Source organism: Amphibalanus amphitrite, unplaced genomic scaffold, assembly GCF_019059575.1.
Source record: "Amphibalanus amphitrite isolate SeventyFive unplaced genomic scaffold, NRLGWU_Aamphi_draft 000017F_arrow, whole genome shotgun sequence".
Classification (NCBI taxonomy): Eukaryota; Metazoa; Arthropoda; class Thecostraca; order Balanomorpha; family Balanidae; genus Amphibalanus; species Amphibalanus amphitrite.
Window position 1 is genome coordinate 1286443 of NW_024881513.1, and position 60948 is coordinate 1347390.

Sequence of the window (60948 nt, forward strand, 5' to 3'; positions counted from 1 at the left end):
CAGTGCGCTACACGTATTGTGGTATTCAGCTTCCATGGAAACATCAACTAATTTGGACGCTCAAACATGGGAGTCAACAACCATAAAACCTTGGCCAGCAGATGTAAACGTGCTTTTTGTATAAGTGGCTTAACCCGCGACCGCCTGGGGGGGGGGGTCGGATCCGACCCCCCTCCGTTTTTCTTGAATAACTCATGAACCACTTTCGCTATCTACTTGAAACTTGGCATACCTTCTCCCCCATCAATTTGACGTCTCCTGTGCAATTTTTAAGAAAAAATTTCCAAAATTTCTTGAGATATATCGATTTTAGTGATGCTACTACATGACGTTTTTAGTCAAAAAGTGGTAAATGTTTAAAAAATCGCCAAAAATCAGGGTTTAAAGCAAATTGCTAATTAAGGACATGAAAAGACGCAGCTCAACGAGTTCTTTAAAATGGCTATCTCGGATTTTCCATAAAATGCGTTTTTCACCCCTAAAAATTCAAAAAACTATATTTTTTGGAAAACAGCTAATAAAATCCAAAATTTTGGAAATTTCCAAAAAACCGGAATATATGTTGTAGAGCTCTATTAGAACATTAGATGCCCCAAATTTCAGCTTTCTATCTTGATTTTTGACCCCCAAATTGTAAAAAATAGCTACAACATGCATAGGGCATGGTGACGTCATAAGCATTTTCGTGAATTAGAGGCACTTCTGAACATCGCATGTGAAAACAAATGGCACCACTAGATTCCTGGGACAAAGCTCGTCTAGAAAAGTGCATTTTTATGTCAAAAATAAAAAGTTGAAAAATTGACCTTTTTTCTCAGCCCTCGTTTAGTTATGTGTGGTATAAACGATTTTTTATGCTTTCAATGCACACTTATCATCAGCACAGTGACTTGGGGTCACATATAACCATTACCATCGGATTCGGCGTGAAAAATAAGCCATAAAACATGTGTCGCACGACTATGTAGCAGAAAGTGAAAACCGTGACCTTTCGTGACCTGACCTGACCTTGACCCGTACTTAGTATGACCCCTATACGCACATGGTACCTTCACTAGGCCTTTGAGGTCATTTTTGGTGAGTTTCGAGCAGCAGCTATCGATTCTGCTGTCCGTAAGCCTAATCATGCAAAACCCCTGAATTTGACCTTTGACCTGACCTTGACCCGAAAGTTGACCTCAATCTTAAAATCTTAAGAGTGCTTTGGGAAGGTCTCGTAGAGACCTTTCGAACGCCGCCTCGCGGGGCTCGATACGACCATTGGTTCTCGAGATAACAGGGGGGGGGGTCGGATCCGACCCCCCCCCCCCCCCCCCAGGCTGTCGTGGGTACGGAAATAGCCCAGGCGGTGCCGGGTTAATTTTGACGCAAAAGGGCACTAGCCTTCGGCGCAAATAATGCAGACATTTCAGCGCAAATTGCAAAATAGCTTGCGCCGAACTTCGGCGCATGACGGCTTCACGGGCGTCCGGCGTACCATATGGATGTTTTCCAGTTTGGGCTGCAGGTTTTAGCTCTAGGTTTTAGACTGTAGGTTTTGGGTTGGGTTGGGCTGGGCTGGGCTGGGCTGGGCTGGGCTGGGCTGGGCTGGGTTGGGCTGGGCTGGGCTGGTTGGGGTGGTTGGGTTGGGTTGGATTAGGTTAGGTAAGTTTAGGTTAGTTTAGTTTAGGATAGATATGAATACATATTTTTTGTAAGTTGAATTACTTTTTTCATTTTGTAGCATCATATGCCTTCCATCTTTGAACTGCCATATTCAAGCACCAGAATAAGTATGGACTTGAACCTTTTCCAGTCTGGATGCCTGTATGGAAGTTGTGCAAAATCATGCAGTTGAAGGTATTGTAACCACAAATAAGAGCTCATGACTCAAGTCTCAACTTGTCCATAATTGGTTATCTTGATGTATACTTGTAGACCCTTCCTCTTACTTGGCACACAGGCATGGTGTCACAGTGTTCTAAAATTGGATTTCAATTGGGTGTCCCAATAAAAAAAAAATCTGAAGACAAAATGAGATAGATTTAGTCTTTCCGCAAAACTGCATAATGCCATTTTTTACCTCAGATTTTGTCAGAACCTTCACAGGATCTGAAATGAAATGATGTAGAGTAGATGCATCAACTGTCAAGTCATGCGTAACCTGGCAGCTGGCTGTTGAATCAAACTTTTGACATATTTTTTAGCAAAGATGAAATAAAGCCACTTGTCATATTTTTAGGATGAAAATATTTTCCCCATCATGTGTGGTTATTCACCTAAAATTCTGAAACATGGAACACTGTCATACCAGCATTCCATCATGTCAACCAGCATTCCGCAGCATGTTAGCAGAAGCAGCAGCATGTTATAAGTATATGAAAGATCCAAATAGGTTGTAGGTTGGTAGGTATTGGTACTAAGTTTAACTTAATAGGTTAGTAGGCAAGGTTAGGATTAATTTTAGTTGAGCATCAAGATAACCATTACGAACAAGTAACAAAATCCTTACCTACCCTTGAAAGCATTGCTTCAATCACATCATCACGAAGAACCAGACAAAAATTTTGCACATTCTTACACTATTTGACATCCTGAATCCAGATATGATGCTTTCATGTGGCGCAAATACAAGAAAAACGAATAATCAAACCCGTGCGTATTCGTATCAACGGCGCCACAATTGTAGATCAGACCTTTTCTGAACAAATGCCACCACAATTTTAATTGATAAGGGATTAAAATGGCATGAGCATCAACATCTTGATTTTTTCTAAAAGATAGCGATAACTGATAACTAATAACTTACCATTCATTTTGAAATCACGGCGGTAGGTACACCAACACATGGCACTGAAAACAGCAAAAGACGGAATGGCGGAATGTCGTATGGAGCCCTAAAACGCAGCTCGAATTGAGCCCGAAAAGGAAGACGAACTGATGCCGCTTTCGGGGCTAATGTACTTTGAGCCCGAAAAGGGCGCCTAACTGATCCCGATTTTAAAATCATACAGATTTGAGCCCTGTTTTGGCACTCATATGAGCCCTTATTCAAAAATGTTCTCAAAGTGTTTTCTGAGTGTATCACGCCAAAACCTCAACGGATCACACACCCGCCTGTGAGAGCACCACGCCGACGCCTCTGAGAACCTCAAAGGGCTTGACCAGTGCATCTCTGAGGGCGTAACACTGGCATTTTAAGGCACCACGCTGGTCTTTGGGTGTCCAACGCACAGGCCTTCTGAAAGCAGTAGGTACGCAACTTTTAAGCAGCCACGCTTAACTCTCAGAGCCCCACACCGGCCTCTGATGGCCCCTAAGCTTTCGAGCCTGCCTAAAGAGGACCCATTCCAGGCGTGAGCCTGCAGGACGGGATCCAGCCAAAGACCTCACCCACTCAAGGGCCCCACAGTAGACCGAGGACTCTTTCAAGTGCTCAGCTTTACTCTTGAGTCAATTGCTTCGCGCTCAGGGCACTACTCGTTGGCTCGGAATGTTTACATCAAGCAATCACACAGGGCCATTTCGCGACTTCGATGGTTGTTTGCGATCGGAGCGTCTCACCTGACGCTCTCGTGAGCTGAATTCGCATGTATGCGAATCCCTTAGACTTATCGAGCCCAAAATGTAACACTTTGTGTTGGGTAGCATACAGAGCCCGCCAAAACGTGCGCACGTCCTTCATTTGCGCACGTTAAGAGTAGCAACCAAACTGTGATACCTAGCCATGGAATTATGAATCCCCCGGTTCGCACGATGTTCACATATCAGAGACGTTTCAGCACAATTCGCCAAGTCAATGCGTATGTTATTATATGTAAACAGCAGCAATTTAAGCACCCCTGGCTGAGCTATTGCAAATATTCGCCAGGGTTAGGGGCGAAAAACGCCCCCCCCGGGCCAGCGAGGGCTAGCATTCCAGGGAGAGGTGGCACAGCGCCTGACGAGAGCAGCACAGACGTCGATGGAGCGTTATAGGGAGGGGCGAATCATTAAACGTTTTGACTCATTCTGGGAAGGGGAGGCGCGTAAGGGCAGAAAGGCGTCTGGGGAGGGGCGGCACGTAGCGGCGGCAAGGTGCCTTGGGAGGGTGGCGCCGACTGCGATAGAGCATTGTGGGGAGTGGCGGCTTGTTGAGGGCGGCGGGGTGTTGTGGCGAGGGGCGGCACATAGTGGGCGCCAAGATACTCTGGGGAGGGCGGCAAGGCGTTTATGGAGGGCGGCCCAGACGGTGGTAAAGCGTTGTGGGGAGGGGCGGCACATTGGGGGCGGCGGGGTTTGTGGTGAGGGGCGGCACATAGAGGGCGCCAAGGCACTTCGGGGGGTGGGGGCACATATGGCGATAGAGCATTGGGGGGGGGGGGCGGCTTATTGAGGGCGGCGGGAAGTTGTGGCGAGGGCAGCACATAGAGAGCGCCGAGGTACTCTGCAGGGAGGGCGGCACAGACGGCGATGAGCTATATGCGGAGGGGCGGCACATTGAGTGCGGCGGGGTTCTGTGAGGGGCGGCACATAGAGAGCTCCGAGGAACTTGAGGGGAAGTCGGTGCGGAGGGGCGGAAGGACATCTGGGAGGGGCGGCATGTAGAGGGCACCTAGTTATTTTAGTGAGGAGCGGAACGTTGAGGTCAGGTGTATAGTGGACAGAGCAGTGCCGTTTTTTTTTTTCTTGGTTTTGAAGTCCGCGAGTCCCGCAATTGCAGACTTCCTCTACCGGGGGCGGCATTTCAGCATCCCAAAAATGGGCTGGAATTTCCAGCGTTCCAGCGCGGTGGTTACGCCCATGCCCCCCCCCCCCCTTAATTGAAGGTGTTCCGCCGCTACTGGCGACGACAGCATTGCTTCGTTTCAGGTCGCTGACGTGACGTAACAGTTGTAACAAGAAGAGACGCGTGTTAAAAGTCTCGGAGCGCTAATGCCCCAATTTGCAGCGGCTGAGCGGTGAGGCTGCAGTGTCGGGCGGAACTGCGGCAATGGAAACTCGCCAGTCACCGCTGCGGCAGTAACGGATACGGCTCTCCTGTCTGGAATTATGCAGCCCCTTCCCGTCGTTATTCAAAAGGCTGTCCGTGACACCTCAGCTTACGTACCCACTCAGTCTAATGATCTCTGAGTTTTGTCGGGCCAAACAATAAAATGGAAATCCTAGAGTGATTTTTTTATTCGTGTTTTAGGTGAAATGATTTTAACCGGTCACCCATTAGACCAATCATTAGAGACTATTGACGTTACAAGGACTAAGAAGTGTAGTTTCTTGCCCATCCACCGGACTCAGTCTATGAAGTGCAAGCGTACAGGTCTCGCGGGTTTCAGCGGTAGGTTTTGTCCCTATGAAATTTAGCAAATGTTCTGCTCTATCTTCTTTCTCTTAAGCTTGCTTGGGTTGAAGATGTGATCAATGTATTAGAACAGATGCCTGCCATGATCCTCTAAAATGGCTTCATTGTACATCGATCAGTTTCTGAGATATAACCGGAAATGTAAAAAGGCTAAACGGCTACCGCTTAAACCCGCGAGAGCCGTACCTACCTACCCACCTTCTCAGCGCTATAGGACGACACCACCCACTTCGGCCACCTCTCGTCGTTAAAACCCCCTTCCCGGCTTATACCCACCTTTCCCACTGGCGGATCGAGAAAGACGGTCTTGTGGGGGCCCGCATACCCCTATAAAAGTCTCCAAAATCCAAAAACTCGTAGGATTTCGATTCCCTGCGCACTGCTATGCAGCTTAAAACAAGCTGTTTCTGATAAAAGCAGTTTAGTTTTCGTTTGTTGTCGAAAAACCGCAATTTTTGTCGATTTCGGGTGCTGCGGGGGCATTTCAAGCCAGCCCCAGATACCCCCTCCGGCCTCCACTCCTTGGATCCGCCAGTGACCTTCCCGGCGTTTACCTGCACCTTGGCGGCGCTGTGCGCCCCTCTCGGTCACGGTGCGTCGCTGCGCTGCCCGCCAGAGGCCGAGCCGGACCGCGTTACGTGCCGCTGATAACCAGCTCCTGATATGAAAAGAAGACAGTAAATGCCCGGGCAAGACAACACATAATGGGAGATATCCGACAATTACTGGGTCCCATTAGACGTGCGGCGCCACGCTGACAGACAAATTAGCCGCACTTGTTCCATCGCGCGCCGTATTATGTGCGCGGCTCGCCTCGCCGGCTGTCCCTCGGCCGGCGAATGAAAAGTGCACCATTTGTTGGTCGCTAATTGCTGTTGCGCCCGATGGCGTCGGCCATTTTACACCAGCAGCACTGAGAGTGGCCGTTTATCTGCGCGGTCGCGCCCGGCGGCCCGGCCGACGGCGGCGGAGCGGGTAGAGCGGCAGAAATAACGGCATGTGGCCCTGATGTGGCCCGCGCCGGCAGCCGGGCGGCTAGCGATCCTGCGATACCGCAATTTATGGAGATACAAATTAAAGCAGTATTTTACACGGCCCTCTGAGATTTATGCGCTGGTCTGCTCTGGAAGAGGCCATTTTGTTTTTGTGCGCGCGGAAGAGGGATGGAGAGGCTGTTTAGACCGGCAAAGAAAACAGGGTGTCAGAGTGACTGAATTAGATGGTGCCTGGCGTTACCGACAGAGCTGTTTGAAGGAGCAGATAATTGATCGCCGGGATCTGGTATCACTCAGGGCCGGGGCGCACATACGGCGGTCGGCTCAGACAGTTCGACACTCGGCCTCGGGTCGCCAGCGCCCAGCCAGATGAGCTGACGAGGTGGTGGGTCACTGAGCCAGCCGGTGGGCCAGTGAGACGGTGGGCCGGTGGGCCGATGGGACAGGGCCACCGGAGCTCGGGTTGTGGCACCAGCGGCCTCACTGCGTCAGTGCCGATGCAGTCCTGCGCCCAGCGTCAACAGGACCACGAGACACAACCACAGCGTGTTTGTCGCTGTCGCTATCGCTGCGTGGCTGAAGCCTCTCACCTGCAATAGAACCTGAAATACTGGGCACTACTTAATGCTAGTTTCCGTCTTTGGGAGACAGGGCGTTAACTGTTTGTTTGTTTGTTTTTTACGCCTCAACCTTTGCTTGCTTTGAATCGTCAGCTAGGCATAATTCGACACTTTTCTTTTCATCAGAAGGTTGGACGATCTTATTTTAGAGAAAATTTATTTTATTCAAATTTATTTTACTCATTTATAAGGATTGGTTCAGTCTTCAAAATATTTTAAGCCACGGCACAAATAATTGAGATGCAGGAGCCTCCACAAGTGTTTTGATTTGCGTGACTGTTATTTTAAGAAGTAGATAGGGCAAACCCTTACCTATGTATATGCCTAGTATCTAAAAATCCTTTCCACTATACTTGTCCCGAAAAAAAATGAGAAAAAAGACAAAAAACGGAGTCTGGAAACGCCGAGATGTCAGACAGCCTAACAGCTTCCTGTCTGCCGGTCTGGCTCTGACCCCCCCCCCCCCCCCCCGCCTCCCCCCGTCCGTCCGTCCGCCACTTGGGCTCTGGTTGAGTATAGAGACACATCCTGACCTAAAGTACAGGGCCGGCGCCGGACGGAAACCAAAGGCGGACGTCTGCGGCCAGTTTTTTCATCCCCCCCCCCTTCAAGTCGCCTGTGATGTGGCGGGTCTGCCCTCCCTCCCCCCTCCCCCTGTAATCGACACCATCGAGCGGTGGGCTGCGCGGGCAGGTGTGGTGCGGTGTGGTGTGGTGCGGAGGGCTCCTCCGTTCAGCCGACGCTCACGAACCGGCTGCATCGATCGGCGACAGCTCAGGGGTGACGGCCGACGGGGTATATCACTGACCAGGCCGGCCGACCCCGCCGACTCCAGACTGCCTGCCCCAGCTGACTGTATCCTGTTTCTCGCGCAATGAGATGGTGCATAAAAATGCACCTTCTCTGAGAGCGAAATAGCTGAGAAGTATAGATGGGAATGTATTTTGTGAATGCCCATATGGAAAGTCTCATGTATTGAACCAAGGGCTCCGCCACGGTTTTGGGATTGGGGGGGGTCCGACCCAAAACACAAAACCTCACTGGCGGATCCAGGGTGGCATTCAGGGGGATCCCCCCCCCCACACCGCAGCGGCCGAAATCGCGATGAAAAATTGCCGTTTTTCTAGATTACAAAGAAACTTAACAATTTTATTGGAAGAAGTTTGTTTTGAACTGCAAGACCAAGGTTAAGATTGTATAAGGAAACGAAAACCGAGGAGCAGAGCTATATTGACACCGACATGGCGGCCTCTCAAATCGACGTTCTTGAGGAATGGAGGCCAGTGTTGCGCGCTCCAAAGGCGGTATTGGCCATCAGAGAACGCATTGGGCTCTCAGTGACTGGCATGGGCTTGGGAATTCAGGGACCTACATAGGCCCTCAGGTATCTACGTAGGCTCTAAAGCCAGTGTAGAGTCCTCCTAGGCCGTACTTAAAGGAAAGCTCAGTGCTTTATCAGTTATTGTAGGGATTTGAAAGCCCTGCCCTCATATAGCAGCATGGGGTCCTTAGAGTCTGACAATTGACATTCAGTCTCTGTGATGAGTGTGACCTATCCTGGCCTGAAAATGGATATCAAAATGCTCCACTTCAATCAATAGTCAGACAATGGGGATCTTGTTCAGGGATTGTGACTTGTGAATGTCCCACCTCTACGAACCTGCATTCAGAGCCCTGTGCAGATTGTTTCAGATTACCTCAGAACGGTGTGAGGATGCTTAGACTAGTATGGTGCTCTGAAAGAGCGACGTGGACCCCCCTCCCCCTGACACTATAGGATGACCTCACATTGAAAGAGCGATTCTCAGATCGATTCATTTGAAGCTCTCTTAGGGCAGGTGTTGTGTCTAGAATGTGTCCTACAAGCTGGACTCCCCTCGCAAAATTGAAAATTATAGCCAAATTCTAGCATACCTAGCTAATCCTAGCCATCTGAAACGCATTCATAGTAATAGCAAAAATGGTGGAATGAAGACCTCCCATGTAGACCGGCGAGTGTCAATGTCGAGTACTTCGTCTGCTGCGAGATTATACGAGTACACTGAAAAAAATAATGACACCTAAAAGGGGTGTTTTTTGAAGCGTACCAAAAACGCGCAGTTTTCTGGAGTCCGATTACACCCGGAATCAGACACTTTCTAGAGTATTATGACACTGGTTGAGGGTGTATTTTTATACCGTATGGCGTCAAATGATTCCCGGAATCGTACGCCTTATAAGATAAAAATACACCCCAAACCAGTGTCATAATACTCTAGAAAGTGTCTGATTCCGGGTGTAATCGGACTCCAGAAAACTGCGCGTTTTTGGTACGCTTCAAAAAACACCCCTTTTAGGTGTCACTTCAGGGAGTAATCGGATTTCGGCGGTGTATTTTGATCCCAAACGGTGTATGATTCCGGGAATCATTTGACGACATGTGGTATAAAATACACTCCCCACCAGAGTCAGAATACCTCGGGGGGTGTCTGATTCCCGGTGTAATCGGACTCCTGGAAACTGCGCGTTTTTGGCGCTTCAAAAAATACCCCTCGTAGGTGTCATCTCAACGGTGTTAAATGACCCTTGGGATGGTTTTTCTACACCGGTTGAGGATGTTTCATGTTATAACATGAAACATTGATCTATAGCCGATGTAGGACGCTATAGCGTCATACATCGGCTTAATCAATAATATCGGTATACCAGAAGGCACAAACCACTGGGTACCTCCCAAACTGGTCATCCACGACACAATCACGTAAAATTAAAAGACGTCAGTGACCAGTGTCAACGACTGCGCAATATATTTTGTTCACAACTGCATGCAACTTGCATGTATACGAGAAAAGCTGAGATTACAATTGCAGTTGCGAGCAATCTACATAGCGCAGTCGTTCACTAACGTATTTAATTTTTCATGATGGTGCCGTGGATGACCAGTTTATGTTATATGTGTGACGTTAACAGCAACAGGTTCTCAACCGGTGTACAAAAACCATCTCAAGGGTCATTTAGCACCGGTGGGGCGACACCTACGAGGGGTGTTTTTTGAAGCGTACCAAAAACGCGCAGTTTCCAGGAATCCGATTACTCCCGGAATCAGATACCCGCCGTGGTATTTTGACTCTGGTGGGAAGTGCATTTTATACCAGATGTTGTCAAATGATTCCCGGAATCATACACCTTATGAGATTAAAATACACTATCCACCAGTCATAGGTTGCAGTTGTAACCACGTGACGCAGATATTATAGCATAGGTACATGCATGACATTCGTAATTTTGTATGTAACAATAAAGTACAAAAATATGCTTATATATATGGCGAAATCTAATGGAAGCTTACCGTAAAACACATGGGTTCATTAACCGTGAGGAATTGCACTGTTCCATCGAGCGGCGATTATCGGTATACTCAGACTTGCCTGCATGGTTCTGCATGGTTCAAACTTGCCTCCGTTTCCATAGTGCGTTGCAATCTTACCGTCCTCACTTCATAATTTCACCGAGTGCAGGGCGCCTCCTTATTTGAATACGTACCGAGCAAGCTACAAATAAAAACTGAACTTTATCGTTGATGCACTATCACTTGAAACAAAACTACACTTCAAACAACGTTTGGCGACATTACAAGCACGTAAACTCAAATAATTCCTGCCCTCGCTCACACCGCCCACACCACGTGGCACACCGCGCGCGCAACTGAAGTCCAACGGCTTTCTAACGGTTTTCCTCAAGGTCGCACTATTTCGTCTTCGTGGTGGACCGACTAGCACAAATGACGTCACAAGACAATGCAGCCTGCTGATTGGCCTATTTCATCTTCGTGGCGGACCAGCTATATGGCTAGTACACACATGACGTCACTCGGGGCATTGACTCAAATCACTGAACCTACACCAGGGTTACGGAGTCAGAGTCGGAGTCCGTTGGAGTCGACAGTTCTGGCCGTAGTCGGAGTCGGTTGGAAACGACAGTTCTGGCCCTAGTCGGAGTCGGAGTCGATATTGGAAGCCGGAGCTGGATTCGGAGTCTGATTCACCGAAAATCTCTTGACTCTGCAGTGTTGGTTCCTACCACCAGTGACGTCAAAACAATATCTGTAATAATTTAGTGTCTTTTGATACTATTGTGGAGTTTTTGAGCCCTATGGGTGTCATTTCACTCAGTTGAGCGTTTTCGTAATCCGTGACTCGCTTATTAGGTGTAATTTGACCCTCAGTGGTGCCATAATATTCCGGTGTCATTTGAACACAATGGGGCTCAAATGACACTGGAATATTATGACACTACCGAGGGTCAAATTACACTCAATAAGTCATTTGAACGGAATATTATGACACCACTGAGGATCTAATTACACCTAATAAGGGTGTCACGGATTGTGAAAACGCTCAACTGTGTGAAATGACACCTATAGGATATAAAAACTCCTCATGATAGCGTCAAAAACGCTACGATGTGTCATTTTACACTGACACCGTGCAGGATCTTTTGACACGACACCTAAAATGGGAGTCAAAATTTTGGGAGTCAAATGACCCTTGGGTATGTGATTCTGACCAAGATCAATTTACACTAAAAAACGGTGTATGGACACTGTTTTTCAGAATCGGATTACACCATGGGTGTCAGTTGATTCCCAAATAGGGGATCGTGATTCCCGGGGGGAGTAATTATTTTTCTCCGTGTATACCCTACATTTCTAGATCTTCAGTTCCTTAGCTACACGACTGTCAACACATTCATGACGCATACTGTGAATGATTTAGTCATTTCTACGCGAAAACAAACTTATAGGTATCTGGAATATTGGGGGGTACTGTACCCCCCAGGTAAATTATTGAGGGGGTCCGGACCCCCGCGACCCCCCCTGTGGCGGAGCCCCTGTATTGAACTGATTTCCTAAGCATGATGATAAAAGCCGATTACATGTAACAATTAAAGGAAGACTGCCACCTTCAAAAAGTTTTCTCAGATCGGCCTATGATTTATTCCCTGGTCAAAACAAAATTTTAGAATTCACATGACAAAGTATCATCACGTGAATCGCGAAAAAAAATGTCGATTATCATACAATTATCAATCGGTTAATGTCTAGCGACAATGTTTACACATCACTAGACTTCAAGGTCATAAGATTATTACATTTTATTTGAAAAAGTAAGGTATTTTATGATTTACTTATATATGATTTCATAAGAAATTGGCCATGTTTAATTTATTTTGCATTTAAGTTCGTAAAACATTTTTAAAAATCATGGCTCATTTGAAATGGGTCTGGCCCATGTTAAACCCCATTTCCCACACTTTTTTGGAAAAAATGAACTACTGAATATATAAGTTTAACTTTTATTTTGACACTTCAAAATTCTTCTCTGATCCCGAAACAATCAAAGTTTTGACATATATTTACCAAAAGATAAGAAAATTCGTGTTTCAAAGTTATCGATAAACAGTAGAGATGTCGGTTTTCTTGGACTAAAAAAATGGCATCAAACTGAACTTTGGTCTCCGATTTCTCGCAAACGGGTTCGAATTTCGGAAAACCGACTTCAGTCTGGGACATAGGTGGCTCAGCTCTAGTGAAAACCGTTTTGTGGAAAAAAGGTGGCAGTCTACCTTTAACGATACTCGTATGCTGTCCGAACGACATCATGCAACTGAAGCATACTTACCATGAACTGCGGGTCGGGTGTGATGCGCACATCAGACTTCCATCAGACTGCTGGCCTGGGGGTCGGACTGCGGGTCTGGCGGTCAGACTGCTGGTCTGGTGGTCGGACTGCTGGTCTGGTGGTCGGACTGCGGGTCTGGTGGTCAGACTGCGGGTCTGGCGGTCAGACTGCGGGTCGCGGCCGGACTGCAGGCCTGGGGGCACTGCGGGTCTGGTGGTCAGACTGCAGGTCTGGTGGTCAGACTGCGGGTCTGGTGGTCAGACTGCGGGTCTGGCGGTCAGACTGCGGGTCTGGCGGTCAGACTGCGGGTCTGGGGGTCTGGCTTTGGTGACGAGCGGGCTCTGTGTCGCTGCTCCACCGCACACTGTCTACCGTATACCCTATACCGCCTACAATGAGCGCAAAAACCACGGTGGGTCGATTCTCATTGGCGCCGGCGTCATTCCGTGTTATTGTAGCGAGAGGCGGACATATCAGTGCGTCCAGTGACGAGGACTGCTAGCTGCCGCGTCCTTTTTGCGCCGGACAGCGGTGTGTGGCAGCACCTGTCAATACAGGATCCCGGACAGCAGTGTGTGGCAGCACCTGTCAATACAGGGCCGGACAGCGGTGTGTGGCAGCACCTGTCAATACAGGACCGCCGGTCAGCGGTGTGCGGCAGCACCTGTCAATACAGGACCGCCGGACAGCGGTGTGCGGCAGCACCTGTCAATACAGGGCCGGACAGCGGTGTGTGGCAGCACCTGTCAATACAGGACCGCCGGTCAGCGGTGTGTGGCAGCACCTGTCAATACAGGGCCGGACAGCGGTGTGTGGCAGCACCTGTCAATACAGGACCGCCGGTCAGCGGTGTGCGGCAGCACCTGTCAATACAGGACCGCCGGACAGCGGTGTGTGACAGCACCTGTCAATACAGGACCGCCGGACAGCGGTGTGCGGCAGCACCTGTCAATACAGGGCCGGACAGCGGTGTGTGGCAGCACCTGTCAATACAGGACCGCCGGTCAGCGGTGTGTGGCAGCACCTGTCAATACATGGCCGGACAGCGGTGTGTGGCAGCACCTGTCAATACAGGACCGCCGGACAGCGGTGTGTGGCAGCACCTGTCAATACAGGACCGCCGGACAGCGGTGTGTGGCAGCACCTGTCAATACAGGACCGGACAGCGGTGTGTGGCAGCACCCGTCAACACAGGACCGCCGCCGCTGACGGCTCCCTGTCACAGCCACTACATGATTATCCTCTTAGCGTAATTAAATAGGGCCGCCGTACTGCGGGCGCCACTGGCCGGCGAATTAGTCTCTGTCTGTCTGTGTCTGTCCTATCGTGTCATCAGCCGCCACCCGGCACGGCCCGGCCACATTGCTCACATGTTGTCCGAGGCCAGTGAATTAGTTCCGCTGCCGGTCGGGGGCGGGTAGTGCTCTGGTAATCTAGGAAAGTCACTGCCAAAAATACAGCTGGGATGTGACTCAGTAAATGATGAGGAGATTATCCGTTCTGGATAAATAGGAAGTTAGATTACCAGCTGCTTTTCATTGATACGTATCGACGCCGGATAGGTATTTAAATAATAGTCTTATGTGTAATAATGCCTGTTATTCTCAAGACACAAAGGGAAAAGGGAAACCCTTGATATGAAAAAGAAGGCATAGATGAGATAGCAATCCAACCACCGTCATAGTTTGGTCAAGCAATAGCCCGGTCATATCCAACAAAACAGGGCCAGGGCCCAGGGTTGTCTCGAGGGATGTCTTAGACAGGGCCGTTAGATGTGCCCAATGTGCCGGACAGAGTCGTGAGACAATGTCCGGACAGAGTCGTGAGACAATGTCCGGAGAGTCGCAAGAAGATGTCCCAGACAGGGCCATAGGATGTCCCGTACAGAGCCGTGGGATGTCCCGGACAGGGCCGTGGGATGTCCCGGACAGGCTGCCTGATGTCCCGGACAGGAGTGACAGGGATGTCCCGGGCAGGGCCGTGGGATGTCCCGGACAGGAGTGACAGAGATGTCCCGGACGGTAGACAGGGATGTCCCAGACAGGGCCGTGGGATGTCCCGGTCAGAGCCATGGGATGTCCCAGACAGGGCCGTGGGATGTCCCGGACAGATCCGTGGGATGTCCCGGACAGACCCGTGGGATGTCCCGGACAGGCTGCCTGATGTCCCGGACGGTAGACAGGGATGTCCCGGTCAGAGCCGTGGGATGTCTCGCACAGACTGCCTGATGTCCCGGACGGTAGACAGGTATGTCCCGGACAGGGGTGACAGGCCCCACATTCCGTTCGGCGCCTTCAGTGTCGGTGCGCGTGCCGGAGCCGGTGCTGCCTAATTTGACAGCACCCTCCTCTCTCCGACACGAGTGCGGGGCCGCTTCCCGTCTCGGCTGTTCCGCGGCGCGCGCTATTTAGTAGTTATGACAGCCGAGCGGTCTCGGCGCCGACTGGCGGCCCTAATTGGTCCGGGGGTCCGCCGGGAGCCGGCCGGGGTGGTCCGCGGAGGGCCGCAGGACCGACAGCTGGCCGCCGACTCCCCCCCCCGCCCTGCCCCTCCGCCCCCGCGGCACCCCTCGTAGCTGCCTGTGACCAACGAGAATAACACGGAATGACGAGGCAAGGAGAAGCAGATAATAGCCATTGATCGTATCCCTTCTGCCGTATCCGAGAGCAGCTCATTGTGCGCCGCATGATACAGAGCCACCAATCGTATTGTTAGCTTATTAAGTGCACGGCAAGGGCTGCAATTATTCTGGCAAGCGTGAAACTCTGTATATCATTCATTCGTGATTTATTTCGGCATGCAGGATGAGCCGCCGGCTGTGAATAATTTCGTCTTCATTGCATGTTCTCGAGCTCTATAGGAGCCGGCCGTCTATTGGCCAGGAATGTCCATGGCGGCCGGCCGGCTCAGCGGACGTTCATTAACGTCTCAAGGGCGCGGCTAATGTCTTCTTTGCAGCCGGGCCGCCGCACCGGCCTCAGACAGCACGGCCGAAAGCGCCACGGACAGACACGGAAAGGCCAGGGCGGTCCGTGGACAAAAATGGCTTAACTGAGGACATATTGACCAAGTGCGGTTTTTTATATCTTCTTCAGGGCGGCGGAACGGAGAGGGCACCGGGGTTCGTGCCCCGCTTTGATTTTGGCATTTTAACCCTCGCCGGACCTATTGGTTTTCTACATGCGCGCCGGCCGAGGGGGGGCGGGTACGACCCCCCCCCCCTCGCCGTTTCGCCCCTGGTGGAGCTAGCGCGTCGCGGAAAAAACAAGCGTGTGCGCCGTTACGAGACGCAGAGATTGGTACACGATTTTAAGGTCCTAGGTCAACCGGTGACCTCTGAGGTCAGGTCAAGTGCCCCAAGGTACGGTTCAGTTTTTGGTGAATAACTTCGCAAAAAACGGCCGCAGAGCCGCGATTTTGGCAGCATCGTGTTTGCCTAGCTCAGGCGCGTCGAATGATATACTTTTTGTTCGGGTCAGGTCAACTTAGGGTGTTGACCTCAGGTCAAGGTCAGGTCAGCACCCCCAGGTCACGAAGTTGGTCGAAAGAGGTCATGTCGCATATCATTCGATTCGGCAGGTCTTCCTGAGTCCATTGGTGGCTTTCTCGACTCGCTAGCTCAATTTGATCGGGAGTTATTGACGAACAACTAATATGACCTTGATGACGTCATAAATGACGTCACGCAAGGTTAACATTGCAAAAGTGACGCATCTCACCTTGCAAGAAGTGCATCAAATCACGATTCTGTGTGCTTGAGATAGTTGGAGATCGTTCCCGGCGCCAGAATAGCAGTTTTCATTTTTCCCCATTGACTTATAATGGTGAGGTCACGAAAATGACCTGACCTCATATGACCTTTAGGAAAAATCCGAGATATACAAGTTGTGAGACTCATAATGGATACTAGATCCTGCAAGTTTCATTTCCCTGTGACATCTCCTCTGGCAGTGAGGGCGTTGCGAAGTTGCGACATCTGAAGACCGTGCAGAGGTTCACTTATGACGTCATAGGTCAGTGACCTGACCTGACCCCAAAATGCGGTTGGTGTCAAAAGATGCGGCTTGGATCAAAGGTCAGCTATGCCAAGTTTCAGCTCTCTATCGCCAGCGTGTTCGGAGCTATCGCGAAAAAAAACCCCTATGGGGGGCGGCACCCGCCTCCCCCCCCCCTCGGCCGGCGAGGGTTAACATTAGCCCTATGGGCGTTGCATGGAAAGAATGGGACCAAAAGTCGGCAGTGCCCTCCCCCCCCTTAATTGAAGGTGTTCCGCCGCTACTGTAAATGACTATGTTTCATTTGTAGTTTCGGGCTACACTGAGTTGAAAAATTATCAGAAACTATTATTCAGGCTTTATTGAGTTGCCTTTGTTTTGTTCACTGGTTTTCAACAAGGCAAATACTCAATAAGGGGATAACCTATCTGATATTGATCTGAAAACAGTCTTAAACTGTAACATGAGCAAAGAATTGAAAATGCTATACAATAGTTCTGTCACATTTTAAAACATTCCGTTACTCATTCCGGAATATAGGTAAGACAATAATTACATGAGATAATGCAATAATCAAGGTCATCCCAGACAGTGACCTTGACCTTGAGTTTGACACCAATCTGAACATGACCAGTGAACAGGGTAACTCAATAAAACCGAAGTATTTTGTTTTTAATAATTGTTCACCTCAGCGCAGCGCGACACTAAAAACGAAACATAGGAACATATTATCTAGCATTGGAGAATCGTCGCGTGTCCAGTGTTCCTGGTTTATGTAGAGAAGAGCATGAATCAAAGGTAACTTCATTGGTATATTCAGATTGTGTCTTTCAAGCAATAGGCATTGTAAGCAATTAACCTAATTGACTGACTCAAACTACTAACGTGCTGCACACAATAGACACGGCTTTACTTGTTGACGTTTTTTTTAAGAAACTGTTTGTCTAAGGGAAGTTTTATATAATATTGTTATCACTGTCAGGAATATACCGTGCCGTCTGTCTCTGTTCTGTAGCGATATGTGCCGACTGCCCCGCTCCGCTATCGAGTGGGCGGTGCCGCGGGCCGGTCGGGGAGAGTGGCTCGTCGCTCCGCCGCCTTCCACCGCTCCCCTGGCGCTCCCCGGGCGCTCCCCGGCGGCCCGGTGTCGGGGCGGCGCCGCCGCTGACGGACTGTGACGGACTGTCATAGCTGTGACAGGTTCCACCCCCCCCCCCTCCCCCATCGGTGGCCGACACTGCAGAGCGGCCGCTCCCCCCGCCGGCGGCGGAAGGGGGTCCGCGTGGGGTCGGGACCACCCGCGTCGGCCGTCCCCGGCTCGTTAGTGACACGCACACAGACAGACAGAGCGGCAGAGCGGCAGAGCGGCGGGCGCAGGTCGTAATTAGACACCGCGGCCGGCTAATGCGCGGCGATGGTCGGCCGATGAAGATGTCTCCGCGCCGAGACCACCCAGGAGCTCCTGACTAGGCTGCCGATTCCTGCGACAAGGGTCCAAAAACAGCCCGCCAAGAGATCGCCGAGATTCGAGCCGCGCCGAAAACACACACACAAGCTCCGGAGGACACTCAGCTATAATCTTGGTAACATGTGTACACAAATTGAGAGCGTTTATATTACAATTCACACCAATGTCAGGAGCGGTCGGCTTCAGAGAGCGGCGGCACTGCAGGCTCCAGCCGGCTCCGCTCCGCTGCAGTCGATGTATACGGTACACTCGCACCCGGTCAGCTCTCATAGGATCGCAGCCTGCGCTATACGTCAGTCCGCAGCCCGCTCGACGCGAAATAATATGGTGACGTCGCACATAGCGCGCGCCTTTTCTGTCCTAATAGGTTCTACGGCCGCGTTTACATAGTTGCCGGCCGGCGGCACACACATGTCCAGACCAGTCCCTCTCAGCGCGGACCGCGGCCGGCCGGCGGTACAGCCAGACCACTCCCACTGAGGGCAGACTGCGCACCGAACCAGTCCCACCTCAGCAGTCAATAAATAATTAAAACAATACCGCAATAACAATCAAAATGCACAGACTAGTGTGATGCTCCGGCGACTACGCCTCTGCTACTGATCTAGCCCACCCTACTGCGAGGCCCGCGGAGGCCCCACGTCGCCGTCTGCGCCGCCGAGCCGGAGCTCTGACGGGCTGACTCTCCCATCCCTGTGGCGTCGGCGGCGACTGAGCCACCCGCCGCGCCACCGAGGGCACCCCCGACTGCGCCGACCTCCAGTCACACTGCTTTGGCAAGAGCTGCAGGTGGCGGCAGCGGCCACCCGACTGTTCGATGGAGTCGAGTGTCGGTCGGCCGCCGCGCCGCAGCAGCGGTGGTGGACTCCTAGACGCCTCCCAGCCAACTGGCTGCAGCACGCCCTCTCCTATAATTGAGCTCATCCTATCAGAATGCACGCGCACGTCCGAACTTTCGCGAGCAACTCTGACTGAGCACTAACTGTAGCGGCGTCTAGTCCGACCGATGCTGAGCCTGACAATTACTGAGCCAGAACATTGCGTATCTAGTGAGAGTCGCTGCTTACATGAATCAGACCAGCTAAACCGTACGACTGAATTCACATCCTAATGCCTTTCAGCCAGATACAGACTCGCACAGCGGGGGCGAACTCTATGAGAGTGAGACCACAGCCGCGCCTACGTACGGCTTCCTCCCGAAGGCTGGCGCGGGGTCCGGCCGGCGCCTCAGTCCTCGTCGTCAACGGGAACAGTGGCGTGGTTGTAGAGCCCCTCCGACATCAGCGAGAGCGCCAGCGGGTTCCGCAGGCCCATCGACTTCTTGATCTTGGCGCGCTTGTTCTGGAACCAGATCTTGATCTGGGACTCGTTGAGGCCGAGCTCGTTGGCCAGGTCCTGGCGGCGCTTCTCGGTGAGGTAGCGGTTCTCCTGGAACTCCACCTTGAGTCGCGCCAGCTGCTCGGACGTGAAGGCCGTGCGCGGTCGCTTCTCCTCGGGCGGCTTCCGCTTCTTGACCTTCCGCACCCGGGGACCTGCCGGCGCAGCACGCTGAGGTCAGGGCGGCGCACAGTGGACGCGGGCGGGGGTCGGACGTCAGGGCGGCGCAGAGTGGACGCGGGCGGGGGTCACTGTACTTAAATCGGCTACTGGACAAGGATCTCCATAACTTGGCCTTTGATAGGAGCACGAACAGGGGCATAGCTACAACAGTGTGACACATTGTTGCGTTCCATTTAATGCTGGATGTCGAAGGAAAGTAGCTTCTTCACACTGTGAACATAAGTACAAAAAAAACGAGAGGAGCTCGTGTTCCATTATGCTCTCGAATACGTGATACACTTGACATTTGCGACGGCAGCCTGATTGCCGACATGCGATGTTCGGCTGGCGTGTGGCGTAGTGCTGGTGCCGTACACCCGCTCATTAGCGCTGGAAAGGTCGACTCGTCTGGAGTAAATCATCAGCCGTGACGGACGGCCTGTGTCACGGCTGGCGCGTGCTCGTTTGGGAGACACCGACATGAAATGTCATCGACGGCCCGGGCCCGGGCTGAATCGGCTCACCAAGCACACAGACTGCATAGCATTGTACCTAATGTATGAATGTGTATGCTGTGCAGTGTACAGTGTTTTGTGTGCTCTCGTGGTAAGGAAAGTGAAACGGGCTTCCAGCATACCGCGACAGAGCCGAAGAAGCAGCATTCGTGGGTGCTGCAATCAGCGCACTACATCCGAGCTACAGTCACCATCCGTCTCATCCCGCGGCTAATGAGCAACTGGACAGCTAATGGATTGTGGGCTAATTTATTTCTTAATGCATCACTAGAATCGCTGATAATGAACGCCTGTACATGCAATTTGCCACTTAATTATGGGCGCCATGGAGGATTGGATAACTACCGATGAATTAAAAAAGGCAGAGCTGCAGCACTGCAACCGCTCCACTGTCCCAGAATAAGATGTTGGACGTTAAGCCGAAGACCAGAATCAGATGTTGGACGTGAAATCAAAGACGAGAATAAGATGTTAGACGTGAAGCCAAAGAGGGCAGTTTTGTTCAGCTGCTGCGTATGGTTCGCCATTATCCTACCTTCACCCGTTGGTCACTGATTCCAGCTGCAAGTCATTTGTTTGGAATCACGCACGGCCCCCGTGATTGCGGTGTTCGTTTCGATTGGAAATCGAGTTCCCTCCGGTTTGTCCCTCCGATTCAGGTCAGCTAAGTGCCCTCAGCGAGTCTCTTCTCCTGTCCTGTCCATTTCTTCCTCTCCTCTTATCTCACCTCCTCCCAGCCACACCCCTAGCCTTCCCCAGCCTCCCCTAGCCTCCCCTAGCCTCCTCTTAGCCTCCCCCAGCCTCCTCTTAGCCTCCCTCTCCCTCCCTCGGTCTCCTCCCAGCCTCCCAGCCTCCCCGCCCTCCCTCGGCCTCGCCGCGCTCGGCCGGCCGATCTCATTAGGCGATAGGTGCCGGCTCGCCGGTCGGCCGGCGGCGGCGCCCGAGGCGCCCCACCTGGAGCCGAGCCCGGCGCTGCAAATTACGCCGAGCGACCACCGGCCAATCAGTGCGGCCGCCGAGAGCGCGCGCAAATGGCCGGCCGGCCGCGCGACCCCGCCGGGGGCACAGCCCGGCCGGCCGCCGCCGCCGCGGACAGCGGTGCTGGGGAACGGAGCGCCATACCCGCCTAGTGGTGCAGTGTGCCCAGGCCCTGTTCAGGCCTTTCTTAGTCGTATCTTTCACTTTCAGGATAGACACAGCCTGCCAAAGTTTGCAGGCACTGATTCAATCGGGAGAAAACCCTGCTGCAAATTAATCGGTTCAGCTGTAATAGCTTCCTCTGGCGGAGTCGCTGCCTTCCCAAGCTCACGCCATTCCGCGCCGCCACGCTCGAGCAGCGCCTCTTTCTTCGTCAACACACCGGCGGAAATTGGCTCTGTCTACGGCGCCGCGACGGCGGAAGTGGCGTGAACGATTCGTCGGCACGGCGCGCCGCCGACGCCTCGGCCGCGCCGCGTCTGTCGCCGTGACGCTCTCTAATCAGCACCTATAAAGAATTGAGGAGGCGCGGTGGGAGTGAGCCCGGCCGGGCCGGCCACCGACCGCCGACAATGCACCGGCTGCACAGCCATTACGGCAGACAGCGGGCCGGGCCCGAATCAATTACAGACGGCGACGTAACCGGCGCGGCTAATCTGCGGCAAAGTGGCGCCGCAGTACATCGGTCAGCGGCCGCCGACGGCCGTGGGACGCGCTGCAGCCGATAGACACATGTGCTATTGTACGAGCACATACAACTGGGCGGCACACCGGCCGCCGGCGCTCGGCAGAGGACTAAGATAATGTATGTATACGGCGATTTACCCGCTGGCAGCGCAGGTTCCGAGGCCGCCTCCACTCCCCGTCTGGCCGAGCACCTATGAACCGAGCCATGCGCCTGGCGCGACATCCTGCTACACTGGACTTTTGCAGGTAATCGAGCCGGATTACAGGCCACTCGACACAACAAACACGCGTCTCTACAAGGCTCACTTGGAGACTCGTGCTGGAGTGCCTGCTAAGCTCTCAGGGCTCCGGTCATTTGTTCCAGGTGTTCCCACGGAACTAGCATAGCTTGCGGGCTTCAAATCCGGAATCCCTACTCCTTGTATTGGGGAAGAAGGCATGATATAGGCTGTTGTAGTGTGAGCATTGAGTGTGGGAGGCTGTCGCCTCAGCGCCGCGGGGCAGGGCCGGCCGGCCGCAGCCCGCCCTGTCCTCTCCGGTGTGGACGGAGGCGTACATCTGGCGCACAGGAGTGTCCCCGGCGGCCGTTTGCTCCAGTTTCGGGGCCATGCCGGCGCGTCGGACGGCACGGAGGGGCAGTCGGGTCGTAGACATGTGACAGCACGCCGGTGCGTAAGGGCGACCGACGAATACAAGGCAAATTGGAGAAGACGGCCTTTTACAAGCTATTTCGGCAGCATGCCTGAAGAGAGCGATGGTGCAGTGACGCGGCAGTGATCGTCACCGCTTGCAACGACTTGCAACGGAGCTGTCGAGGCAGTGAGAAGCAGGGCTCGCCCAGGAGCCGTGGCGTCTGCCGTGGACCCCGCCCGTCACCTCGTCCGTCCCGGTGGCTGCTGCTGGACTGGCCCGTTGGAGGATACAGCCGGCCGGGAGGATCGGCAGATACGGCGAGGTGGACTGCGACCGGCAGAAGAACCTAGTGCCGCTGGACTAACCGGACACTGAGCGGCTGGACCGCTCTGTGCAATGCTCTGGCGAGTGATGCTCGCAGTGAGTGCTCTGGCGAGTGATGCTCGCAGTGAGAGTGATCAGATGGCGAGTGGTGCTCGCAGTGAACGTGTTGGCGAGTGATGCTCGCAGTTAGTGCGCTGGCGAGTGATGCTCGCAGTGAGTGCGCTGGCGAGTGGTGCTCGCAGCGGTGAAGGTGACAGCCGGTGGGGCTGTGGAGGAGCGGCAGCCGGTGGGGCTGTGGGAGTAACAGCCGATGGGGCTGTGGAGGTGGTGGCATTCGGTGGGGCTGTGGGAGTGGTGGCAGCCGGTGGGGCTGTGGAGGTGGTGGCAGCCGGTGGGGCTGTGGGATTGACAGCCGGTGGGGCTGTGGAGGTGGTGGCATTCGGTGGGGCTGTGGGAGTGGTGGCAGCCGGTGGGGCTGTGTGGTGTGGTGGCAGTCGCCGGGACTTTGTATAGGATGAGTGTTCGATTGTTTATGAACTGGTGTGTTTTGTGTGTGTTTGGCGTGAGGTGACCACGTGATTTTCTGCTTGCATTTATATGAACAGGAAATAAGGCACGTGGTTGAATGCGAGACAAGCTGTAGTTCCTGGATGTCATGTAGCAGGGTGTGCACTGTGCGTGCTTGTTTTACGTGGTTGGTCGTAGTTCATCGCACCCCTGCCAAGCGGGAGCGAGTGGTGCACGCCGTGCGACGTTTCTGATAATTTGGTGGCATCTGTGGCCTGTGACAAATTTGGTGAGCCTGGCCAAGCGCATTTCCATGTCAGGCGCGGCAGGTAAAATAGATTCTTGAATGATTGGGGAAGGCATATGGACTTAATGCTTGCTGACTGTTCGATTAATTCGATTCGATTAGGCTGTCTGATTAATGTCCTCGGATTACCTGGGTGGATATGTGTGTATGTTCTGCAAGGCTGTCTGGATGTGTGGTGTATGTTGTGCTAAAGTTTTTAGTAGTTGATTCTTGAGAATCAGGGGAAGGTGTAGTGTGAGCATTGAGTGTGGGAGGCTGTCGCCTCAGCGCCGCGGGGCAGGGCCGGCCGGCCGCAGCCCGCCCTGTCCTCTCCGGTGTGGACGGAGGCGTACATCTGGCGCACAGTGTCCCCGGCGGCCGTTTGCTCCAGTTTCGGGGCCATGCCGGCGCGTCGGACGGCACGGAGGGGCAGTCGGGTCGTAGACATGTGACAGCACGCCGGTGCGTAAGGGCGACCGACGAATACAAGGCAAATTGGAGAAGACGGCCTTTTACAGCTGTATGCAACGCCGGTAGAATACTATACGTAGAAATATTTATTATTTGCTATTAATGCACATGAAGGTCTTATTGGTATTCCTCACTGGTAAGATAACGAGCAAGGTTTTACATGGTTTTCCCATGCAAACACCCAAAGCAAATGGTAATAATGATCGTTCAATTCCAGTCTAGCGGGCACGGACCGTGAAACATAGCCTTAAAGTGATAACGGATCGAGTCAACATATGTGCACCCATGCGTCACAACTCGTTTCCAGCCTGTTGGTGCCGCGCGGGCGCTGGTGTCGTGCCTGCGCCTGTACGAGTAGTCGGCATCCCGCTACACTGTACACCCAGACCACTCCAAACGCACCGAGAGCACAGCCATCACCGCAGCAATGCCGATCAATAGCCCATTCACCCGATTCAGACAATCAATAGCTCCGTGTATGGATCTGGACGCACCTAAACACATAGGCGGCGGAACGATTTGAGACAAGGGGGGGCACCAGCTCAAGGAGCCAAACCTAGGGTACCCCCAAATCCTGTTTTCTCATCGGATTTAGGCCACTTATTTTTCGTCACAGCCCGGACACGATGATTTTTCTTTTTTTTTCTTTTTTTTTTACTAAACGAAAATGGCAGAACACCCCCGTATGTGTGGTTAACTTTAAGCTGATCCTCAAGTACCTATGTGTTTGTCTCTTTCTTATTCTCGTTTGATAAATTCCATTAACCCTCGCCCGACGAGGGGGGGTTGATGCAACCCCCCCAAAGTTTTTCGCAAATAACGTAAAAACGGCGGCGCGTAGCGCCGCCAAATTTGGCATACCCTCTGGGGCAACATTTTCGCACCTTTCCTGAAAATTTGAAGTCCCAGTTTTTTCAGGTCAGGTCACCAGGTCACAAAAACCGGTACAAGGTCAGGGGAAAATTGGACTAGCTTAGCGGCAACTGAATTCCAAAGTTCACTAAAATTGGTAACAAAGTATACCATTCGATGCGCACTGACGTCCTGAGTTCACTGGTGCTTTTATTTTTGCTCTATCTTTGCTTGGTAAAAAGTTATAAGCGAAAATGTTTAACATGTTTAAGCAAAATTTTTGCATTCATACCCCCAAAACCCCCTAAATATTGACTTAGAGTCACCAAACTTTCCTAGGGGCGAGATCTCCCATGGACCCACCTACCCTGTAAGTTTGTCGTTTCTAAGTGCCATAGGAGCCAATCGCGAGGGGGGTCGTACCAACCCTCCCCCCTCGCCGTCCGTGTTATGGAAAAGGCCCTCGCCTGGCGAGGGTTAATCCTACATGTATCAAATTACCAAGAAGCCATTGCAGTACTAATCAGTGGCGAATCCCAGGGGGAGGTCACATGGGTCATGACTTTGGGCCTGGGGTCACCACATGCCTGCCAGGAGCACCACAGGCCTGACAGCCGACAGGGGCACCACAGGCCCGCCAGGGGTACCACAGGCCTAGCAGGGGCACCACGGGCCTGTCAGTGGCACCACAGGCCTGTCAGGAGCACCATCGGCCTAGCAAAAGCACTACAGGTCTTCCAGGGGCACCACAGACCTGCCAGGGGCACCAGAGGCCTGCCAGGGGTACTATCGGCTTCGCAGGGGAACCACCAGCCTCGCAAGGGCACCATGGGCCTGTCAAGGGCACCACAAGCCTGTCGTTGGCACTTTAGGATTGTCAGGGGCACCACAAACCTGTCAAGGGCACCTGCGTTCTAACAGGGGCACCACAGGCTCGCCAGGGGCACCACAGACCTGCCAAGGCCCAGGGACACCACAGGCCTAGCAAGGACACCACAGGCCTGTCAGGGGCACCACGGGCCTGTCAGGACCCATGGCACCTAAGTCATGTGCAGGGCCCACCGTGGGCTTGTCAGGGGGCAGGGTAGGTAGGTACCACAATCTTTCCAGGTGCACCAGCGGCCTAGCAGAGGCACCAGTCATCACACGACTAACCAAAAATAAAGAAAATAGAAAACTGAAAATAGGACACCACCAAAAGTGGCCGAAATCCGTTGAGGTTTTCATTTTGGGTATAGGTAGGGGCACCACTTCGATTCATGACCCTTCCCTTGGAGTTTTCCCGAATCCGCTCCTGGTACTAATGCATCAAATTTAAGGGGGGGCACCTTGCTATTGGTGCCCCCCTTGCAGAATTCAAGGGGGGGCACGGTGCCCCGGTGCCCCCCCGTTCCGCCGCCTATGCCTAAACATTAGTTTTAGTCACAAGCCGATCATGTGTGCAAAATTCCGCACACAGACATAACAACTTCAAATGGCTGTATAAGAAATGCACCATATCCCGAGCTCCGTATTATCGCCATTTTCGAATTACATGCGGCGGTCGCTCGGTGCGAGCAATGGCCGCCACGCAGCGCCGTGGGCGGCTGGCTGTTTTTACCCGGGGCGCAGAACACAACAGGCCAGGGCACGACTTGTAATCAACACGTCTGGCGCGCCACTCGGACCGTGGCGTGTTTGTTTTTGTGAAACATGCCGGGCACCGCGCCCAGAGGCCAGGTTCGCTCTCCGCGCCGCTGACCCAGCAGTGAGGTCTGGTCCCAGGGCCGCTGGCAGCAGTGGGGTCTGGTCGTGTGGCCGCTGACAGCGGTGGGGCCTGGTCCAGGGGCCGCTGGCAGCAGTGGGGCCTGGTCCTGTGGCCGCTGACCCAGCAGTGGGGTCTGGTCCCGGAGCCGCTGACAGTACCTAGTGGGGCCGGTCCCAGGGGCCGCTGACAGCAGTGGGGCCTGGTCCCGGGGCCGCTGACAGCGGTGGGGTTAGGTCGCGGGGCCGCTGGCAGCAGTGGGGCCTGGTCCAGGGGCCGCTGGCAGCAGTGGGGTCTGGTCCCGGGGCCGCTGACCCAGCAGTGGGGCCTGATCCCGGGGCCGCTGACAGCGGTGGGCCGTGGGGTCTGACCCAGCAGTGGAGTCTGGTCCCGGGGCCGCTGGCAGCAGTGGGGCCTGGTCGTGTGGCCGCTGACAGCAGTGGGGTCTGGTCCAGGGGCCGCTGACAGCGGTGGGCCGTGGGGTCTGACCCAGCAGTGGGGCCTGGTCCCTAGGCTCTTACAGCAGTGGGGCCTGGTCCCTGGCTCTGACAGCTCAGTGGGGTCTACATAGTGCCACTTTGCCAGTGGCGTCGAGGGCTACACGAGCCGGGACCTGTTCTGTTCAGCCCCGCCGTTTGATTAGAACGTGAAAAATGAAACTGGAATGACTAGACTGATCTAATTTCAATAAAATCATCTGTCAAAGTACCAAATAGCTGCAGACAGCAGACTGGTGACTGTAGCGCGCTGGATTAGCTGGTTCCTACTTTCTACACTTCCTATATCCTCAGCTGGACTCGTTGGAGCGCTGCGAAGCGTCGGAGCGCCCCCCCCCCCCCAACCTGAGCCGCTGCGGGCCAGCGCTGTCCCGTGGTCAGCCCATTAACCAGCCTGCCGTTCATACGGCTATTTTCCTAACGTCGCGTGTTGGTCCGGCCTGGTGAAAAATTGTTTCTCATTCATACTATGTCATGCTGCATATATCAGGCCGGAGCCCGCAATTGAGCGCCTCGGAGAACATTAAGACAGCGTCCCGACGCCCCCAGTCGCGCGACCCTGATGGGGATATCATGCACTGGCACTTAATCTCTCTTGGAACGTGCAAATTCCACGCGAATTACAGGTATTCAGCTGCCCTGGGCGGAAAGCACCGACATTAATTTTCGACGGGCCCAGAGGGGCAGCTTCAATTGAGTAAACTCCGTTCAGTCCCGTCAGCCGTATATGTATAAGTTGAGGTCAGGGAGCAGCCGTGTGCCTGCTGAAATGCTGATCTACCCTAAATATCTTGCCTGTGGCTTTTGGTGGAAAAATGTTGCATGCTGTTGTTAGAAGGAGATAGTATGCTTTGCGTACATACTTGTTAGTGTCACATCACGCATCAGAAAAAGGCTTTTAGTAAGATGGCCAACCGTATGCTGGCTCGGACAGAATCTCAGCTATTGTTTGTGATTCAGATAAGTAGGTATCCACTCTCAGCTTGTAACTACAATGCACAAGCACATGCAAAGTCCCAACCTTTATCCAGCATTTGCATAAGCTCGCATTTAAAAACACTCGCCTTTTCCAGGCATATTTAACATGCAAATGCTTTCAGCTGCCCATACAAAGTTTGTTGATTTAAAACAAAAATGCATATTCCCAGTGTCAGTGCAATGAAAGAATGTAGGCTGTAACTACGTGCTAATGGCATATGAGCCCGGTGAATGCCAAGAACAGCCGGTGGGCTGAGCGGGACCGGGGCTGGTCCATACAGCCGAATGAATTCTTATGGGGAAGTGGCAATAAGTAAAAATCCCTCCTGGGCCACTGTAGCCCTCAGGTCTGGACCTCAGCAGCCCTGGGCTACGCTGCGGCCTTCACCCCCGGGATGCAGTGGAGCCACAGCGAGCAATAGGTAATTAATTTTCACTATTGCCCGCCACCCCATACGGTATTCATATACTAAAAGGACTACACGTACCGCGGTGAAGAAAGACATTCTATGCCAAAACATATCAAACTCATAGCAAATCCCAGCTGATTTAATAAGCGGCAGGTATATACGACTGAACTTTGCTCTCGATAAGGTAATCTGTATAATAAACAGTGTGCTACCACTGTACCAGCACATGATTTACTGTGGATAAGTTAATCTGTATACTCGTAATAAACGGTGTGCTACCACTATACCAGCACATGACCGTAGTTTCCCTATTTCATTCCCATCTCGCTTGGAAGTTTGAGCACCCGTCCCCTCTCTCGTTTTGTTTCATTCCGTTTCAGAACACAGCAAAAATGTTACCCGGGAGCGGAGCCGCTCCCCTCCCAAGCACCAAATTAAATTCCGCGAGCGGCGTAATCTCTCCGCCTGTCCCCCGGCGCTAATGTTATGTAATGACTCGGCAAACGGCCGGCCGACGGCTGTAAATGTTATCGCCCAGCCACCAGCAGCCGCTCAATGAAACGCCAACGCCCCACGGAAAACTTATAAATCGCCGGCCAAATTGAAAAGCAGGGCGAGTCAGTCGGGACGGCCGCACAGAGATTCGTTCCCGTCATTCGACCCTCTTCCGAACTGAGACTCATTTTATAACAGATGGAGTATCATTGTAAATGACTGAGTTGCACATAGTATTTGAAATGCAGCTACAAATGCTAATTTTCAAGCTGTGTTTTGCAGCTGTATGTATAACTGCACATCTTTGAATTCATACCTTTAGCTGGCATTTTGACGCTTCTGAGTAAAATGGGCTATTCTGAGATCAGAGGTTAAGAAGTGATAGCTTACGCCTCCATCAACGTTTGATATGTCCACGGCAAAGCAGGGCGTTCTCGATAATTTGCTTGATGTTACAGACTCAATTCCCTCGCTGTGTGAAATTCCGCTTTGCTGGGCTCAGTGTGACTGTTTGGTGATAAGAGAATCGCGGAGCCCAGGCCCTTCGACAGTGGTGATTTATGACACTTTTTACAGACTCTAGGAGCTAATGAGATTTATTGGGCATATATCTCCTAAGTTAGACATTTGTTGCACACATACGCCATCGCTAAGCCTTTGTGTTTGTTCTGGCCGTCCCCCGACAGATATATGTTTATTTTACTAATTGCTAGGAAAACCCGAGATAAGGCAACAAAACGGCGTCCTGTCAACACAAGAGTTACAATAATCAAAGTCCAGACAGCGACACTGTTCCCAGTGCTGTGTAGCGTGGTTGTCCGATTCCTAAACAAAAATGCATCATTACCGAAGTGTTGTAAATCACAGGGCAGTGGTCTCGGGGGTCCGCGTCGGCCGGCGGCCTGTCGCGTGGTTGGCGGACCAGGCTGGCGGAGCGACTGAGGGTCACCAGCCGATCTGATCGCTTCTAATGATGTTTGATTTCCGCACAGGATCATGAATACAGATGACGCGAGTTATTACTTGGCGTTAATGAGCTGTCTTTAGTTCGCTAAGCACATCGACAAATCAACAGAGGGACGGCTTAAGGCGCTGGGATGACATAGCTGTGCTATTAGTACGCTAATGAGTTAATGTACTACAGTGAATGGCTGACAAGGAAAGCAGGAACAGCGCTCAGGCTGTGCACCACCAACAGCGCAATGTGTGTGCCTAATTTTCTGGTTGAAGCTCTACATATACCGCAATGTTTGGCATGGGTCATTGCATGCAAAGGTGGCAGTGTCCTGGGACGATGTGTTCGTATTCCGTGACGATATGATATGAAGAACTTAACGCGGCATCTAGCTGTCGATTAGGTAACAGGTGAGTTTGTTGGTAAATTCAAATGCCAACTGCATTACCTACATACTGTTGAACGTTCTATAATACAGTACCCTTTATATTTAAAAAAGTTTCACTTATTTAGACCTACATAACTATCTACCTATGACTGAGCGTAGCCTAAGCACTGAGTTTCCGGAAGAGACTGCATGAATTTTTTCGAATATGAACCGCTTCATGAACGACAAAGCTTCTAAGCTGAACGAACGTGCCGTAATTAGGAAACACTTCGCTATCAAATGGTTGTGACCACAATCTACGAGTCTACGACCTACTGAACCTGCGCGGTTCAGATTTTGAGCGGAGGACCCAGCCTGGGATCGCTCTACCCCACATTAGAGTCCTGGTGACCCGCAGCTCGTTGTGTTCCCTGATCGTCTCTCTGCGAAATTGTCCCGCGCGGGCCGCCGGCGCCGCCCGTCTGCGGCACCGCGGCGACATTTGCGGCGGGGAACGGCGCACCGACACCGGCGGCGCCCGGTACTGACGGCTGGCCCGGGGCAGAGTGGACACCTCCTCCCCCGCCGCTCAGAACTCGGCACTGTTCATCGGCGGTGTGGCCGTGCTCGGCGGTCGGGCTGGGAGTGGGACGCGACAGAGCCCGCCCGCCGCGCCGCGCCTTGCACCCGGAGGACCGGGCGGACGGCGGCCGCAGATCGCGTCATTAGGCGAGTACCGCGGTCCGCTACTGCAGCCGCCCTGTCACCGGGCCGGGGCGGTGGGTGCCGGTCTCAGTGCCGGGACACTGGTGTAAATCAGCGCCAGCCACCGGTCCTGCCGAGAGACCCGGGCCGGGCCGGGACGCGTGACACTGCGCGGCAGGGAATGGGGTGCCTATTGGTTATGCCTGGGTGGACGCGAGTCCATGGCATCACATTGAGGAAAATTTCATGATGCAATAAAACATTCAATTGTCGTTTTTGGGAAAGATGTTTTTGTTGAATGAAATGTATTTTATCGATCGGTCTCAATATAGATCCGGTTGTTTTGATATCAGAATCACGTCGACGCGACCTCCTGTGTGACAGCCGTGGGTAATGATGCCGATCCGGCAGCCAGCCACCTCCAGCAGCCCTTAGCTACCCTCAGCTGCCCCAACTTCACTCAGCAGCTCCCAGTCGTCCTCAGCATCCGTCAGCCGTCCTCAGCTGGCCTCAGCTTCCCCAGACTATCCACACAGCTGCCCTCAGCAGCTCCTAGCCGCCCTAGGCAGCCCTCAGCGGCCCTCGGTTGCCCTCAGCCGCCCCCAGCTGCCCTCAGCTACCCTCAGCTTCTGTCAGCTGCTGCCAGTACCCCGTCCATCCCGGCAGCGCCCGCCCCGTCCACCCGCCGTCACCAAGTCAGCTGTCGTCACCGGTCACCCAGTGTCAGCTGTGGTCACCGGTCACCCAGTCAGCTTTGGTCACCGGTCACCCAGTGTCAGCTGTGGTCACCGGTCACCCAGTCAGCTTTGGTCACCGGTCACCCAGTCAGCTGTCGTCACTGGTCACCCAGTCAGCTGTCGTCACTGGTCACCCAGTCAGTGCTGTCTCCACTGGTCACCCAGTGCTGTCTTCACTGGTCACCCAGTCAGCTGTCGTCACCGGTCACCCAGTCAGCTGTCGTCACCGGTCACCCAGTCAGCTGTCGTCACCGGTCACCCAGTCAGCTGTCGTCACTCGGCGCCGGCCGCCGCCGGCCGCTCGACATCGCCATCAATTATTGTCTATAGCCTGATTATTCTATCATTTTTATGTACCAGCGGACCACCGGCGACGCGACGAGTTTTTCTGGCGTCGCAACCTCAGATAAGGCCTATCAGATGCCGATGAGAAATGGCCAGATGGCCTGATAGTCGGGCTTCGTGTGTTTGCGGCCGCTCGGCGGGCCTGCCGGAATCCGGCGGGCCGGCGGCAAACGGCCGGCCGCGCGCCGCTCGGGTCCGCGCGGACTGCCGCGCGCCGAGCTGTGGTCCGCGCGGACTGAGCTGGACGCCGCTGCCCGCTGCGGTCCGCGCGGCGACAGGACGGTACAGTGTACCACAGCGACAGGACGGTACAGTGTACCGGGACACTGCCACAGCAGCTGGCAGGGTGCTGACGCGAAAAATGGCCGTCCACTGCCGAGGGCGGAGCCGGAGGTGTCAGCGTCCTCAGTCGCCTTTCGATACGAACTGTCACCTTCCAGTCGGAGCAGCCACCGCACACAGCTGTCGTGAGACTGATGACAGCCTGTCCTGTCAGCGGCCAGCTGGCCGGGCTGCCCGGCAGCGGCTCGAGCTCGGCGCGCAGGCGGTGGTTGATCTTTATGCCGCAGAAACATGGCACGCCCGTTATGCCAAATGCAACTCACTTTCATCCTACGGCTGATGCCATTCGAATTTCAACATACGAGCGTCTCTCAGCACGTGAATACGAAATCGCTGGACGAGCCCGATAGCAGTTTTATTGGTTCGTGTTGTTCTTCCAATCCCTCCGACGCCTCACAGATCTGGCGTCGGGTGCTGCGTCCGTAAAAGGGCTTCGACTGAGGCTGCACAGCGCACGTGCCACTGCGGTGGGCCGGCCGCGGACTGACAGTGCAGGGCTGGCTGCGCTGGACACGGAGCTCGTGCCTTGGGATGGAGCTGGACACGGAGCTCGTGCCTTGGGCCGGAGCTGGACACGGAGCTCGTGCCTTGGGCCGGAGCTGGACACGGGGTTCGTGCCTTGGGCCGGAGCTGGACACAGAGGTCGTGCCTTGGGCCGGAGCTGGACAACCACGGGACTCGCGCCGGCACTTCGGGCTCCTGACCAGGAACGACTGAGTTGCATCCTGCTCCCGAGGAACAAATCGAGTTCCATCCTGCTCCCGAGGAACGAATCGAGTTCCGCCCTGCTCCCGAGGAACCGATCGAGTTCCGCCCTGCTCCTGGGAACGACTGAGTTCCGCTATGCTCCTGACGAACGGCTCAGTTCCATCCTGCTCCTGAGGAACGGATCGAGCTTTCCTAGCTGGGAGTCCGATGACAAGTGGATAAATTTGAGGGGTGGAATTTAAAGCAAAATGTCCCAGGAACGCAATGAGCACAAATTTTACCTTTGAGGTGATGTGGAACAAAGGTTATTTGGCAAAATAAATTATCTGGGGCGTCTTGCCCCAGGCTACCCTACAGCTTCTCCTATATGAAAATAGTTTTGAAATCCCTTTTGCCCTTTTGATCATTTTCTTTTCTGATCACTTTAAGGATGAAAAATCATAAAATTGTGGCAGAAAATAATTTGAGTAAAGTGGTAGGCATATTTTCGTTAAGAAGAACGCTCGATGCAAAGATGCAGTTTTAGTGTTAAATTTCAAATAATTTCTAGGTATTTGTTTAGTCATTCGTTAATGAAAGTTATTAGCAATGATGGCAAATGCTGCATGTACCTACCAGGTTAAGGTATTACGTTAACAATGCCAATACATTGCTTTATATCCCATTCCTACATCTATGCGTCCATCGGTGGATACTTTTGTATGTGAACAGATAAATTTCAGGGAAAGCATACCATTAGAACCTGTTCAACAAAGTTAAGAGCTAGATACTAAGATAAACGCTGTGTTTTTAAATAACTATATTTGATTTTACTAGTTTCACAGGAAAAAAGAACACTAAACAGGCGATGTCTCATTAAGGAAAAATGACAACTGATAGCATTCCGCCGAGCACTTTTCCTTGGTCGTCGCTTCGCCCACTGCAATGGCTCCCTCAAGAAAATCCATGCAGGCTCCCTCAGCGGGGCTCAATTTCGAAAACTTGAACAGGGAACCATTGTTTGTAGCTGCCCTCTCCACTTAGTAGTCTTAAACTCGACACAAATTACTGCCTCACAGTCCGCGGAGCCCTCGCCTTGCCAAATGCCTGATATATCACTGGCTAATCCGTGTTTGTGGTCCGTTTTACTCGACATACAGTAGCAAACAAATCCTCAAAAATACCGCCTAACACAGCCCAACACAGCCGCATAACTGCCGGCCATCAGAAACAATTAGAGCGGCTGGAATGCGAGCGTTCGCCGGCCGTCGAGTAAAAGTGTCCCGTTTTGCGTTTGTTAGGGCCGGAGTCTGACGAAAACAGGCGCGGCCCGTGTCCGATGCTAATAGCTGGCGTGTCGCCGGCGCCAATTACACGGCCGTCCGGCGGCGGGCCGTGTCCCCGTGTCCTGTCCGACGTGTCCCCGTGTCCTGTCCGACGGCCGGCCTGGTTAACACGTCCGAACGTCGGTACAGCGAGATAACGGGCAGGGACGGCGCCGCCCGGCCCGCTGACCGGCGGCCCAGTCGTCCGGGCCGAGACTGCACCTATCTCCCGTCTCCCACAGCCGACGTCACTCGGCAGTCCCAAAGGCACCAGCGTCATTTAAACATTGGTGTTGATCCATTCGCCCTCTCTAGGGCAATGTTTCTTCTGTTGGTATTTTATTGCTATCCACCCAATCTCTCCAAAGGTTCGTCCATTCATCCTTTTCGCTAATCATCTTCCCCACATCGTTATTTGTTTAGCTCATCCACTCCGCCAATCCCGACACTCGTCAGCCGCGGGTGCGGTCTTCCCACACCAGCCGCCCGACATCAGCCATCCGCGCCGTCTGCAGGGCTCAGCTCGGAATAATTCAGCGAGTCAACTGCTAATGTAATTAAAGTGACACGCCAGCAACAGATGGGGACCCGCCGCCGCTGCCGCCCGGTCTCAAACACGCAGGCCGCCGCCGCCGCAGCAGGGAGGGAGTTAAATCGAGAGCGGCGGTCGGTAACGCTATCACAGGCCGCCGGGCGGGGGTGGGGGGGGGGGGTCACAGGCCGCCGGGCAATGGATCCCGGGACCGGGTCACCGGCCGCCGGGCGAGGGATCCGGGGGGCACCGTGCGACGTCCTCATAGAGCCCACTCCTTCCAAGCAAGGAAAATGAGGACTGAAATTGTGAATCAATCACGGTAAGCAGCCGATGATAGATCGGCCTCAGAACGGTGAGCGATAACAGGTGGAATTTAAGAAGCGGCGGTGTGCTGGTCGTGTGGTAGTCTGGACTCTGTAGGGGCCATCTGGCCGATATAAGGGACACAAGGACCCGTACCAATACAGGGTCCCGTACAGGCAGTCTGGTGAATGGTGACACAGTCTGGTGAGTGGTAAGAGTGCCGCCGCGGCCGGTCCGGTGGGTGGTGACTAGTGGTGTCAATCGGTTACCGAAAATTTCGGTTACCGAAAAGATATGCTGACCGATTCGGTAATCGGTCGGTCAGGCCCCCAAAAATCGGACAATTTCGGTCACCCTGCCAGTGAAACCATTTTCAAAAAGAAAAAGTATTCCATTTTTGCCTAATTAAAATGAAATTTATTGGGATGTTAACGATAAAGAGTTGCAAAATTTCCCCCAAAGGCATTTCCTCCTAGGGAATGTTGTCATGAACATACCTATTACCTATGCTATGTTTTATGCTTATTTTTGTTTGTGTTTTATGTGAATTGTGTTAATAAAAAGGTATGAAAAAACATACCTATTACCAACCATTAGACTTACTAATTGATCGTGCTTTTGCAACATGAATGAGTAAGAGCATTCTTCCTTATAGAGCACTTCATGGGCCGGATAAATCCGTTATCCACGGATAAATCCGCGGACCGGATAGGATTGGATTCTAAATTTGTTAAAAAAGAACGGATATGGGCGGGCCGGATTTGGGAATTGAAGGTTGAACCCGGATCAAAACGGATCAAAATTTTAACATTCAACATTGAAGTTAAAAATTAACCTAATGTGTTAGGCGGCAGCAGAGGTTTGATTAAAGTAATAGGCATCATTTTATGACACTCACTTGTCACAAGACTTGTCTTCAAGTGGATAATGTATGCAATGTATGCATGGTTTTTGGAACCATGATGGTCTATGAGATGTATGGCTGTCTGGTCCCTTAGATTGAATTTGTTAGTCCAGTTTTGGGTGAAACCAGTTATTGGTGAAACGGATTATTGCGGATATTTTTTGGAAGTTTGGCTGCAATACGGGCCATGGGTGGGCCGGATTCTGATATTCAAAGAAAGGCGGATAATGGGCGGATCTGGATATGACTTGCCGGATATGGGCCGGGCCAGATCCTAAAAAGTCTATCCGTGAAATGCTCTACTTCCTTACATAGACCACAGTAGATTCTTGACAATTCTAATTAACCAAATCTTTGAAATGCTGAGGTCCATGTGTTCCTACCCTTAGCAATGTAACCTCTACCACGAAATGTATTTTGCAGCGGCTAAGAATTGACTGAACTTGGACTGAAATGCCATTTCCCATTATTTTCCATCAGAATTTACCAAATAATTTTATTTTGGGGTAGATTAACCCGGCAGGCGGTGGGCCTACCAGCCACCTTCCGCGCGGTGGGGGGGGGGCATTTTTTGCCCTCCCCCCCCGTATCTCCGAAACTACTGGACGGATCCGGAAAATTCAAACGGCGTTCGATAGCCCTGTCAAATTTGTCTCGGGAAACCAAATTTCATTGACCTCGGGGTCACCGATGACGTCACAGGTCAGGTCAAAGATAAAATGTTTCACCGTTCACGGGGCTTCTAGGGAAAGCGCTATAACACCGAGTAAAACGCATTTTGTCGAAAATCAGCGATAAGGCGTCAGTTGTCTAGTACATATGTTGCTATTAGAGGTCACTGGTCATACCAGGTCAGGGCACAGGTCAGGTCACCAAAGGTCACCAAGGGTCACCACATGAGCCCAACTTTACTAAGGTTATGCGATGCATGTTTTATGGCCAGTTTTTCATTTCCAACTCAATGGTGTTGGTTATAAGACCATCAGGTACGGTTTAGGTCACTTTCTGGTGGAGGTCAGGTCAAGGTCTGTAGATAAAGATATATAAAGATATATAAAAGATAAAGATATTGGGGTATATTTTGCCTTAATAGGCATAGGAACTGCCTTAACATTATCATAAAAGTAGCAAAGAAAAATTATTTCCAAAATCAATTTCAAGAAAATAAATCTAACTCCAAGAAAATGTGGGAGCTTTTGAAAAAATGTGCCTTGGGAGGATGCAGTAAGCAGTCCTTGCCCAGTAGCTTTGTCAATGAAAATGGTACACAACTGGATGATGAAAATGACATAGCTGCTTCATTTAACAAATACTTCATTTCAATATGTGAAAAACTGAAAAATGAAATTCCTCCAAGCAACACTGACCCTTTAAGTTATATAATAAGTGATCATGCTGAGCATATATCCAAATTTGAGCCTACTAATTCAGCTGAGCTAAACTCGATCATCAAAGCCATGAAAAATGTTGGCTCAGGCATAGATGGTATAAATGCAAAGATATTCAAGTCTACCTACTCTACAATAATACCTGAACTTGTGCACTTGGTTAATCTCTGCTTGGAAAAAGGTATCTTCCCAGAAAACATGAAAATTGCAGTTGTCAAACCTATTTACAAAGCTGGCAACAAAAGCAGCATGTGTAACTATAGACCAATAAGTATTTTGCCTTATATCTCAAAACTTGTTGAAAAGATAATTCACAAAAGACTCATGGAATATCTCCTGCAACATAATATATTGTCTGCTAGCCAATTTGGCTTTCAAAAGTCACTTTCAACATATATGCCCATACTTCTCCTGCAAGATACAATAATGAAAGTATTTGAAAAAGGCAACATTGCCATAGCTCTGTACATCGATTTAAAAAAAGCATTTGATACTGTAGATCATGACATACTAATAAGAAAATGTAGCAAATATGGCATTGTTGAGCAAGCACTTAGCCTGATAGAATCTTACCTTACTAATAGAAAACAGTGTGTAGAATATAACAGTGTAAGATCTTCAATAGAAAATGTAAACATTGGTGTACCCCAGGGCTCCATTCTTGGTCCTTTGCTTTTCTTACTTTATGTAAATGATCTTCCAAATATTTGTAAAACAGCACAATGTTTACTGTATGCAGATGATACGGTCTTCATTTTTGAAAGTGGAACTGCGTTCCAGCTTCAAAATATGATTGATGTTGAACTGCCCATTATATGCACGTGGTTGCAAGCAAATAAACTTAGCCTTAACACAAAGAAAACAGTATATCAAATCTACAATAATACACTCAAACCAGCAGAACTTAATGTAACATTAAATGGTGATCCTATTGAGGCTGTTCAATCAGTCAAGTACTTAGGAATGATAATAGATCCGAACCTTAAATGGAATCTCCATATTGACCACTTAACAACAGTTATCAGTCGTAACATTGGGGTAATGAGCAGAGCAAAATTTTTCCTTGATACTCATTTGCTAGCTCTTTTGTACAATTCACTGGTCTTACCATATATCAATTATTGTTGTGTGGTGTGGGGATTCACATTTCCTTCTTACTTAATCAAAATTGAGTTGCTTCAGAAGCGAGCCATTCGTATTATTACTCATCAGCATCGTTTAGCACACACAGAGGAAATTTTCAAAAGCCTTAAGCTTCTCAAAGTTCACAATATAGCAAAACAGCAGGCTATTATCTTAATGCACAGAAAACTTTCTTTTTCTCTCCCATCATCTGTTGGTGGATTATTTACCCTTAGTGACCCTAGGGATTCAAGGACCAGAAATCGTCAACAGTTCATTGAACCATTTATAAAAAGATTATACTGCACTCGTAATGTAACATGGCTTGGGCCTCGCATCTGGAATAAAATTATGGCAACTCAATTCAACGCTCAATGCATTATCAACATGTCTAAATTGCAAGTAAAGAAAATAAGTAAGGAGTATTTCCTAGAACACCCTGTGTAGCTTTTGTTCACATGAGATCAATAATCAATAGTAAAATATGCATATAAATAAGGTACTTTCAAATAAAATAATATGCATGCGTTGTATCACGTTGTAGTTTTTGTTCAACTCCTCCAAACACCTTCTACTCGTGTAGCGTAGCATGTAGCCATAGTCACTGTGGCTTACACCGAACGGCCTTGCACCGAACCCACCCTTACGGCGTTGTGACCGGTGACCCCGACCAGCAACAAGCTCTGCTTAGCTGGAAGGGTTCATCCGGTCACACATGACCTTTTGCAGAATACTGACCAGAACCTGTGCTTTGTACCTATGTATGTATGTGTCCCGTTACTAACCCTGAATGAGTGTTCTTTTACATCATAAAACATGGTATTTGAAGTAGTGATTTAGTCTCCCGCTGCTTTCAGCGGGGACGTCTTTTGCCCTGTTTTTTTTTTCTTCTTCTAACTAACCAGACTTCCTCTTACCGACTGGTTGCTTATTCTGAGTTGTTTTCCGTTTCTTAGCAGGGAGTGCCGCGACTTTGCCATTTTTATGTTTTCTCTGGTGGTAAAGTAAGGTTCTGTGAGTCGCTGGGCTGAGGGAGGGGGCACTCCTGGTCACCTATTAATGGGTGGCGGTGTAGTTAAAAAAAAAAAAAAAAAAAAAAAAAAAAAAAAGGTCAGGTCAAAAAAGGTCAAATTTCAAAGTTGATATTTTTGCATAAAATGGGTAACGATTCGATGCAGCTCGTCACGGAGAGTCTAATGGTGGTCTTTGTTTTGCGCTACGAGGTCTAGAATTGCTAAAAATTGAGTTTGAAAATTTGACGTCATCAATTTTGAACAGTTTTTTCGCTATAACTTGGCCAAAAAAAGATGTATCGATCTCAAATTTGGTATGTAGATAGAAGGCGGTAGGGACTATCACATATATTCCGGTTGTCTTGAAATTCAGAAAACTTTTTGGATTTTTTGGCTATTATATTCAAATTTTTTTTGGGGGGGGGTCAAAATCCAAAAAATTCGAAAAACCGAAACAGCAGTTTTGTAACCCTTTTAATTTCACACCTTTTATGTCTGAAACATTTTTCTGTATCTCTAAAGCTGTAGGCCTGACAGCTCTTCCCGCGAAACCTTTTTTTGGGTCGAAAATGGCAAAAATGACGTCACTCTGACGTCATTAGCGGCCAACCTATCATAGCCTTTGGGAAAATTTTTGGTCACCATGTGCGCTAGCTGCTCCCGGGAGGGTACTGAAAGTTTGGTGACGATCGGCGCAGCGGTTCTCGAGATATATTGAAAAAACTAAAGGGGGGGGGGCAAAAATCCCCCCCCCCCCACCGCCTGGAAGGTTAATAGCAAATAGAATTTCGGTCAAATTTTGGTTAAATTTTGGCCTGGGATGTTATCGGTCGGTATTCGGTCGGAAATTTTCCCAAATTTTGGTTTCGGTCGGTATTGGTCAGACATTTTTTGGAAAGTGACACCACTAGTGGTGACAGTGCCGGCAGTCCGGTGACAGAGTCGAGCCGCACGGGTACACCGCACTGGCAGCGGTGCCGGCAGTGCGGTGACAGGGGGCCCGGTGCCGGCAGTGCGGTGACAGAGGGCCCGGGGCCGGCAGTGCGGTGAGTGGTGACAGTGCGGCCGGTCCGGTGAGTGGTGAGTGGTGACAATGCCGCCGGTCCGGTGACCGAGGGCCCGGTGCCGGCAGTGCGGTGTACCGGCCAGGCCGCCGTCGCCGCCGGTGGTCGGCGCCCGTTAATCCGCGCCGGGCCGGCGGCATTGTTACCGGCACCCATTCGTTACGATCGGTATACATTTGCATGTGATTGACGCGGCTGCAGCGGCTGTCCCGACGGCCGGCCGCCCGCTGTCGTCCCCGCCGGACACCGGTGACGGCGCGCGGTACACGGGTGGCCGGCGGACACCGGTGACCACGGCACGGTACACGGGTGGCCGGCGGACACCGGTGACGGCGTGCGGTACACGGGTGGCCGCCGGACACGATGGCGGCTGTGCGCGACGGCTGGGCGGTGCGCCGTTCAGCTATCGGCCGGAGGTGGGCCGGCACCGCCGGTGGTCGCCGCTCCCCCGCCGCTGCCGAGCCGCTGCGATCTCGTCCTGTCCGCTGTCCGACGGCAGACGTTGATGTACCGTCCGTCGGTTTATCGGAGCGGAGTGCCCGACTGGTGACCGGCCGGTCCGCACGGGCTTTACGGCCGCCGCGCCGACTGGGAGCGGCGCGGCGCGGCGCGGCCACCCGGCCAGCGGCGCCGCCTCCCACACACGGCACTCACAGACACGGCACTCACAGCCGCGCCGGTGCCGACAACGTGTAAATCGGCCCAGTGATCGATGGCAGCCGGTCGGTTTTCTTTGTTTCTGTCGTCTATCATGTCGGCGGTCCATTTTCTGGTGCGCTCCGCCCCTCGGCGGCCTGCGACCAGTGCCGAGCGGGCCAGCGGCCCTCGCCAGTCGGCTGCAAATGAGATATCAGGTCATAAATTAATTTTTCATCATGGCCGTTTGACACCTTTGGGAATTGATTATTTGGCGGCGGCCGGCGGCGGCCGTGAGAACGCAGCACGTGACTGTGACGTGTTCATGTCCCGGATGAAGTTGGGAAATTGAAAATCGGCCGATGATGGATACCCGGGCGGCAGGTGGCGCCGGCCAGCGGCACGCAGCCCGCCCCGTTGTCATGGCGACCGGGTCATTTGGCGCGGTCGATTCGCCGTGCGCCTCCGAGCTGGCGGAAATTCATTATGATCGGTGTCTGAGAGGAATTCCGATGGCGCGGAGGTCCGATCCAGGTCAGAGAGGCGATACGAGGGAGACGGGCTCAGTGGCGGCCAATGAGTTGGCCTGGGAGCGGCACGGCCCTGTTCAGAAACCGTTGTCAGAGAGACCGGAGCTTACGGGGTACTGCGTAGCTTCGTTTGAGAAATGTGAGGGTTGAATGGACCGGTGGAGCTATATCTTTTTAGACCTATTCACAGCCCGAGTTTAGCATAGACGTAAATACCTAATCCAAGCGTCAAATTTGTCCAGCTGTGGGCTGTGGCTGAATAATACAACTCAGAGTGATGCGCGCAGCAAGAGCGAATAAAACATCCAATGGCAATGATTGCTCATCACGGATTTCTCTTTATCGAAGCTATCAGCCCTTCGAGCAATAATTCAGACCCTCTATCTCTAGTAGTGATTGAGGAAGGAAGTCACTAACGAAATGCAGGAAATGACTCGTTGGTGTGCGAATGTCGGGGCGCCAGAACTCCAATTGGGTTGATGAGAATCACGCGGTGCTAACTCAGAGTTACGGGAACGCCCGATGGCGGTGGCAGACATTGCAAATTTACCACTCGTGCCGTGCCGTGCCGTGTACCGTGCCGTGTGCCGTACCGTGCCTTGCCGTGCCGTGCCGTGCCGGCGTGACATGTCGTGGTCCAGAATGGCTCCTGGACCCGCGGGCGGCGGTGGCGGCGGCGGCAGCTGCAGCAGCAGCATAACAGCAGCAGCAGCATAACAGCAGCAGCAGCATAACAGCAGCAGCGGCAATAGCGGCAGCAGCGGCAGCAGCGGCAGCAGCGGTACCAGCAGCGGCAGCAGCGGTACCAGCAGCAGCAGTAGCAGTACCAGCAGCGGCAGCAGCAGCGGCAGCAGCAGCGGCAGCAGCAGCAGCGGCAGCAGCAGCAGCGGCAGCAGCGGCAGCAGCAGCAGCGGCAGCAGCAGCGGCGGCGGCGGCGGCAGCGGCAGTACCAGCAGCCGGTCGGGGGCCGTCGCCGCCGATAGGATCGGCCCGGTAGCCGCCGGGCGATTTTTCCGATGGTGGCCCGGCTGTCGAGTCGTGCTGTTCGACAAAGGGCCGTCTGCAGATAGCGCCCGGCTAATTGGCGTCCTTTAGCGGAGTTTTGTGTCGGCCGGCGGCGGCCGGTTTGCATACAGCCGGTGCGCGGCGCCCGGTAACGGCTCAATCTCGGCCGATCTGCGCCTGTCGCGCAGGAAATGTTACACGGCCGATGACGAATTCGCCGCTGTCGCCGTCGATGTAAAGCAAGAAAAATTAACACCATTTGCGCTCCTGCAGTGCTGACAGCTCAGCCTGCGCCGCGTGTCCATATCTTCATACAATGCTGCAGCAGCACCTGGCCTCACGGAAAACAGCGGCTTATGATGTGATGGATGGGTGCACTGCTTTCATAAAGGCTAGAATGCAGTGGCTGACAAAAGTCATTCCCCGCAGAGCATTTTTGAGGTGTACACTTGTAGAAATGCTGAGTTCGCTTCTTGTGTGCTAGTTTCCAAAACTTTGTCATTTCCACAGGCTAAGCCTGTTGAACTTAACTCTATTTTGAACTTATTTTGAACTTAACTTAACTCTATTTGTTCAGGAGCCGACAGAATATGTTGTATAATTCCAGACAGTGCTGATGTAAACTTATGCCCATGGTCTATACAAAAATACATATCTACAATGACAAGCTCATATTTGTGCACCTATTGCAACTATGCTAATGTATGCCGTATATTGATTTAATGATTAACCCGCGCCCTGCTGGGGGGGGGGGTGTTTGAACACCCCCCCTGTGGTTTTTCGCGAATATCTCAAAAACGGCGGCGCGGAGCGCCGCCGTTTTTGGTACACCTTATCATACATCAATTCTACACATGTTGTGAAAATTTCAGACCAAGGTCATTCAAGGTCAGGTCACCAGGTCACTCGAAGTGACCTCACCTCATAAAAAGTTTCAATGTCTGTCATAGCTACACCGAGTGACCGATCGCTTTGAAACTTTCAGCGATTGCTAAGAGCATTAGCATATACAAGATGTATATCTCAGAATTTTGATATCGATGACCTAAGGTCAGGTCAATTTTGCGACCTCACCATTATAAGTCAATGGGAGAAAATTGAAATGCGCCTGTTTTGGACGAAAGACATTATAAACACTCCCAAACACTGAATTACAAGTGGTTTAGACACACTGAACATGAAAATGGTGTCTGTGACCCCTGTTTATGCCCTGAGGTCATCTTAGGTCACGAATGGTATCTAACAGTTTTTCGCAAATAACTTTTGATAGAGGCATGCTAGAGCGATGAAAACGCCTTAGATGTGTTCAGCTCGACGATACGGATCGACTGATATGCAACATGACCCTTTCCGGTAAGGTCATGACCTTGACCTGAGGTCAAATTTTCAAGTTGACCTTTCAAGGTCAAATTATAGTTCGTTCGATGCGTCTTGACGAGAGGAACACGATGCCGGTAAAAGTAAGCTCGTACAATGCTTGGGTCAAAAGTTATTGCAGAAAAACTGTTTCCGAAAAAATCGGCTATTTTTGCAGTTTTTGCCCCCTGCAGGCAAAACCGTTGACGTTAGGTCAAATCTGAGAGAATTACTCAGAAAGGGCGTTAATAGGGCTATCGAATGCGCTTTTCCGCGGCGCTGTAGCTCTATTGGTTCCCGAGTTATGCGTTGGCTTCTTGGAAATTTTCGACATTCGACCTGGAAATCGGCGAAAATTTGCCTTCAATGACCTCTGGTGACCTGACCTTTGACCTGACCAAAAAATTGACCGAAGTGATTTCCTCATTATTTTTGACGCTCTTTCGAACGCCGCCTTCCGCGTATCGCTACGTGGCCCGGGAGCCGAGTTAGAAGGGGGGGTGTTCAAACACCCCCCCCCCCAGCAGGGCGTGGAAATCCAGGACCCCCAGCCGGGCGCGGGTTAAAAAAGGTTTGCAATCTCATGTATCGCCGTATCGTATGTACGTTTTTACTGTCTTATGTACCTATCGCCTTTTATCTCACGAAGTGTATTGATCTGCCCAGTGGCGCAGCCAGGGGGGGGTCAGAGGGTCAGCTGACCCCCCCGAAATTTCTGTCAGGGGCCCGCTCGAGAGAGAGAGAGAGAGAGAGAGAGAGAGAGAGAGAGAGAGAGAGAGAGAGAGAGAGAGAGAGAGAGAGAGAGAGAGAGAGAGAGAGGGAGGAGAGAGGTCCTATTCTAATCGGACGAGCCCGCTTCGAGAAATGCCTACTGGGGCACCACGGGTGAGGGGCCGGCCTGGGGCCCCAGGTGGACGGGGCCCGGGCCCCCGGGAGAACGGGCCCGAGCCCCCTGGGAGAACGGGCCCGGGCCCCCTGGGTGGATGGGGCCCGGGCCCCCCGTGGATGGGTCCGGGCCCCCGGGAGAAGGGACCCAAGGCCCCGGACCCCCGGTTGGATGGGGCCCGGGCCCCGGGCCTCCGGGAGAACGGGCCCGGGCCCCCGGGAGAACGGGCCCGGGCCCCGGGAGAACTGGCCCGGGCCCCCCGTGGATGGCTCCGGGCCTCCGGGAGAACGGGCCCGGGCCTCCCGGAGAACGAGCCCAGGCCACCGGGAGAACTGGCCCGGGACCCTGGGAGAACGGGCCCGGGCCCCCAGACAACGGGCCCGGGCCCCCTGGATGGATGGGACCCGGGACCCCGTAGATGGGTCCGGGCCCCGGGAGAACGGGCCCCGGGCCCCGGGTGGACGGGGCTCGGACCCCCGAGTGGATGGGGCCCGCGCCCCCGGGAGAAACGGGCCCGGGCCCCCGGATGGATGGGGCCCGGGCTCCCTGGTGGACGGGCCCCGGAGCCCCGGGTTGACGGGGCCCGGGTCCCCGTGTGGATAGGGCCCGCGCCCCCGTGTGGATAGGGCCCGGGCCCCCGGGTGAATGGGGCCCGCTAGGGTGACCCGCTTGCTCCGCAACGCGAATATGGGGTATTTTCTATCGGTGGGCGTTTGGTTGGTCTTGTGTCCATGGGTTATGTATCCATTTCGGTCGTTTGCTTTTTGACGGCTAAGCATTTTGGTTTGGGAAAAATATCCATCGCATCGAGGTGCTCGTGTCTGATAAGCATGCGTTCTACTATAGAACATGTCATGTGTAGTTTATAACAAAGGTTGACGCAGGCTTTTAACCCGCGCCCCGCTGGGCTATTCAGCCATACGCGCCCTGCTGGGGGGGGCAGATTCTGCCCCCCTGTCTAACTTCCGAACCGACGCGATGGTCGTAGAAAGACGGGGAAAACGGCAATCGAAAGCTCTCAACAAGTCGGATCTTAAGAGCCCAATTTTTTTGCTTAAGTAGGTCAGAGGTCAGGTCAAGGTCAGGTCAAGGGTACAAAATGCAAGTTTCTACAGTATCGGCCTTGCACCGTAGTTGCCGAAGAATGGACTGCGACTGATTGCCCAAAACGTGTTCTTAGACTACCAAGACAATATTCGTTGCATACAATGTCATTCAAAGGTCAAGGTCAAGGTCAGGTCAGGTCAGGTCAGGTCACCAAAAACAAAATATAGAAAAGGGCATATGCGACACATGTTTTATGGGTCATTTTACTCATAGAATTCAATAGGCACACTCAATAGGTGATATGGACCACCTCTGGATGAAATTCAGGTCGAGGTCAGGTCAAGGTCAGGTCAAGTGAGGTCAAATTTTGAGGTTGGTTGTTAAGGCCTCAAAAGTTGTCTATCTGATGCAGTTTTTCACGGCGAATCGAATGGTGCTATTTTTGTTTCCGTACGAGGTCTAGAACTTCCAAAAAAATCATTTTTCAAAATTTTTGTGTGTCGTGACGTCATACAATTTTTAAAAACTCCCACATTTTTGAACCGATTCTTCTAAAAATTGGTATGTAGGTGCACATATACCACCTCTCTGACATATATTCCGTTTTTTTCGATAAACTCAAAATTTTGGATTTTATAATTATTTTTCCAAAAAAGTCAGTTTTTTGAGAAAAAAAAAATTGGGCAAAAATCCAAAATTTTCAAAAACCGAGATAGCCATTTGATAGACAAAGTAGAATCACGTATAACCTTTTTTGTTAAGTCTTGATTCCTTTAAAAATGAAGATGTTAGCGGCGTTTGAAATTTTGCGATTTTTTAAGCGAAAATGGCGAACATGACGTCACTAAAACGTCAATTTCTCAAAAATTTTCCGACGGATTTCGCTCAAATTTTCAGAGAACGTGTCAAATTGATGGGAGATAAGGTACTGAACGTTTGACGTCGCTGGCGTAACGCGTTTAGAAGTTATTGGCGAAAAACGGGAGGGGGGGCAGATTCTGCCCCCCCCCCCCAGCGGGGCGCGGGTTAAAAAATGAAAGCCATCGATGAATTACTATGTAGAGGTTTGGAACATTTATATTTTTAAGAATACTGTTGCTCGTCATGCAAAAGCGATGATTGGATTTTGTACAAAATATAATATTTTTTCCAACTATGCCATTTTCAACTGTAAACGTAAGGTTATGCAAAAAAAACGTGTAATTAAGTAAGTCCTTAACAAATACCATTTTCTCCAGCGATTTGTTCCTCATTGTTTTTGGTCAGATAGCTTTTCACAATGTTCCGTGAGAGGCGCTACATTTCTTTTGCCCACAGGCGTTGTTTGAACCCACTCCGTCAAACAGTCACCCGAAAATAGCATTAACCCTCGCCTGTATTGGTGTTTTTCCAGCCGCGAACGTTTCGCCCCTGATAGAGCTAGAGCTTCGCGGAAAAAACGAGCGTGTTGCCCGTGACGAGTCCGAGAGGAAGCCTAAGATACCCAATTTTAAGGTCCTAGGTCATTGGTTGACCTTCCAGGTCAGAGGTCAATGACCCAAAAGTCGGGAAAATCGGGACCTGTTAGAATGTCGTTAAGTGTGGCTGCTATGGGTTTTTTTCGGGGTGCTGATCACGAATATCATGTTAGTTTTGATCACAGATGATGTCTTCATGCATTTAGGCCAGGTCGGGTCAGGTCAGGTCAGGTCAACCAGTAGGGGTCCTGCCTGGTATTCGTAGTAGGTGTTAATCGCCAGCTTCGTAACATGCTACGAAGGCACCAAAACTACTTCGTAAACGTTCATATGGTTGTTAAATTCGAATTCAGCTCCAAAAACTGGCCTAGAAACATGTAAAACTCGAAAAAGTGAATCGAGGTCATCAAAGGTCAATGACCTGACCTGACCTTCAGGTGACCTTGACACCCAACCTAATGCATGCAACCAACATCATTGATGTTTGAACGCTTGAAGCCACGGAAAGACTGCAAACGCGCCGCTAATACGAGCCGACATACGCCGAATCGCGATTCCGGCCAAACATGGTCTCAAAAAGTAGGTCACAGGTCAAAGGTCATTTAGGTCAGGGTCATGAAATTTTCAGGGAAGGTGTAAAATTGATTAACTCGAGGGTACTGAAAGTTTCGTCGCGATCGGCCGCTTTTTACGCGAGTTATTTGCGAAAAACCGAGGGGGGGGTCCGTTCGACCCCCCCTATACGGGCGAGGGTTAAGTCCCAAATCTGTCTGAAACGTCAATTTTCCAGCAAAAGTGCCCTCACGATTCAAACTCACTCAGGGTTTCGTGCAGGTAAAGGGGGCCCGCTCAGCAGAATGCGTATGAAATATGGAAAGATTCTGAAAAATGGGTGGGGGGCCCGCACACTAGGGGGCCCGCTTTGGAGGCGATGACCCCCCCCCCCCCCCCGAAACGAAATCCTGGCTGCGCCACTGGATCTGCCTTAGCCATCACTTTGGTAATGACGTAGACATCATATAGTACATGCCGTGGAGGGCCTGAACACATGATCTATCTGGCCATAAATTCGTTCGGAGTTTACTCAAATATGGAGTCACACCACTGCGGGAATTCAATCGATCTTATATGAAAAGTTTTACTGCTTCGTCCCTCACGATGTAAACTTTTCGTCATTATTTCCTTATCTATACTTGTGAATAAAGCATTGACCTATAATAAGTACTTATTATTACATAAATACCATACTTATAACTTATAAGTACTTATTATAAGTCAATGGAGTAAAGCCAATTAGAATAGCACCATATTAATCCCACGTTTTGCGATCAATCTGACACCATGAGGCACGAAGTGTTCTGCCGAAAATACATGGTACCTAGTCCACTAATAACTTGGTTTGGAACGTCCCGCCCCGAGTATAAGCAGTAGGCACAAGCATGCTGGGAATTGGGATTTTTTGCCATCAATTGCTGGAGGATCTTCCGCTACACCAACAGTAGCATGGTTTAATTTTAGCCCAATCGCAATTCATCCACGACGAACCCACGTGGCTCTTTTGTCGCCTACAAGGGCCTCAGTGTTTTTCTTAATCTTTATCTTTTTCCTGTGTTGATACTGTCCTTTTCCAGTAGCACCCAGCACCGCCGTGGAGTTTAGTAACTATGTTTTCTTGAGGAGCACTCTCTCCGTCTGAAGCTGATCCCGGTCCAGGTCTGGAATTGATCCTCAGTCCGGCCGGGCCCGCCTCCGGCGGCCCGTGCCGGGCCCGGATGCCATTACGGCTGGCCGGACACCGGCTCTCCGCTGCCCGCGCCAGCCGCACAGATCGGCGCCGACAGCGCGCCGCCGCGATACTCTTATTGTGTGCTCAGAAAACAGCCATCTGTTTGGACAAGCGGCGCCGTGTCGCGCCCGGGCCGCCTTTCACAGCCGCTAATCGGTTGTGGCCGCCGCGGCCGGCCGCCGTCCCAAAGGCGGCCGGCGAGCGGACAGCGGCGCTTTCAGCTGTCAGCCGGGCGGGCAGCGGCCCGGCGCCTCAGCGGCAGCGGACGACTCCGCTCAGAGCAGCGGACGACTCCGCTCAGCGGCAGAGGACGACTCCGCTCAGAGCTGCGGAGGAGGCTGCGCGAGGGACCCCGGCGCCGTCAGCACACGGGCAATCTGAGCCGGGCTCGACTTCAGCCAGTTAGCCAAACTGGAGCTATTCAGCAGCAGTCCCTGGCATTCCCCCGGCCAAATTAGCTTGTAGGCCGCCGGTGCGCCTAATTATTTCACGGACGAATATGCGGAATTTCTTCATTTCGGCGGTCGTAAATCTGCAGAGTGCGGCGTTTACCTGGGGCCGTAAATTGTCTGCGTCTGATTTATTAAAATTCTGGCTGGGCCGCTGTGCGCCCGACAAGGCCGAGGGCCGCACTGTGAGCGGACCGTGGCTGCGATATAGGCCAGAGTCCCGAGATGTCCATTTACTGTCAGGTCTTCAGCATTCCATCAGCGGCGGACGACAGACGAGTCTGCAGTGAGTGGGGGACAAACACGGCAGAGTGCCGCCGCCGCCGCCGGACCGGCCGGCCCCGGCGCGGCGCCGGGCCTTCGAGAGGAGACAGCTCGGCTCGGCCGTGCCGGGCCGCGCCGTGGCTCCGACACGAGACAGCGCTGCCGTGTCTCCGACACGAGACAGCGCTGCCGTGTCTCCGAGATGAGACAGCGCTGCCGTGTCTCCGAGATGAGACAGCGCTGCCGTGTCTCCGAGATGAGACAGCGCTGCCGTGTCTCCGAGATGAGACAGCGCTGCCGGTTCCGGCGCGCCGGCGCCGGCAGACACATTAGCGGCGCGGCCGCAGATGGATGAGGCTTATGGAGCGCGAATATTAGGTTGTCAGCGGCGGCGGGGACGGAATATTGCCGACAGCGGGTCGTGTCGCGGCAATATGTCTGCTCGGCCCGCCCGCGCGGCCCCGACAAGTGTTTTAGAGAGCCGGGGTCTGTACTCAGCTGAGGGAGGCAGGCAGCATAGGCCGGCCCAGAGCCAGACGGTGGCGGGCAGCGGGGTAGCTGAGAGAAACACGGCTAAACTACTCAGCCGTCCGAGACTCGGACAGCCGAGTGGAAATCAGTAAAAGGCAATCATTGCAAATGCATCGGTGAGGGACTTATATAGGGGAGAGTGGGGCAATGGCGGACGGTGGGTAATGCCGGCCACCCATCTCTAGTGAGTAGGTACTTTGTCCATCACTAACCCTCGCCCGCACATGCCATTTTCCCATCCTAGAACGCACATGGGGGGGGGTGGTTGCCACCCCCCCCCGCGCCATTTCGTTCCTGTTGGAGATAGAGCTTAGCGGTAAAGACCAAAAAGATTCTTTGGGAAGAGACGAATCCAATGATACCCAGTTTTACCTTCTCAGGTCAGTCATTGACCTTCCAGGTCAGGTCAAACTAAAAAATGTTGCTGTTTTGGGTCACCGTTGGATATCAAGTGTGCTGCTTATCAAATACCGATGACGATGCTGTTTTCTGGTGCCAAGCCAGCTAGAACCTCTTTGTCACACTACCCGACCAGAATTTTGCTGCTGAGGTCATTTCAGGTCAAGTTAGGTCAAGGTCAATTATATGTGTTTGTATGTCTGTGTGTGACTGTGTGTATACTGATGTGTGCACCGATTGTTTTTGGGTCCATATTACATGAAATCATGATCTGAGAAGCTTTTACCAAAAATGCAGTCAAAAAAACTTCAAAAAAGTAAATTCAGCTTGCCTAAAACGCAATTATCTTAGATGACCTAGGTTGACCTTGACCCTGACCTTGACCCCTGTACATCGTCGAACAACATGTTCCATGATAGGTGGGAGGTAAGACTGGCAAAAAAGGCCGAAATCAGGGTGTCAAAAGCTCATAAGGCCCATGGCAAACGCAATATGTTGAGAATTGGCCATTTGGGTCATGACATGACCTGACAAACAAGGTCATATCTCCGAAACCAAAAATCACAGAAACTTGAAATTTTCAGTGGACATCAAGAAAGGATAGAGGAGCAGCTATACGAAAAATCAGCCTTCTAGCTCTAAAAATGTTGAGTGCAGAGCAGAAAGACTACCTGGGGGGGGGTGGCAACCACCCCCCCCCATGTGCGGGCGAGGGCTAATCAGCTGATGTTGTTTACATTTCAGTTGAGCGCCATTCTAGCACGTGGTGCAAGTTTGTCACGGTAGCTCCATCATTTTCATTTTTATAGCGTTAAATATGTTTTTCGTATCTGATTTTTAATTTTTGTTGCATCTATTTGCTGACTGTGAAATGTGTTAACGCATTTTCAGAAGTGCTGCTTTGCAATGACCTTCAATTAAGCCTTTCTTAGGCGACTGCTGGATGTGAGGCGTTTGCGGCGCAATGCCTTTGACTGCTGCCTGCTTTCTTAAAATAAAGCTGACCTCGGGGTAATACCGGACACGTGTCCGGAATGACTCCACGCGATTTTGTTTGCGACTTCTGTCGTTAAAGGGACCCTCCCACCTTAACATTAGTTTTGAGTTGAGATAGCCAAGTTTGCGGCCAGGCTCAGAAACCACCATTTATCCTGGTCGCAACCCCCGCAGCTTTATGGTGTTCAAGAAATTTCTTCCCTTTACTTGCAAGGTGGGACCAGCGTGGTCCCTATCTCTTAACCATTACGGGAATCTGATGACGTCATCAGGCTTTCGAACGTCCGTTAAATGTTTGACTAAAACGTTTTGTAGCACGCGGTGGTATATGCTGCTTTGCGCGCAACAAATGCCGCACTTTCAAATAAAGTCGCTAGGAACAGCGGAGATCCCAAAAAGTAAACAAAAGTAAAAGTCTAATATCTTGAAAACCGGTGAATATTTTTCGATGAAATTTGGTAGATATTCGTTTTTGCTCTTTCTGAACCGAGCGACATCACTTTCATGCCAATTCATTAACTTTTTTGAAGGTGGGAGGCAGGGGCGGATCCAGAAAATCTCCAAGGGAGGGGCCATTAGAAACCAGGAGGCCCCCCCATAATCCCACCTGTTGGAGGCCCCATCTTCCCACTTGTTGGCCCCCCCAAAAAAACTGCGTCTATTGAGCTTATCTAGCTGTTCAGGCAACATCTCAACATCTGTGCAGGCTTGGAGGCCCTCTGTGCAGGTTAGGAGGCCCTGTAAAAGTGGTCATCTCTGTGAGTATAAGAGACCTCCAAGTTATGAAAAGCTTTACCAATCTTCCTACAAAGAAGTCTTCTCAGCTAGTCTTCTAAGAAATAACTAAGTGGGTAGGTTAAAAAAAACTCATCGGATTTCGGCCACTTTATTTTCAGGAGGCCCCCTTTTCAGCTTTTTAACTTTTTAACTTTTTATTTTATTTTTGAAAAAAAAAATCGGCCAAGGGGGGGGCCATGGCCCCCATGGCCCCCCCTTGTATCCGCGCCTGGTGGGAGGGTCCCTTTAAAGCTCAACGTTTCGGGTTGCTGTGTTTACGGCTGTATTAGTTTGCTTGCTGTGTTTACGGTTGTGTTAGTTTGCTGCTCTGTTGGCGCCGCGCTGTTGTGTTGCAGGGAGTGCAGTGTTGTGTTGCAGTGCAGTGTACTGTTAACTGCTGAATACAGTTGTCGTTTCTTAATTCTCACTTAAATTTCCATCGAAAGAACGGTTTAAGGATGAATACCAGTGACGATATTTCGACTTTTGTGCTATTGCGCTTAGTGGCCGGCATTACCCCTCGCTTTTTGCACCTCCATTTTTCACCACATTTTTGCGTAGGCTCTGAATCTGTCATCAGTGATCTGAGATACTAAAACTGGGTGCTATCTGAAAGCCTATTCCTTTGGCTATAACCGCAGTCAAAATCATCATAAAATAGCTTCAAATAGCTAAGCTATTGACTGAGCAAAATGCTTATGGTGTCGCCATTGCCCCACTCTCCCCTAACATGATAGCTAGGGATATTTTTTACATTAACCTATATCTAGGTCGGCATAAAGTCCACACCACAAAACTATTTTTTAAATAGTGTTAACGGAGTCCTTCTCATAGTTCGTAGTACCTAAACCAGATTAGTGCTCTGTCTGCCCAACCACCTCTGCGTAGTTCCGCCTACATCCACTTGTATTGACCTCATATCAGTGGTAATAAAAAACCTCAATTTAATGAACTGCTGCAAAATCATTGCACACCGAGGCAAGGTAGCAAAATTATTTTGAAATATAATGGCATGGCAAATGATATGTAACATGCAAAGGTGTAAAATAAAAGAGGCCCATCAATTATTTTCTAATGATGGTATTATTTTCCGTGACACGATTTGGCAGTTAGAGTAGAGTTTTCGTTTCACAAGCAATTATTTACTTATTTATAAGGGTAATTCGTTATAGTTATGATAGTTTACAGGCTTAAAACAGCATACCTCGGGTATAATTTAGCTGAAAATTACGCTTTACTCAATGAATGTCAAAGTCATTCGCATGACACCACTCAACCAGCGCACCAGTGTAATGTTGGCGCACCAAAAACCAACAACTAAACTGGTTTCAATCTGGGAGCAATGGCGGTCCTATTTCCCGTCACGCAAACGGCGCACTGGTGGACTGTCGACACCCACCGCCTTCCCCCCCCCCCCCCCCCCCCAGAGAGGCGCTGTGGCCGGCGCCGGGGCCGCCAGCAGTTGCAGGTCGTGACCGTCCAATTAGGGGCTGGTGCCGGCGGCCGGCAGAGCAGTCGGTCCGCGGGCCACACCCAGAGAGCAGTCGCCAGTCAGCCCGCAGCCTCTCCCAGAGAGCATGACCAGTACGCGGCCTCACCCAGGGACCAGTCAGTCCGCGGGGACTCTTAGTCAGTTCGCGGCCTCTCCCAGAGAGCAGTCTGCAGCCTCTCCCAGAGAGCATGACCAGTACGCGGCCTCACCCAGAGACCAGTCAGTCCGCGGGGACTCTTAGTCAGTCCGCGGCCTCTCCCAGAGAGCACTCAGTCCTCGGGGCCTCACAGTCAGTCCGCGGCCTCTCCCAGAGAGCATGACCAGTCCGCGGCCTCACCCAGGGACCAGTCAGTCCGCGGGGACTCCTAGTCAAGTAGTCAGTCCGCGGCCTCTCCCAGAGAGCAGTCAGTCTGCGGCCTCTCCCAGAGACCGTACAGTCGGCAGTGGGAACGCTGGTCACCGGCCGACCTGGCACCCTTCCCGACCAGTGGGAGCACAGAGCACCCGCCGGCCGGCCTGGCACCCTTCCCGACCAGGAGGAGCACAGAGCACCCGCCGGCCGGCCTGGGAGCCCTCCCGACCAGTGGGAGCACAGAGCACCCGCCGGCCGACCGGTCGGAAGCCCCAACTAGCAACCATGCTCCGCGGGTATCTGTTGGTGAATTTCAAATTCATTTATTTACTTATTATTTGAAGTGGATTCATCATACAAATTATCTTTATTTAACATCGTTAGACCAGCCTGAGGTTTGAAGCACTATTCTCTACTTTAATTAATGTATGGCAAATGTCAACGCTCCCTACGTTATTATTTTACCAAGCTAAACCAATTAAACGCATCGTTTCCGGCCTAGACTACAATAACTCTGCCGCGGCCTGATCCCATTACAATGGAGGCTAATTAGATACTGAATCAATTAAACGGGTCAATAAACCCCTGCTAATGCCTCTACAATGTGGCAGCTACCAAATTGAAATCGAACCAGGCATTCCTTCCACCAATTTGTTCCACACAAACTTTAAAACGGCGGCAGTGAAGCTCGACCCAACTCGAAGTGACGGGCTGGACGGCCGATCGCGTCCGTACACAGCGCTGATTGAAAGGGTCTCAGCGTCTACAGACACCCGGCCAGCCCTCACTGAGCCGCTGCAAATAGCGCAGATTCCTCACTGGATACAAAAATACAGAACCGCCAGTAACAGCACCAAACCAGTGTCGCCCTGGGTCGGAACGAAAACAAAAGGCATCATTGGGATGCGGAGCAGAGAGCCAGAGAAGGCAAATTGTGTACTGTGGCGCTTAATTGCTTCGAAAGGAAACTTATCGTGGGTCGTAAAAGACGAGAGGTTGTTTATGTCGCCGTCCGGCCGAATGTTGGGCACACGTTAATTGCCAGGGCGGATAGTGGCGGCTCCCCTGCTCTGCCCAGAGCGCCGCGGCAGCTGCGGGGCTCGGCTCGGCACTGAGATCGGACACAGTCGTGGAATCTCTGGTCTGCTGCACTCGCTACTGGGGCCCTGCAAGGAGCGACAACACCACCCACAACTCTTACTGCTTGTGGGGCTGGTAAATAGTAGACATCTCTCATGCCATATTATAATTAATGACATTACAAACTGTATTGTGACATTTAAATTAACTCTTTCGCCCTATGACAAGCGAACGTTAATTTCCACTGACCCGCTCTCGAGAAAAGGATGTCACAGCCAGCCGACCAGCTGACCAGCTCTGTCCCTGCCGTGGTAGCTCACCTGTGCCACCCGACCAATCTGATCTCCTCCCGTCCCATTCCGTCCCGTCCAATCCCGTCCCGTCCCGTCCCGTCCCATCCTGTTCCGTCCCGTCCCATCCTGTCCCGTCCCGTCCCGTCCCATCCTGTCCCATTCCATCCCGTCCGGTCCCGTCTCATCCTGTCCCGTCCCGTCCCGTCCCGTCCCGTCCCGTCCCGTCCCGTCCCGTCCCGTCCCGTGCCATCCCGTCCTGTTCCGTCCCGTCCCATCCTGTCCCGTCCCGTCCCATCCTGTCCCGTGCCATTCCATCTCGTCGCGTCCCCTGTCCTGCTCCCCGGGCTATTGTCAGACCGGCGGGTGTGATACGGACCGGTCACCCCGCCTTCCGGTGCCCCCCCCCCCCCCGCCATCGGATGTCTCAGCCCATTATCGCCGCCATCCGGGCGTCATCAGCGTCACAGCGGCGGGCGGCGCGCGTGACACCACCTGTTGGTCGCCAGTGCAGCAGCGAGCGGGCCTGCACGCGGCCCAATGCTGCGGAAACTCGGCAGCTCAACACGGTTTTAGGGGCTTATGGTAGGATAATTGTGATAGAGCTGTAAGCCACATGATAGTTGGAACTCTACACCCCACATACGAATGTTGCGCAAAAATATCTCAATTCATACATAAGTAAGAATTTTACCTAAAAACCTTGCTTCAATACAATTAAAGAAAAATAGCTACAGTATTGACGTTGCACAGGTTGGTGGCACTGATGTGCCTTGACAATGTTGTCAGTTATGTCTCTTATAGCAGTGCTGAGAACAGTTCAGCTACATCAAACTCTGCCTGAACGGAAATCTAGGCTCGACTTCAACACAAAACTTTTTGGTACCTAATACGAATTGAAGTGAACTTAATTTCGAAAGCATATCATTAAATTATTTGGGCAGTATTATATTGAAGTCGGAAAATGGCTACAGGTAGATTCTTAGTAAGCATCTACTAAGAATACCTATACATGTGATCATGATTCTTACATACAATGTGATTAATATCATGTGAGAATGAAATGATATCCGAATTTGTCTCCCAATATCCAGCACCGTTAAACCCGGAACCCATTACTCCAAATTATTTTCATCAGCGACCGAGACATCTCGCTATCGCGATGTGTGGTGTGTCTACTTTATTTTTGTGTCGTTACGTGACAGAGATGGGGCAGCGCCCACTTTGCCCTAAAAACGGGGGAGACGGCACACTGTGGCCTTAAAAACGGGGGAGACGGCACACTGTGGTCTAAAACAACGGGGGAGACGGCACACTGTGAACTTTTATAACGGGGAGACGGCATCCCGTGACCCTTTGTAATGGGACAGACGGCACACTGTGTGACGATGTGACGATATTACGGCTTCCGGCCAGCGGCAGTGGACGGGTGGGGCTGGCGACGGAATCTGACAACGACTGATGTGTACCCGGGCTAGGTATGTATGTACAGTCTGTCTTAAAAGTACCGCGCAAAGTGGCGGTGGATCCATCAAGCCTGACCGAGAAAGGTCTGCTTTAATTTGAAAGTCACCGAACCAATTGAGCTGGGGAATGGACGAGGATGTCCATTGCTTCGGTGACCCAAATTTAGCAGGCCCTTCCCCAGTCAGGCTCGATGGATCCACCGCCACTTTGCGCGGTACTTTTAAGACAGACTGTACAGCCTGTCTTAAAAGTACCGCACAAAGTAACGGTGGATCCATCAAGCCTGACCGAGGAAGAGCCTGCTATAATTTGAAAGTCACCGAACCAATTGACCTGGGGAAGGGACGAGGATGTCCATTGCTTTGGTCACTCAAATTTAGCAGTTCTTCATCGGTCAGGCTTGATGGATCCACCCGCCACCGTCACTTTACGCTGTACTTTTAAGACGGATTGTACATATGTACATATCAGTGTATTTCCGCGTGTCTGGCACCGAGGAGAGCCCGCGGAATATGTAACGGCCGGCCGGGCAGACAGCCGGCCGGCCGGCGCGGCGGACCGGGAAAAGCGGCTCCGAGACGCGCCGGGCCGGCCGACGCGGCGGTACAGAACACCGCACCGGGGCGAACCATGGCAAACCGGACCAGTGGCACAGAGGACCGAGCCCGTGACACAGAGAACCGAAATGGTGACATACATAGCGAGCCGAAATGGTGCTATAGCGAACTTAACCAGCCCCCATAGCCGAAGGAGCCTTGAGACGACTTCCACTCAAATCGTTCGTCCGCTAGCGACTCATCTTTGTGGAATTCTAATAAACCTTTTATGAAATAAATCTCAAGCAAACCAGCCTACGGAACTAATGGAAGGGACAAATCAACCAGCTTGTTAGAATTAAGTTGAATCGCAGTGGGTGTGTTTTTGATCGGAAGGGTGCAGCGATATGCATTTGATCGTTTGCGCACAACGGTTTGCACATTCAAAACCTCAGAGTAATCTCGCAACTAAGATCACCCCGGAACTAGCCTGATTCGAGTTCAGTGAGACGAAATAAAGGTCTGCCGAGTAGATGGAAACCAACAAAGGGTTTCCGTCTGCACGCTTGGGCTCTGGAGCCGAAACCATTGTCAAGTTTGGGCTGCTCTGTTCCTGGGCTGCGTAGCTGGATTGTGCCTGTGGCCTTGCGCCACTGCCGAACGCTACGGGGAGGGCTTCTAAAGAGGCTGGCGCTGTCTCAGCTGTTTGCCTGTCGTGTCTGAGATGTGCGCGCGTCAGAGGTGTTTGCGCCGGCTGCCGGCTGCGCTCAGCTCACCTGACGAGGGTCGGTCCGAGTAGCGCGTGCAGTACACCCAGGCCGGCCAGCGGCTGTTGTTGGACGGGTCGGCGCCGGGCGCGGCGGGTGTACCGGGCGTACCGGGCGTACCGGGCGCCCCGGCCGGCGGAGAGCTCACCGACTTGGCCCGCGGACTGCCGCCCCCTCTGCGCAGGTCGACCGGCTCAGACCGCTCATGGCCGGCCGCCGCCGCCGCCGCAGCCGCAGCCGCCGCTGCCGCCGCCGCCGCCTGGAAAGCTCTGAGCTGCGCCAGGCCCGGCGCCAGGCTGAAGTCCGGCCGCAGGATGTTGTCGATGGAGAAGTTGAGGCGCGAGTTGATGAGCGGCTGCTGGTGAGCCGGCGGTGGCGGAGGGGGGCTGGCGCTCCGCCGGCGCGGCGGGCGCTCGGCCGCCGCCGCCGCCGCCGCCGGCCGCGGCTCGTCAGGCGCCGGCCGCACCGCCGTGCTCGCCTTCCGGCGGTCGAGCGGCGGCGGCGCGCGCGCCTCCAGCAGCTTGGCGTGGTTCTCGACGATGCGCTGGATGCTGGCCAGGATGCTGAGGCTGGTGTCGGCCGGCCGCGGCCCCTCCCCGGCCGACTCGCCGCCCTCCTTGGACGCCTCGTCGTGCTCGGCGTCGCGGCTGGACTCGCCGGTCGAGTCGACCCGCTCGGGCTCGTCGGCCGCGCTGGGCCGCAGCACGTCGGCGATCATGAACGAGCTGCGTTTGCGGCCGGCGGGCGAGTCGGCGGCGCGTCCGGCCGGCTCGGCGGCCGAGTCCGAGTCGGTGGCGGCCGGCTCGGCCGGCGAGCCGGGGCTGCCGGCAGGCTCGCCCTCCTGTTCCTCCGAGGCACTCATGTCGCGCCGGTCAGCGCCGGTCAGCGCCGCCGGCCATGGGCGCCGCCGCCCGTCACAGCTCAGTCACAGTCGCGCTCACAGGCCGGTCACAGTCGCAGTCACAGTCCGCCGCCGCACCGCTCGCCCGGCCCAGTTTCGCTCGCGGCCGCCCGCCGTCTGCTCCGGTCACTGTGTTCGCTCGCCTGCGCTCGCGCCGTGCCGACTGCCGGGCGGCGGAGATCAGCTGGACGACCACCCAGGCCGACCTACCACAGCCAGCCCGCTAATAGCTCCATTATTGGCGCCACTGGCGGCATATAAAACAATAATCCCCGCCGAACCAGTCCACAATCGGGACCGGATCGCCGCCGCGCCGCGGCCGCCGGCGCCCCGCCCACCGGGCCGGGCTCATTACAGGCGGCCAATGAGAGCGCGCGTAACATCGCCGAGCGGCCCGGGGCGGGCCGCTGATTGGCTGCGCCGGGAGCGGCGGCCGGCCGCTCGTCAGCAGCCGGTAATAGAGTTCCGAGCCCGAGACCACGGTGCTACATTAGACAGCTTATTTGTGGCATAATGGCGTGGAAATATGCAAGCTTGCACCATGAATGCGGCTCGATGGAGTTGCTAGCCGCACTGACACCTCGTCAATGGGCGTGCTGCCGCGCTGCGGGCGGGGGCGGGGCGGGGGTGACCGGCCGCTAGTGCCGTCCAGCGGTTACCCCGGCGTTACACTGCCGAGCGGCTGGGTGCTGCTCTGTTTGTTTGTGCGCTGAGCAGTGAGCAATCCCTGCCGCGCTGCCGGTCCCGGAGGTTATCCAATATCCAGGTTAAGAGCCGGAGGGACGCGAGAGGCGCCTGGTGGGACGGCAGACGCGGCCGCGGTGGCCGGTGGGTGACCGCCCACTGCACTGGTGGGATACCCGGCGGACGCGGCCGGTGGGTCCTGTGACCGCCCACTGCACTGGTGGGAGACGGCCGGGGTGGCTGCGGAGTCTGCCAGACAGCCCAGTGATGTGACACTGACAGTGAGGGGCGCCGCCAGTGCAACACTTCACAACACACGACACGACCACACTGAAAATAAATTAACACTCGCGTGCCGGTGACACGAAAAAAAGCACCAATGAGAGGCGTTTTGGTAGGGTGTAACACAACTCATCTGTGTAACTGTGGGGTGTAACGCCGAAGAATGGTGCAATTACTCGGTGTTCAAAATCAACACCGACAATTAACACCAATGC

General features: G+C 52.5%; 1 protein-coding gene across 2 annotated transcripts; it reads right to left on the reverse strand.

Moving 5' to 3' along the window:
* Positions 1-18143: 18143 nt before the first annotated feature.
* LOC122387616 (homeobox protein engrailed-1a-like) lies at positions 18144-60028 on the reverse strand. 2 transcript variants are annotated; one of them, XM_043377981.1, is made up of 3 exons: positions 59127-60028; positions 58876-59090; positions 18144-19587 (listed from the first exon to the last, which is right to left on the reverse strand). In XM_043377981.1, the coding sequence occupies exons 1-3, from the start codon at positions 59726-59728 to the stop codon at positions 19283-19285; spliced, it is 1122 nt and encodes a 373-aa protein (XP_043233916.1). In that variant the 5' UTR covers positions 59729-60028; the 3' UTR covers positions 18144-19282. The 2 variants fall into 2 exon arrangements, with proteins under 2 accessions (XP_043233916.1, XP_043233909.1); XM_043377974.1 differs by having other exon boundaries at positions 58876-60028.
* Positions 60029-60948: the final 920 nt, after the last annotated feature.

Coding starts and splice junctions, on each gene's coding strand:
- LOC122387616 (XM_043377974.1), bottom strand. CDS start 59,728: ATGAGTGCCTCGGAGGAACAGGAGGGCGAGCCTGCCGGCAGCCCCGGC. Junction 19,588..58,875: donor CTCGGACCGACCCTCGTCAG/GTGAGCTGAGCG, acceptor CTGCGCCGGCAG/GTCCCCGGGTGCGGAAGGTC.